The sequence below is a fragment of the Panicum hallii genome, chromosome 6 (assembly GCF_002211085.1).
Source record: "Panicum hallii strain FIL2 chromosome 6, PHallii_v3.1, whole genome shotgun sequence".
Lineage (NCBI taxonomy): Eukaryota > Viridiplantae > Streptophyta > Magnoliopsida > Poales > Poaceae > Panicum > Panicum hallii.
Window position 1 is genome coordinate 12430739 of NC_038047.1, and position 72089 is coordinate 12502827.

A 72089-nucleotide genomic window follows, 5' to 3' on the forward strand; every position below is an offset into this window, starting at 1 on the left:
TACACGTGCTGCCTAGGCGTGTGTATATCACCGGCGCCCTGGGTCTTGCCGTGTCCATTCATCGATGCTTGCGCTATGCCACGATGACCCTGCTGTCTCATGTGGATATGATGGCTGAGGCTATGGAGGTGGTGGAGTCGGTGTTGCTTCTCTTCTGGCCCTGCTCCATGTCATCCTACCAGGTAACCAGAAACACTGTGCCTGCGGGCTTCCTCTTGTGGGATAAGAGGGAAGCTTAGGGACTGACAGTTATATAGATGAAACCCCATGTTTGACAACGGAATCTCATTTGCATAGCCCAGAGAGAAGAAAATCAAAGAGTCATTCAAGCCTTTCTTGAGTGTGTGACCATAAATCAAATAAGCTTCATTGATAAGAACACGGGGATCCTCAATGAAAGGAATAAAATTCCCGTCTAAGACCCCGATGCTCGAAGCGATGTGAGTAATCAAAGGAGTGCACTTGATAGGACCCGTCATCTTGAAATTCGTAAGCCATTGTTTTACCATAACCTTCACGAGGGAGATTTTGATCTTGTTGACCATGGCGTATAGGATCATCAACTCATCATTGCGCATGGTCCGAACATCATCTCTTGGAAAGAGAGTGATGGCCAACTGTTTGTGCATCAAAGGAAGAGTCGGGCTTTGAATATCATTGCACCGAGGTGCAAACTTGCCATGGACAACTTGACCCGAAACCAAACCCCAAAAATCATGGTGATTCAAACCGCAACAAGCTTGTTCAAGAGAAATCAGCAGGTGCGCGCTAAAACCAAGGTGGTGACTCAAAAATCTTCCAAGTAAGATAAAATTCATTTCCAAAAAGTTGGAAAGAAATACCGTTATCCACCTCCCGAAGACTGCAAAAAAACTAGATGGTGAGGAGACGAGAACCATTCTTCTCAACAGGCACAAAACCATCCCATCCAATTGCATGCCAAATGCGAGCAAAGTCTACATCCATACCTGTCTTCTCAAGGAGGTCCAGGTCGAAGGCTTTGGTGTGACCAAAGTCCCGACGCTTGAGGAGGGCGTAGGCTTGCTTTTCGTGATCGTCACGCAAGTCGAGATAAGGTGCGTCATCGTCGTCCATCTCCATGTCCTCGGCTTGTGGTTCGGCTTGCTCTTCGGTGTGTTGTTCTTGCTCCACTTTGTAGTCCATCATGCTTGGGCTTGGTGTCGGTTCCGGAGTATGACGAAAGCTTGAGCTACCACAAGAACAAGATGAGCTCGTGCCCGTCATCTTCTTCAATGCACCGGAGAGCTTCCGACCCATTCCCTTCATGGTCGAGGCTTGGAGAACAAGAACGAACACAAACAACTTGGAGCGAGTTATGTTAATGAAATTGAATGGAAAATGCTTACCCGAAGTTGCCCCTCCAAGTTGTGATTACTCTTGCAGCAAAGAATTAAGAAAGAGAGGTTTCTTGCACTTGAACTTGAGCACAAAACCAATGAAACCCGAGAACAAAGAGTGTGAGAGGGAGTGAGTGAGTGAAATGTTGAATGGATGCTCAATACCCACCCCTCGGCCTCTATTTAAAGAGCTCAGTCACGAAACACCCGAGGAGGTGCCAGGCACAACGGCTAGTAGCCTTTGGAGGAAGTGGGGCCCAAGAGCCGTTAGGCATGGGTCGGTCGATCCCAGGGTTCAGCCGAACCCTGGGTGGCTCCTCTGGCTGACAGCCGAGGCCCACTACTCCCCAACAGTTCTCTTGCTTTGATGCTTTGGTGCCCAGCAAAACTTTGCTTCAAAAAGATGTTCAAAAATATTTTTCAAAGGGTTTTTGTGCTCAGAAATATTTTTCAGGATTTTTGTGAAAAGGAAAATGGCTAGAAAAATTCCAGCATGCAAGAGAGTGTTGGAAAAAAAATCAAATATGCAATGAGAAATTCAAATGATGGGAAAAGGCAAATTTTGAAAAATCCAAATATGAGATAACTACCGATTTACCTTCAGCAAAGGCTTGTCGTTTAAAGTCTGACGGGCAAGTCTTTTCATGGGTGAGAATTTACCATGCACCCTCCATCTTCCACCACACCTTCTTTGTTTTCTTTCTTCTTGCTGGCGTGGTTGGTGGTTCTTTGGGTTGGGAGAGTGATTCTCCCCATATTCCACTCCCATCGTGATCCTGATGAATCACAAAGCTTTGCTTGTCCCTGTGTTGGAATTTGAAGCGCATGTTGTCCACTCCGATGTGGAAACGGATTTCTCCGGTCCCGACATCTATCCTTGCCTTGGCGTCCCATAGGAAGGGTCGCCAAGGGATAAGTTGCACGCCCAAGTCGCTCTCCATGTTGAGGACCACGAAGTCGGCGAGGATAAAGGAGTTCTTCACTCGCACTAGAAGGTTCTCGACTATCCCTTCGGGATATCGAATGGTCGAATCGGTGAGCTGCAAACACATCCGGGTTGGAGACAAAGCAGGATATTTTCGTTGTTCAAATATTACCTTGGGCATGATGTTCACGCTTGCCCCAAAGTTGCAGAGGGCCTGATCATAGTAGCAGTCATAGATTGATCAGCTAATCATGGGAACTCCTAGGTCTCCTTGCCTTACTGCCGTTTGTCCTTCCCATGCATTCATCCTATGGTGCGTGGGTGTTCCTACATAGTTAGTGCATGATGGCCTCCGAGATGGGTTACCCCATCTGGTGGACACCATGCTCACATTCTCCAAGGGAGCCTCTAGTTGCCCCGGGATCTTCCCATCCTCAGAAGCAGGAACAGAGGCAGCAACCTGGGCAAGTTGGGTTTCGATCATTTTATTAAAGCTCAGTTGATTTTTAAGAGCGGAAGATAAGTTTTCAATTTTTATGTTTAAGCTTTCCAAAGTTTTATCATTGGCAGCAAGATTTTTATTTAAATATTCATTGATTTTAGCTTGGCCAAGAACAAGATCTTTCATGGAAGGTTGGTTTAAATTGAAATTTGAATTCTAATTTGAATTGAAATTTTTACCTCCTTGATATGGTGGACGTGATGGATTCCACCCTTGACCTCCTGATGGGGGATACCCGTTGTTGTTGTTGTTCATGTAAGCCACTTCTTCACGGGTCTCGGGGCAGCCATTTCCCGAGTGTCCACCATTGCCGCAGACCTCGCACACGGAGTGTGAGTCAATAGCTTGGACGGAGTTGTATATCTGTTTCTTGTTCTCTGCCCTCTCGTCCAAGCGCTTGAGTAGGAGATCCATCTTTGCAGTAAGCATGTCCGTCTCCTTGACGGTGTGCATGCCATTAGTTCAGGGTTGGAGGTTTTCTTCACTCCACCCTTGATTGGAGACCATCTTCTCGATCAAGGCCGTGGCCTTGGTAATCGTGAGATCGAGAAAGGCTTCTCCAGTAGCAGCATCAATATGTGCTCGAGATATCAGCTTTAGCCCATTGTAGAAGCTTTGGAGGATGAGCCAACTGTCCATCCCATGATGAGGACAGGCGAGGATGTACTCTTGCAGTCTCTCCCAAGCTTCCAGGATGGATTCCATCCCTATCTGCTGGAAACCGGAAATCTTACCATGAAGGGCATTAGTTTTGCCTAGCGGAAAGAATTTCGCGAGGAACGCCGTGGAACATTTGTCCCATGTGCTAATGGCTTCCTTGTTCTTGTAGAACCACTATTTCGCCTTCCCCAAGAGGGAGAAAGGAAACGGACGGAGCCTGATTGCATCTGCCGTGACGCTCCATATGACTATGGTCTCACAGAGATCAAGGAAGTTCTGCAAATGAGCGTTGGTGTCCTCGTTCGGCTTTCCACAGAATGGGCTAGCCTATACCATGTTGATAAGGCTGGATTTGAGTCCGAAGTTCACAACCCTGATGTTTATGTTGGGTCCAGTAGCCACATTGGTGGCGGAGGGGATGGAAAAGTCGCGAAGAGTCTTCTCGGCCATAGGCTTAGGCGCAGATGGTGCTTGAACGACTGGTTCGGTTGCCGAGAGAACAATTTGAGGAGGAATGACGTGAGGTCGGACTCTTCTCACAAGCTTCTCTGGATTTTCAACGAAGTTTGTCGGCAAGGAGAAACCAGTCATACACTACCCTGTTTTCATCCAGCAGGAGAAAACAAAAGCAATGTTAGCCTGTATAAGCTATAGCTATTTCTTAAACACATTGTAAGAGTATGTATTAGTAAATTCTTTTAACCAATGCCATCCCCAGCAACAGCGCCAGAAATGCTTGTTGGTATTTCTTAACATCATCACCGGGATTGTCAGTCCTAGGCAACGGCGTTAGAAATAGCGTGATGGTATGTATTAACGTTTACAGAATAAATCCGCAAGCACACGGATATACCGTTGTAGCATTTCACCCGGATGAGTATTCGAGTATCGTTATTTATATTTTCCCATAGGATGGCATGGTGTAAAAGAGTTTTACTAGGTACATATTCAGAACAATAACCTTAAGCGATAGACTACAACTCAAATAGGGGTAAGTTATGATAAATGAAGTATAAGGGTAATATGACACACACACAAGCCAATCTCATGAATAAAGAATAATAAATAAACCAAAGGTTAGCGGGAGCATAAGCATAAAAGAGAGTCCTAGTGATATCTACTCAAGGAAGCAAGGGTCATACGACACATGGTTAGAATTAGCATTAAGCATCCAACATTACGGGGAGATTACCCAGTACTAGTATGCCAACAACCTGGAATAGCACTTTAGACTCCTACACCACATCTGAACGTGGGGGACTACAAAGGATGGACATGGCTATCACCACCTGCCGCCGACCCCAATAGACCGTGAGATGCAGTCATGTTCGATAGATCCCTTATGCCCAGAGCACCACGCTCGTGCACAAGATCACTACTCTAGCCCCTCCAGAACTCCCCACCATGATGATGAACACGCATAGAACTAGAGCAAGCCCGAAAACATACCAAACCAATGTTGATACTTAAAATTAAACTAAACATGATCATATAACTTAAGGGAGTGTAAGACATCACAAAGCATACTCTCGGGATAGTAGGATAACCATGAATCAACTCTATATTATGATCAGGGTACCGACGAGTTGAATACAAAGCCATGTCCAATGAAATGACCGGATTTCCAAATCGAGAATCCAACTCCCTGTGTCGTTGTGATAGTCCCTGGATCAAGCGCTATCACGTACAGAACTCATTCCAATCATAATATCATCGTCAAACTTCGCATAAGGTCAAACACGGGTTTAATTATTACATAAATCCATAGGATTTGTTGTACGGGATTCATTACAAGCCTCTCAGCTAGAGCGAACAAACAGAAAATGGAAAGCGATAGCTAGGCTTCTGGCCATCCTTCATCTTCTGAAATCTCCTCCATAGGCATCTCGAGCGTAGCACGGGCTTCAATTGTACCAACCGTCATCGTTGGGGTCGAACTCCGGTTCGGATCCTGCATCGTGCCAGGCTATCCCCAAGGTATTGGATAGGTTCACGTCATCATCCGAATGCAAGCTTTAAAGTGGACTATACTAAGGTATAACAAAACTTCAAGGGATTCAGTTGGGGTTTCCTATTCATGCACAACAGCTTGTATAATGTCATCCAAACTCCGAACTCGGGCCTTTCCGGCATTCCAGACTCCCGGTCCAACACACACCTTCCAAAACCACCAAATCGATGCGAGGACTCCCTCTCCTCGCATCTCAACTGCCCCAAGTAGGAAGTCATCTCTAGAGGGAGGTCGAAATCTTGAGTATCACTAACTAATAAGAGCAACAGAAGAGTAGGGTTGTCCATGACCAAGGACGCGACTATAAATATAGTTTTCACCCTACAGGGGTTGTACACTTGGACCCACTCGAATCAAAGCCAGTCGAGGATCAGCCAACTAAACGATGAGACACCGGTCTACTAAAACAGAACTAGGAGCCACAGCACCATCCGGCTTTCCCGGGTCTTGGTCGCATCCTCCTGCAAGAGGTCGCCCCGGGACTGTGAAGCCTCCCTTGCGTCTCGGGGAATGTGAGGTCAGCACCTCCTTCCCCTGCACCGGTACTCTATCCTTCTACCGGCTTGGTACCGCACTTGCTAGCCCCGGACCCAGCCCACCCTCATAATGGGTAAGTGGTGTGCACGCTTAACATAATCCCACTAATCATAGTTACACTCACCCGGTCCTCAATTGCCGAAGTGAGCATCTTCGTCATATGCATCTCCATCGTAATGGTCCGCAACTGCACCCATTACGGGTGCCCCTAACACCTCAACTAGGTATCCAAAAAGTTGCACCCGCCACAGGTACTCCATAGAGTATGCTAAGATACACACCCCAATCCCTCGATCCACGATCAAGTTAAGTTCGCTTGCTCCTGGCTAAAAGCCCTATTCACCAACTCCTGGAAAGTGTATCTCCACTCACACCAAGACTATCCATCCATTCCCACATATACACATGCAAAGAATAGCAAGGCATCTCGTATAATGTTCAAGTGTGATAGGATTGCAAGGAGTTCAGGTAAATAAATAGGCTATGCAGGTTCATCTCATAGTAACACATCATGAAGCAGTAGTATATCTAGCAAGCAATGCCTAATAGGTATTCATATCATAGATGGGCATGAACCTGGCAGTTCTTTGAAGTCCTTCTGGGCTTCCGGGTGGTCCTGGCCGTCAGTCAGCCCCTCGTAGTCAGGTCCTATTCGTAAATATGAGTAAGAGAAAGATCAAAATGCAAAAGTGCACAAAAGTCACCAAATAAGATCCAAATCACCACAAAACCTACTCTAATGGGTAGTTCATGATTTTAGAAGAATTATGGAACTGGTTTCATAACTTTCAGAGGTCTGGTTGATTTATTATAAATTTTCTATGGAAAAACCTATTAAAAATTAATAAAAGAATTTTGGAAAAGAAAAACACGCAACAGTACACGTGGCAGCAGTAGAGCGTGCCATGTGGCATGTTGATGTCAGCATGACATTAGCAGGGGGTCAGTACCAGCTGACGTCAGCAGTGGGCCCTGCTGACGCCAGTGTTGACCGATCAACGCTAACCGGTTAACAGTCAACGGGGTCAGCAGGTCAGCGGGACCCACTGGTCAGCCTCACCCCGAGGCTGACGGGTGAGGCTCTCGGTTAGGCCGGGTAAAAGAAAAGGAAAAAGGAAAGGGGCCCGGCTCCGGTGTCATGGGCCGAATGTAGTTGGGCCGGCTCAAGGCCCAACTTGGTCTGGCTCGGCTCGAACGGGTCAGCTCGGCTTACGGCTCAGCAGGCCATCTTGGGCACATGAGCTGGCTAGGCGTGGCAGGCCGGCTCAGCTCAGCAGGCCAGCCCACGGTTCATCCCCTCCCTCTCCTCTCTCTCACTCACTGGCCTACCGGGCTCGCGGGTCAGCGGTGCGGCCCCGCATTGACAAGCGGGACCCGATCGTTAGCAGGCGTGGGATCCGGTGTGACGGCCGGATCCGGTGCGGGAGCAGCGTGTGCGTGTGACCAGGTGTGTGTGCAAGCGCACCAGGAGTGACAGCCGCATGCGGGGTGCTCGGTGAAATGCCGCAGAGGCTCCCGCGTGCGCCACACCGCGACGTCGCAGGGACGTGCGTGGTCACCATGGCCGTGGCATGGCCATGGCTCGGGCGGCTGTGGTTTGGACTGTCAGGATCAAGGCTCGGTCTTGGCCGTTGGCCCAGGCATGCACACACGCACGCGGTTCCCAACATCCTGGGACCGTGGTGTGGCTGTGCCGTGCGTGGGGTCCCGATGTTCCGGGCCCGCGGCACGGCATAGCGGCGAGGTGCCGATAGCGGCTGCGGCAAGCAAGGGCGATGCAACGGGCTCCTGCATGAGGAAAGGATAGGATGGGGGGAGGATGGCGGTGAGATGGTGGAGCAACGGCCATGGCTCGGGTTCACGTGGGCACCTGGAATCTAGGGCTACAGCATGGCCATGACGCTTGTGGTGCTCTAGCAAGCCGGGCCACAGCGACGTCGCTGCTGCAAGGGTGGACGAGGGCTAGGGTAAGGTCCCTGCAAACAATGCGACGGTTAGGGGTGCCTACGGCCTTCAACGGTGGGTTCATCAGCGGCACATGGCATCATGCTGGCAGCAACAAGGAGGTGCGGGTCGGCGGCGGCACATACCGGGTGTTTTGAAGAAGAAAGGGGGCGCAACAACGGGGAGGTGCTGTCGTGGCGGGTCGGAGCAGCGCAGGTAGAGCAGGGGCATCGTCGGGAATCAATCGGGGGCGCCGGCGTGGGGAAGATGCTCCAGGGCATCTCCATCGTTGGCGGCTTCCTTGGCTCTTCGGCTCCGGGTGGCTCCTCTCCAAGCTCCGCCTCTCCTCCTTTCCTCCCTCGGCCCTCTCTTCTAGGTGGCGGTGGCGGAACAGGGGAGAATACCCCCGGAGCTCTAGGGTTCCGCGGCTGCGGTTGGGGGCTCCTTATACACGTGGCGCTAGGGCTTGGGCGTGTAGGGACGGCGGCGATCCTTGGCTTCCATGCCACGGCCATGTGGCATGCATCTCATGGCTGCGGGAGCGGGGTTAGGGTTTTCGGGGGTGCGCGGGCAGTCAAGGGTGAGGTGGAAAGGGGGCGCGGGGCAGTTGCGCTCCCTTATCGCCAAGTGAGGTAGGCACGATGCCGGAGAGGAGAGCAAGGCACGGGTGAGAGAGGAGGGCGGGGCATGGGGCCGATCGGGCGGTAAAGCGGCGAGGAGGAAGAAAGGGGAACAGGGGAGGCGCGCTTGACGCGTGGGGTCAGGGCAGCAGTGGCAGCGGTGAGGAAGGCAGGGGTTGGCGCGACGTGTGTGGGCGGCGGGGCAGTCGAGCTGCGCTAGGCCGCGATGCGGGCTAGCTGAGCAAGCTGGAACGGGGTACGAAGCAGGCCAGGGCGAGCGGCCAACGTGGGCCATGCGGGCTGGTCTGTGCTTAGTAGGCCGGGAAGTTCGCTGGGCTGGGGTGGTAGTTTTAGGTTTTGAAATTAATTTGAATGGCTCAATTCAAATTAATTTCTAGAAAATTTTCAAACCAACCAAACTAAATTCAAATTAACAAGTTCAAAAGAGATTCGAATAACTCCAAATTATTTCACACTAACATTTTAATGGTCCTTAGTTAAAAAAATATTGAGTTGAATTACTAAGATTTTGAGATAAAGAGAAACCATGCTTATATTTGGAACTAGCTATAGCACATACACGAAATTTTTTTGAAAACTCACAATTTTGCACAATTATAACATTCCGGAAAAACCCGGGATGTTGCATCCAAGGTTGAAGGTTGCTCAACAACCCAAGGACGACTTGGATTCGCTAAGGAAGATACCTAGCCTAGCTCCACTAGCTTAAGGATTACGTCAATGCTCCTCCTCCTTTTATACTCTCCAAGGGCGGTTCCTAGCGGAGGTAAGTAAGGAAACATCTGGAAACAGATGTAGGAAGGCGTAGGAGATCTTCCCGCCAAAGCTGAGCGGGACGGGAACCAGTCCAGGTTCTGCCGACCCCTGGTGGGCCCCCTCAGCACCGTCTTCCTCTGGCTGGCTGACAGGTGGGTCCTTGCCCTGATCCTTGGTGTTTGCCACCTTAATACGTCGATTTGCCCTGCCTTGTGGGCCCTCTTCATAAGTGTGATGCAGGTGGGGATCTTCTATGTAGTTCTTCTGCGTATGCTCCGTGTTTTCTTCTTATTTTGGACTTGCATCCTGAAATGGCCAAATATACAAATACATCTGTGGAACTAGGTTAGTGATACAAATGTGTGAGTAAGTTGCATAGTTTTTCTTTGTTCATGAGTATAGTTGGTGGTGAGATTTTGCATTTAAGGACCGCCAACAGTAGGCGATTGTGATCACCTTCTTCAACAACTTTTTCTTCCTCATCAAATGTTATCTCATTCACAAATAATGGTTTGGAAGTCAATCAATATTTGGCCATTGCAACCTCGTAGATCTCCGGTTCTAGCATCGCTTTTACGAGGGCCTCGTGCAAATCAGGTACTAGCATAAGAGCATCATAGACGCTAAGAAGTTCTGGGATCCTCTTGAGATGTGAGATGACATTGTAGTCGACATCCTTAGGTCTGGTATTCTTCTTGCCTTGGCCTTCTGGAATTTCATCCTGTGGAGGTGTTTCTTTCATGGCATTGTCCGCCTTGGATTGTTTGGGCTTTTGCAACTCTGGGATGACTTTCCCTCCTTGTAAATTCATGTTGACCTCTTCCACCTTCACTTCATCTATTTCATCTTCACCATGGAAGGCTTCCTGCTCTTTGCGTGTGAATAGTTCTTTGGAGTCAGAGCTAGTAGCGTGCTCATCAGAGAGGGTCACATTACATGTTGCTATGTTGGCTGGTGATGTAGTGCAAGTTACTTTGTTTACTTCTTCAGTGCTTGGTTGGGGTGCCTGCCCCTAACGCTGAGGAAGAAACTATGCCAAGGTTGGTTAGGTACACCCAGGGTGGGGAAAAGGTGCGTCTCCTTCAGACTTGGGGATGAATCGAGGTTGTGGATGACGTTAGCTTGGGTTCATCCATCTCCTTGTAGTTGGGGTAGTATATGGGGATGCCATCATGCGAGGGTGCTGAGGAAGAGGTCTACATGGGCGTTGACAGTAACAGGTGCCTCCTTTCGAGAGAGGGGAGTCACGCGAGTACTATGTCCGCAAGTTGATGCTCCACGTGGGCAAGTGGTGTCCATGTATCTTCCAGTTGATCATCTCCTTGTGTTGTCGTGACCGTGACGACATTGACAGAGTGGTACTCTGGGTTAATGACATCTAGATCCAGATTGACTCTCTTCTCATCAATGGCTATCTGGAGCCATTCTTTGAAGGAGATGCAGTCTTCAATAACATATCCATCATACCTGTGGTACGGACAATACAATGGATTATTGGTCATATTTACCTGCTCAGGCCTCCATGGTTAAGGCAAGTTCAGCGCTTTGTGTTCCATTAGCTGCTTGAACATTCCCTTCACCAAGTCACATTGGAAGGCGTATTGCTTCTTTAATAATTCGTGGAAAGGCTGGCATGGTCTGCCCCTAGTACGCTCTTTGTTTGCCCCTAGCGTAGGCACTGGCCTTGTGATGCTTACGGGAACATTATTGTGGTGTTTGTATCCGCAGTAGGCTTAGCCTTGCCCCTATTATTATTTGTCACACCCGATTTATAAGAACATAAATCGAGCAATCATATATGCGCCAGGATCAAGTCACGCATATATACAACAGATTATCAAGATATCACAACACATGTCACGAATAAAAGCGTATAAATTATAAAATGAATATCTTTATTACAACTGAATCAAGAATCAGTTCAAGGAATGCGGAAGCGTAAAATGAATACATGAAGAGCTGGGCACCACAGGGACGTCGACTGGGAGACAAACACCTAGAAGTCGTCGAAGCCGCTGACGTAGTCCTCCACGTTGCCGGGCACTGAGCAGCAGTCGAAGATATCCGAAATAGAACAGAAGAGTAGAGAGGCAAGTGTGAGTACCAACTAGTACTCAACAAGTACACAAACTATGAGGCTCTAGGCTAGCTAACTCAACTGCATTAGCTTTTAGTCTTGGCAAATTTTATTAAAGCTAGTTACTACAAGTGGATGAATTACCATAACCCAATTGCATAAGAAATTAATCAATATTAATTAGGAACTACTGAGAACCATCCAACCAAAACCACCCGGGGAATCTCCCTAATCAAAGGTTGATAACCCCACTAATCAAAAGGAGGATCTGGGCCGCTCATGACTGTGAGCACAGCTGATATATCAGTTTTACACTCTCGAGAGGTTGCACAACTTTACCCACAAGTCGTGAGCTACGCTAGTTGTTCATCACACTTCCTTAGGTGAGACGGCTAGCAAGCACACTACGAGACCGTTACAAAGGATCACATTGGTAAGGTGTAACCGCTAAGGATTCTGGATCAGCAACGATGGGGCCCACCTCCGGGGGTACAAGACACATAGCACAGACCAAGCCGGAGGAGCAGGGACCATTGAAGCTTACCACCCCTCTTGCCCACGCAGGTAAGTTACTCCCGAACCAACACGACCTAATTAGTAAGTCAAGACCGTCCCATTCCAGTCTTGTGGTTGCGCGGTTGTCCCAGGTTGTCGCTCTATGAACCGGTCCTTATGGAGAGTGGCCAACCAAGCACTAAGCACCGTGCTGGCCCCCTAAACCATGTTTCTAACAAAACATCTTTTATCGAGACGTGAGCCACTCAAGCACACAGCACAGAGGGCCACTCTCAAAATTAAGTTGCATATACCCTTAATCATATTTAATTAAAAAGGACCAAGTGTGTTATAGCGCAGCAACCTAGCACAACTAACCAAAATGCAACCCAAAGGACATATATATAGGATATAAAGTGGCTAGGAAATCCTTATAGGCATACAGAATTAAAATGCAGTATGAAATTGTATTTAAAGGTGATAGGATATTCATGTTATACTTGCCTTCCTCGTACTCTCCCGGCTGCTGCTCGAACTGCTCGGAAGATGGCTGCTCCTGGTACTGCTCCGGTGGCTCGACGTCTACTCTCGATCGTAACAGCAATACATGGGCCACACTTGCACACACATACAAACAATAGCAAAATATAAGAAACAGTACACCAATACAATAGAACAGCACATAAAACTATTCTAAAGCTATTCTACACGTTACAACGATCGCGTGGATATAAAGAACGCTTAAAACGGAGCTAAAACGTGAAAACTACGCTTGAAACAAGACCCAGGGACCTATTTCGAGAAAAATAGAACTTCCCAGGGTTCTGGACAAAAACCAGGGACCTAAACGTGAATAAAGGGTAGACACAGGAGCTAGCACGTGAAAATCCAAGGCTTGGACGGCGGGTTCAAAAAACCGGAAAGCTCAGGGGTCTAAACGAGAAGAAAAGGACCTGTCTGCGAATACTTTTGAACTAGAGATGGACGGCGGGTTAATTCCTCAAAAGGGCAGGGCTCTTTAACAAAATCGCCATGGCTGAAGGGGGGGTACGCGGCTTCTAATCTGGGCGGTTGGATCTAAATCGAACGGTTCGGACGCATTCCGGTTCGGACGGTCCGATCTGAACAGCGGGGTCCGGACGGTCCGATCTGGATCGGACCGGTCCGATCTGATTGGGCTCGCGGGAACGGCGGTTATGCACGGCGGCTCGGGCAAAGGGCAACGCCGGCGAGCGGCGTTCTGGGCGCTACAGTTAGCTAATGCCTACGACTTCTGGTGCAAAAGGACCAGGGTAGGAGGCGAGGCTCACCGAGGGCTGTGGAGGCCGGAGACACGACGGAGTGAGGAAGACGACGACGTCCGGCGGCGGAGAGGATCGGGCTCCCGCGGGGATGGGTGATGCCGAGGTGGCCGGGGTCCTTGGCTGGTGTAGATCGGCTCCGGGGACTCCTGTGGAGGTGCTCAAGGGGTTAAGGGGGACCCACGAACGCCGGCGGCGACAAATTGGAACGGCGGAGCGGCTCACCGGCGGCGGCTTCGTGACGAAATCCCGTCGATACGAAGGCGTCGGATCCAATTGCTAGGCTCGGAGAGCTTCGGGATGGCGAGGGGAACCGGGCGCGGAGGTCGTGGCGGTCTGAGGCACGGCGGAGCGCCCGGACCACGGTGAGGCCGAGGGCTTAGCGCGGCGGAGGAAAAAGGAGGCGGCGGCGCGCGGGTCTCCAGGGGTGCTGCTGCGGCTAGGTTTAGGGTTCTAGGGTGCGGAACCTTCTTGTAGGGCAGCGGCCCACATTGGCGTGCGGGCCCAGGCTGGATCACGGCGGCCGGGGACTTCGGAAGTCGTTGCGCGCCGGGGAAGAAGGAGGAAGAAGGGGCCGACAGGTGGGGTCGAGCTGGGGGAATGACCGAGAAAGAAGGAATAACTGAGGAAAGAATGAGAATGACTGAGAAAAGAAGGAATGACTGAGAATATAAGGAATGACTGAGAACAGAAGGAATGACTGAGAGAAAGGAAGTAATGACTGAGAGAAAGGAAGGAATGACTGAGAGAAAGGAAGGAATGACTGAGAATATAAGGAATGACTGAGAACAGAAGGAATGACTAAGAGAAAGGAAGGAATGACTGAGAGAAAGGAAGGAATGACTGACCTACTTTCCTGTTTCCTCCCTTTTCTTTTTCAAACCAACTCGATTCTATTTGAATTCAACCCCTATGCACTCAACCAAATAAAACTTATGCACCAGCATGAATGCACAAACATGTTGAACCTAAAATAAATTTTAATTCTTTGCGTTTTAAAATTACTTTAAATGCAAGGTAAATTAGAGAAAACTCTGGAAAATTTTATTTAAGCCCAAACAAATTCATTAAAATTAGGAAAAATTACATCAGGGTGTTACATTATTCATCTTGGATGTTGAATTGAAGCGCTTGGTTGGGTCAAATGTGCTAGCATTTTTATACAGCTCCATAATTATTGGCGACTTCTCGAACTCAATCTTCATAGCTGCCACCGCTAAGCTCAGAGCACTAAATGTCTTAGGCTCATGCCTGGAAACTTCAAGTGACCAATGTTGCTGCATCCCATTAACACACATCTCAATGGCGTCTTCAAGGTGCATCTCTCTTGCAAGACGCACATAACTATTCCGGAAGCGCACTACATAGTCATCAATAGACTCATCACGCTTCTACTTGACTTGTGATAGTTCCATGATGGAGAAGTCCTTCTTCATGGTGACGAAGTGCTTCTTGAAGACTTCCTTCATACCTGCCTAACTATGGATGGATCCAACTAGGAGATGACTATACCAGTGGAAGGCTGGACTCGTTAATGTTCCAGAGAACTATCGAAGTAGTAACGATGCATTGTTTGCTACGTCACCACATGCGTCCTCAAAATACGCAAGGTACTCTCTTGCGTCTCCGGTCTTGTTGAATTGGCGGAACTTAGGCGGATGCCAGCCAGCTAGGAATGGCACTAGATCACACCATGACTCATATGGCTTCTCGAGCTTAGTTTCCATCACCCGAGGGGTTTGGTCATGAAATCTTCAATCATGTCCTGCAGTGTGGCCGAAGCAGGACCTGTCTTGGCAAATGTGGAGGCTAAGTTTAATGGTCGGCGGGGAGCACCCAACCTGCGAATCTTTAACACTTGGGCGCATATCATTGCTTGGAGCATTTTGAGTTGAGGATGCGACTAGTTCGACTAATCGGTCAAACCTTGTCGTTAGTTGGTCCATCATCTGTCGTTGCTGCTATAATTGTTCTTCTAGGCTGGCCATTTGGGCTCTTCTTGGTGAGTGTTGACCATTGTTCCTGGTCTTTCCTTGTCCGTCCTCTACCGCCATATGTGCTGGTGCTGCATTGAAGATATTTAGGTAGTCCTCCCTATCAAAGAGGATGAATGGGGCAAGATTATGATACTGAGGTGAGTCTGGATGTATCTCTAGTGAGGATGATTCAGAGTCGCTTGCAGTCTCGCCATCTCTTGGATCTCCAATTTCTCCCTCTGCACCAGTCATGATTCCCTTCATTTTCTTGTATGTGATGGTTTTGAGCTGTGTGCGTGTTCCGGTCTGATCCACTATGTGTTGCAAATCATATGAGTTCCGGGGTATCCGTGAGGTGATGTTGATGTACCGCTGAGGGGATATGCCCGTCAAAGGCTTTTGGTCGCCATCAGACAATGAACCTCTCCCCGTAGTGATGCGGAGGCACGGTGCAGTAGCATTTGCATCTTCTTGAGAATATGATTTCGTTCTGATCCTCTAAACCATGAGCGAACATGACCTAGGCGAGGTAGGATCATCTTGGTGAAGCTTGCCTTCGGGTTTGGCATGATTTCTTCATCAGACGGATAGCTAAACTCATGAGGTGGCACCCACTTAGCTTCAGACTCGGGAGCCAGGTGTTTCGCTAACATAATGCACATGACAACATCCTTTTGTGGATCTGCCATGCCCTCCCCATCTTTTTGCAATGAGGCACTAACCATTTGTTCAACTTCGCTTGAAGGTGATGTGGCCTTCACCTGTGGGATCGCCTCCCTACGTATGGTGGCAATATCTTCTTGAGCTTGGAGAGAAGTACAACCATGCTGTTCGGGTCATGCTTGTTCGATCCCTTCCATCAGTGTAGGCGGTTCAACCATTTCTGGCTGATCTTTTTGTGAGGGTGTATTTGGGGTAGCCATGACTTGATCATCATCTCGCCGAAGAATCGTTGGAGGAGCTTGTCGAGCAGGCACTTCCTCTTGTTTGGCGGTAGCGCTTGCACGTGGCCTCCGTGGCTTTAGAGTCAGGCGGCTGAGAAGGTAATTGTACCTCTCATCCCTTTCTAAAGTAGAGGAGGTGCGGAATGTGATCTTATCATTCTCCTTGTGGACTTCACCATCAGCTCGGATGCAAACTTGTGTGTGCTTTAAGACCAAATCTTCAAGTTTCTTGGTACAATGCATAGCGGTTCCTCTGACGTCTTTCCCCCTTGTGTTGATTCTCTGTTGGTAGGTGTTGAGTTCTTGGAGGGATTGGTGGAGTGGGTAGGATTCGTGGTGCCGCTTGTGTTGCACTTGCAGCCATGGTAGGAAGGCTCTCTCCTTGTTTTCTCTGTATATGGATCTCCTGTCTAGGAGGAGAAGTAACTTGGGTAGGTCCCCTTTCCGATGCGGATTCTCAAACTCGCCACACTTGGGTCGGTGAGGGGGTGCAGAGTAATCCTAGTGCCTTGACCACTGATTCCATCATGGAGGCAACGCGGTTGCTCTCCGTTGGAAAGCATGAGGCGGCGAGGATCTGCAACGAGGTGCTAGAGTTTGGCGTTGATGTTGGGGATGATGGCTGGGCAGGAGGTGTTCTCTTCTACCCCTAGTACGCATTAATGCAGACCTTGGAGCTTCATAGTCCTGAAGCCTCCTTCCTAGTCAGCTCACTTGATCTTGCAGTCGACATAGCTCTTGCCGCACATCATCACTTCGGGGCGCTGGCGCCTCCGATTGCAGAGTTGCGAACTTGTTGTTGGTATCTAGCAATGCTCCACCATTTATGGACATGTGATGGCATGACGCCCAATTGCACCTTTGTGATTTTTCACTTTGCACCACACCACTCAAATTGTTTGTAGAATTATATGCAACCATATGCAAGCCATGAAGATGAACCTGCATCTGTAATATGGGAGGAGACATTAAATACAACCTGAAACCATATATCCTATAAATAGCTTCTATAGCAGTTATCATCCTTGAATCCCGATACTGCTTTATCTCATTAATTACCTTTTGCCCTCCTTCTTTGGGTTCAACCGTGTATGATGCATGATCATGACCTTTGTAAATGTACTTGTAGAAATATTTGACTGACTTGGTGCTGCTGCAAACCTCAACATTATTGTGAGTTATACCTCATAAGAAGCATTGGGTTGTAAGGTACCACCCATCTGTTATCAAGCCAAGCCCTTCTCAAATACACTTTCTGTCCAGCATCCCTTCTCCTGTAAATTGGATAAGACTCTTTAACTTGCTACGTTGTATCACTGAATTGTCGAGGATAGTGGAAATGACATTAACCGTCCACCATACATGGGCAATCCTTATTGAGAGTACCAAAGGGACCATGCATCATATGCTTGCATACAACTATATGCACTTCTCCGGATACTATTTAGGTCAGGAATCTCGGCCGAAATACACTTATCAAAATCATCTAGACTTTTTAACTTGCTCCCTGGTTTCATAACCAACAGGAAATGGTCACGTAGAAGGCCCCTCTTGTTACATGTGCATATGTGCCACTTTCCCAAATAGCCCTTCTTGATCAAGAAATCTTGCAAGTCTAAAAGCTTGACAAGATACATCCTAGCGACCACATCAGGGCAATCCTACGGTGTTTGCCCCGACAACATCTCAGCCATTATCTCATCCCAATATGGATTGCATGTCATGATCATAAAATAATCTGGCTTCCCATATCATATAACTAGGATCATTGCATCCATAAATCTTTATTGTACATCATGATCACTTCCACGGAAATCTTTGCTCAGAAAAATCCTAAGACATGCCTCAGAAGCATGAGCCTCCTCGGTGGCAAGCGTGTCAAGCAACCCATGTTGACAAAAATATGGATATGTTACTAGTGCCTGTGCATACTCAACATGGGATATGTGTTTCGAACAAGTTCAAATAAACAAGGATATATATGAAGGGCTTGATATTCTAATTTGGAATACCAATCCAAACACACCGACTAAATGTTGACATACATATCAACCAAGAATTGTTGAAAAAGACGCCTAACAAAAAAAATCTCTACCGCCAAAAAGAAACAATTGGGATATAATTTTTTGGTGCGTCACCAGACCCGTCAACCATCGTCATTCTACTATGCGACACCAGGTGCCGTCCAATGGCAATCCAACGGATGAGATCCCGCGACCTCCGCACATCCAAGCCGCCCAGTTCCTCTCCCCACGATCTGCACGCACGCGCCGCACCCCGTCGCCCCCTCCCCCGGCATTCTCCTCAACCGCGCATCTCCTCTCTTCGCGGTTGCTCTCCGCCCCCGCGTCCCTTCCCTGCGATGAGACGGGAGCGACACCGGCCGCCCTCCCATCGACGACACGCGGAGCGACGATGCCCAGTGCACTAATCCCAGCGTCGGTCAGCCGCCCTCCTCTCCCCGGCTCCCCAGCCCCCAACTGGCGGCTCCACCCACCGCCCTGCGCAGCTGCGTGGCCGAGCTGTCGCTGCACTGCCTGGCCGCCGTAGCCGTCGGGCTCAGGGCGCGTTGGAGACAGCCTTTCTACCTCGGCTGGCCTCCCATCGATGCTGCCGCCGCCGCTCCAGGCCCCATCCAACTTTGGTACGCGGGCCGATGGGGTTCTCTCTCAGAGTGTGTGTGTGTGTGTCTCTCTCTCTCCCGTGGGTCATCTCAGGCTCGGCTTCACGTGCTCTCATGCCGGTGGGTGGCTGTGTTCTTGCAGTGGATCCGCTGTACACGGAGCTCTAGAGCCTGCAGCATCCTCCATCTCCAGCAGAACCTGTCCATCCCCAACACTGCCTGCTCAAGGTACAAACAAGATTCCGTCCTCGCCACCCGCTTATCTCAAATTTTATTCCTAGCGAGAGGTAGGCAGGTAACTACTGTCAATTTTATGATTTGAGATTAATTTTTGGCATGCTGTTTTCTTCAGGCAGGTTGTATGTTTACGCTGAATCTCCTGCTTTATTTCTGTCACAATCGAAACTGTTTGCGGATGTGAGAAGTCAGTGCATTCCACGATATTCAGTTTTGACATATTGCATTTTCTGCTATTTTTATCGAAATAAGAATAGTATAAGATCCATGACTTTGCTGGAGGCTGTGATAAAAATAAAAGTGACATGCGTGAATCAATATATTTGAGGTAAGATTATGTACAAGAGTTTCTCAAGGACACTGAAACAAAATGTTATTTCCTGGTCATTTTTTTGTGGTCTTCAGTAATGAAAACTCAAAATATGCCATTTTTTATCAACTACCAGAAACATTAGAGAATGGTCTTTTGCATATTGTTACGAATTGGTTTTGGCGATGGATAAGATAGTTATGATTGCAGCATTGTATGCTACATATTATCATGGTTGGAGTCAATGTTCTGTTGATATATTTTGCATTCTAGATCTGTGGCATACAATACTTTCTATGGAGTCTAGATCTTATAAGCCATTATTTTGCAGGCCAAACATTATGATTGTGTCATACAGTACGGACTTCTGCATATTAGCTTAGTTCTTGAAATAATTGTCTGTTTTGGGGATAAAGAAGTTATTCAATGATGCCAGATTTGCCTTACATCTTTACACAAGAATTCTGATATTTGTGGTTTGTAAGAACTTTTGCTAGGTGGAGTTTCTTCTGGTTTACCTGGACACAACATATGGGTATGACCGCACAGAAGCGCACTTTCCATGGTATGGTGGCTCTCTTCTTATGCAAATGGACACCAAAGAAAAACCACAACTAATCATATCCCGCCCTTGATATTCAATGATAATGATTCCTCTGCAAGAAATCCGAACAAGAGCACTATGACGCAACAAATGGTGAGTCAGAGAAAATGTATTGATAATATTATATTGTTACTAAATGCAGCTGTGGCATTTGTCTATTTTTACCCTTCTTGAGTTCTTATGCATGTTTCCTGCAATGTTAATGGCTCACTATTTTAGTGTTAAATGCCAGCATATTATTTTGTATAAATATTCTTCATAGAAATAAATAGCAATCCATTTTGATTTATATCTTGATTCTTGTGATCATCCTGAACATGGTACTTAACTGGTTAGCCCATATTGTAACAGTTAATTCAAGGTTCCACACAGAGAGAGTTTCATTTTAATTTCAGAGAAGAATCACTATATTTAAAGCTAACAGTGCTAATTTCTATCATTTTCTATGAAAGCTCAAGCATCTTTTGGGGGAACTAGGATACTAATCACATGTTCATCAACTGACAGGAGGCAAATGAAGTAAGAACCTTAACAGACAAAAGAAGGTTCATGTATAAATGGGTGCAAATGGTTTATGCCCAGGTTATGGTTCGCAAGTCTTTGAATTTTTCTTATGGCACTGGAAAAAGGTTGGGCGCTCAAGTCCATCTCTGTGAGCGAGCCATCAAAATGCTAGCGTCAACATTCAACCATTAGGTGCGTCCTTGGCTTCTCGACATAACCTTTAAAGAATTGGTCAACCATGCACAGATTGTACTATACAATGCACAATTTCTCAATTTTATGTCTCAGTAATCCCAACCCTGATACAAATAAAATTGTGGCTGAAAGAGGAAAAAATTTGTCACCGTGCTAATTATGGCCACAAGCAGTGAGTTTGCCAATCAGGAGCGAACCCATTTCATATTAACTATAAGGTGCAGTTGTTTCAGAGTTCAGACTTTCAAACTAACTTTCAATGGCCTGAAATATAGAGGATGTTGCTGCAATTTCTGCAAAACATGGTGCGTCATCACGCTCCCATATAAAAAATTGCCGACCATCTAAACGTAAATGATGTGTCCTCTTTTAATCTGTGGTTCCACATGTCAGCCTGGTAGCAGGGAACATGAATTACATTATCCTGCTATGAACATTCAGCTTGCCTTCAATCTGAGACTTTTGTAAGTATGTTCTAGGGTTGTCTTACATTTGTTATCATGAAGGTTTGATAGAAAACTGATCCCAAAATAAAGAAAGATGCAGGAAACATGGTTAGGCTTATGAATCCGTGGATGAGGAATGTATTAAGAACTCTGTGGCCTTCCATCTGTCCTGTACATGAGGTAGTTTTATTTCTATATCCATTCAGTTTATGTGAATAGCCATTCGGGTTGAGCTTCTTTTACTGGTTCCTTCTGATAATTTTTGTTCATGTGTCAACTATTCTTGCACTACTCTGGTATAAATTCCACAATCATTGGATATGCTAATCGTTCCTAATAGTGTCTCTCTGTCGCTTTTAGGAACTCTGTTCTTTACCTTGTGCTGCAGTTGCATGCTTGAAACTTGGCTCCTGAATATAGACATTGCAGAGTTCGATAAAAATGCCATGTATTTTCATTTTGTTGATTATGCCATACTATCGTCTTTTTTAGCTTGGTTTTAGGATTCATCAATATAATGTACTCTATGATAGTATGGTGCCATTTGATGATGTGAACCCGTAGCAATGCACGGGTACATAGCTAGTAATAATGAATTCTCATTCACGTATATGTAGTTTGAACCAATAATATGCTCTGATACTAAAATATTTACGTGATTCACCATTTCTCATATACACCCTAATAATAAATATTTGAGAAACTAATGACAGGCTTGGACCTTCTCCGTCGTCATCAATGTCATCCCCATTCTCACTTTCATCATCATCACCTACACAATAATAACCATGCTATAGAGATTTATGAAAAATAAAACATTAATAACAAATATCATTTATGTTCATGATTTATTAGTATTGTAATTAAAAACCGCGAATATTATCATCATCATCCCCACCATTAATGTCATTTTGATGGACATCTATGTAACATTGAAATGAAACATATAAGAACAAGGGACAAGCCGCTAATTGTAACAAAATTATTTTAATAACACTAAGAAATTATATGTTATAATATAGAACAACTGATAAAACAAATCTGATCTTTTACACATGGTATACTTCCTCTTCATCTTCAAGGGAGGTTGATCTTGAAACTCTATCTTCTTATCCTCGCAGCCAGTCTCACCACCAGCGAAAAATAACGGATAACTCGAAGGGTCATAGCAACCATGCTATGCTCTGATATATTGTGGACGGTTTGAATTCCCATACACGATGATGCTCTAAGAGAACCTATAGTGAGGGTCATTTCCATCAACCCATATGGCTGGATCCTGTTCCATTTCAGGTGCATCCTACCTCCTCTGATCGATAGAAATACAGGTATTTAGTTTAATAGTGCACTCCTCAATACTTGTAATGGTACCGAGACACCTGAACATACGAACATATGGATTGCCATCTAAAATACTAAGAATCTTGCGTATCAGACTAACATCAAGATTAGGAGACCTCTTAACCTGGTGAGATATACTTTCATCCGAGTCATAAAAATAGAGCTGCATATGCTTTGGCCCTTTCCCACCATGGACAAACTGATCCAATTTATAGAATTCTAACCACTTTCTTTAAATGTATATACACCAGGATGCGAGATGACGATCAATTGAAACTCCAAAACTCCAAAACTGGTAAAAGAGAAGTGCAAGTTGGAGTATCGAATGTGCTTGTGAAAATACTTTGCATCACTGTCAGTTTGTCTCACAAACAATCGTCATAGCTCAATCGGCACTTTTGGTATGTATATATTGACCTTCCCTTTCTTGTAGCAGAAAGCAGATCCTTAACCTGGAAATTTTTTTGTACGACAAAACTCGCAAAATTTTGCCTTTTAAAGAACTTGATGCTTCTTAGGGAGGTCGGCATACACTGCATCATAATGGTCAGGACCAGACTCCACCGTCCCATGATCTCTAGCATATTCACACTGGACATCGTTTTAAATAAATTAGTTATTAGGTTATACCAACAAATGGGATTTTACAAGTGAAATATTCGTCATCATGAAATACATACCCCGTTGATGAAATACCCTTGCCTGGTCGTCGTCATAACAATTTGGACCCACATCTTCTGGTTCCATTTGGTCAAGGTCATTTTCTGAAACATTAATAAAGGACAATGGATCCGCAAGTGACAAACCAAAAACTGAACTTAATTATAGATATATCACGGTCTATACCTTCAATTCCATGCATTGGATCGTCGGGTTACCAAATACCAGAGTCAAACGCATCCCTATCAGCACCTTAATTGTTCCTAGAGGTTCTACCACTATAATAAAGAAAATTATCGATGATAATTCAATTATCATAGTTATCAGTTATCAACAAAAAGTATTGTTGATGGTTCGGGAAATCACACTGGTATTTTTTTAAACCAAAAGTCATAATAACCCACTCAAACAAACCAACAAAATCTGGACATCTAAAGGTTGTTTTAGAATTATCTTCTTCAGCCATGATTATTTGACGGTAACCAGCATTACCATCAAGAAAACTAATAACTTTATGTTTAGAAACATCATTAATCAACATATAGGCTACAGGCATAGGATATTCATCTTTAGGAGTAACTTTGTTAAGATCTAAAATCAATGCAAACTCTAAGTTTACCTGAACCTTTCTTCTCAACAAGCATGATATTAAAAATCCAAACGGCGTATCGATAAGACCAAATAAATCGCTCATCTTTCCATTTTTTTTTGGTTTTTGGGCAGCACCTCCCCGACCAAACATGGTGTTGTCGGGAGAAGGATGAAAGGTAGCTGCTAGCATTTTTAGGGACGAATGATGATGTCGTCCATTCCTGAAAATACTATTTTTAGGGACGAGTGACACCATCACCCGCCTCAGAAAATGATGCTTACCAGAAATGGGTGAATTTCTATAGGACCACCCTAAAAAAAAGTGAGCGCCCCTAAAAAATAGTTTTTGTAGTAGTGCGTAGAGCATGCAACAACTCTTTTGCAGATGAAAAATTGCACAGCGAGACTAGCAATGAATCTTGCTTAACACTCTATCTGCTTTGCGTCACCACCACCCTCCCTTGCTGAAGCACACGGGCCAACATGTAGCGCTAGCTACTTGGTTCGCCTCACCGGCATGTGCGACATTCACACCCAAATCAAGAAGGGTTAATTGGATTTGTAACATTGCAATGGTCAGGCTTCGGAGATACACCGTTACTATTCATCATATCATCACGTCATTACAATTTCATAGGTGTTTGAGATATGCCATTATGTACTCCTTCGATGCATTTATAAAGTTTTCTTTGAAAAATACCATTGTCTTCCTCCTCCCTTCCCTCCCTCTTCTCCATTCTCTCTCATGTTCATCTGCCGACACGGCGTATGCCGCCACTGTCGGGCCTCATGCCACCACCGACTTCCAGTGCCTCCCGAGCTCCCCAAGTTCCTCCACAAGTCCCTACATTGCCAGTTCGACACCCGCCTACGTGGCCACCACGAGACAGCGGTCCGCACCGCCGACATGGGTGTCACGCACTGCAAGATGGTCTCCGACCTCCGCGAGCATGCCACCTCTGCAGGCTTGCCCTCTACTAGAGTATCCGCTGTAAGAGTGGATGATTAACCCACAAACGAATAATAACAAAAGGATAAACTTGCCAAGAATATTACCACTATAGATAAACTCAGATATTTACTCAAATGATTCGTATCTGACCAGGTACAAGGTAGTAGAGAGGCTGATATATCCGGCTCTTCTCCATGCTTCTCCTCCCACGCTACCTATCCTAATCCTACACAAGTAGGCTGAAGGTGGAGTCCCTTTACATCTCTTCTCCTTCACTTGTGTTGTGCTGAATGAGGGGCTCTCATCCTTCTTATATAGCTGCTAGAGGTCGGTTCTGGCGGGTATTACGTATCGAAATCTTATGAACCGCCTTGGGGAAGGGCGGGGATCTTCCTGCAAAAATTGAGCGAGCGGGGAAGCCCTCTAGGTTAGGCCAAACCTAGGGTTCGGCTGACCCCTGGTTGCAGCCTCTCGCGCCGCCTTTCGTCTGGGACACTGCCAGGTTGGTCCCCAAGTGGGTACATAGTATTTGGCGGTAAGTTTAGGTGGTTTTCTCCTATTTGTGGGCCCTTGAATCCGTGTGTCTGTTTTCTGATTGGTCGGAGGTGTGTTTCTTACCCTCTTGGATTGATTTGCTTTGGGATGTGGGCCATCCAATTCTTGTGCTTCTATAGAATGCTCTGAAATGTACTTTTTTCCTTTGTTTGGGCACGGTTTTCCTCCATATGTTGACACGGTCTCCTGTAAATGTGATTCACCGAAACTTGTACGAATGGTTAGAGATAAGCTCCTATATCTAGTTTGGTGTTTGTTTTGTCACTATTCTATATAGGAGTTGACGGTCAGCTATGGTATTTATGGACCGTCAACACCATCACCATCATCGCTGATGTAGCACTAGCCCAATCTTCTGATAGATATGATAGACGATCTTACGATAAGTATGATAGATTCGATTGGTGGAGAACTTGACGTTCGGGATTCGGGGTTCTAATCAGTCACGACTCGAATCTCTGCAATCGTTACACCGCTACTCTATTGGTAATCAACCAAATACAAATTGATTAACCTCGCCAAGAAGGCTTTTACCTGCAAGCTAATCGAAGAACATAAGCAAGAAAGTATAAACAAGCAATCTGAAACTGCAGATGTATATGAAACGGATCTTGCAGATGTATATGAAACGGATCTGAGTAAAAGGTTGGAGCCCTCAATTCGAAACGACTAATTGACACAGTCGAGGAGAACAAGAACAGGGGCCTGGATCACCGTAAAAGGAATTGTCGCCACAATTATAATAAATCAATCTCAGTTTCTCAATTGAAAACTAGAACTAAACAAAATCCAAACCCTAATGTGACGGCGGCTACTGAATATATGAGGGTTATGTCATGGATGACCCCCTGGATGCGCCCTTATGGGTTCCAACACGATACACGGGCCAACGGTCCAAAAGACAGTGGCGCAGCATCCTAACAGATTCTGGACGTCCACTTATTTTGACGATTCTCGCTGACTCATGTAGAATTTTGATGTATGCCATTGGAAGCTCTATAAAATTTCCTTTCCATTTCTATAAAGAACGTCCAAAACGGACTGCGTATGCGACCTAAGCGTCGTTTTTGTGTGTGCTGCTCCTGGACTCCGAGGTGCACTCGAACTTGAATTGCTTTGGGCCCCCACCTTGGCGACTCGAACTGAATTAGCCTCGAGCCTCCTTCTTGACTTGGACACCCTTGCTGGACTTCTCCTTCTCCATGCGCCAATCATGATCATATGTAGAACTGGGACTTGGACTGTGCTATTCTTGGGCGAGTTACGGCACGGTCTTTAGCACGACCTGAGCATGGCACGACACGACACGAAAAATTTTGGGCCATGCCGACACGACATGAACACGAGGGCCGTGCCGTGCCTATGATCTTAGCACGAGAGGCCGTATAGCACAGCCTATATTTTGGGCCGTGCTTGGGCAGCACGGCACGAAATGGGCCGTTGACCTGTGTGTAGCCAGTTATTCTAATATCAATCAATTTATGCTACTTTCTAATTAACAGTTAATTTTGTATGCATAGAAATCTCTTCACATAGCGACCAGTACTTGAACATATGAATATCCACGAAATGATAACTGAAAATATACTAAAGGCCGTGCTTGGGCTGGCACGTGCCCGAGCACGGCACGTGCCGTGGGCCGTGCTTGGACCTAGTAAAACAATTGTCGTGCTGTTACGGCATAGCACGACGTGCCTTACATGCTTATAATTCTAGATCTGACATGGCACGAGGTATGAGAGGCCAGGCTCGGCCAGCACGGCACGGCCCAAGTCACCTCAAAGTGACGCTGTCAGGCCACCGCAGCATCACCTCTGCGCCTCACGGCAAAAATTTGACACTGGCTGGGTCCATGTATTTTTACCACTCCCGTGAGAGGAAAAGACCAGATCGAGTAGGCCAGATTGCAGTCCTATTAGGTTTAACCGAACACGCAATAACTGGTATGTGGGGATTGTTTCAGGACTAGGTGGTCAGCCAGACATTCCAAACTTCCGATCATAGGAGGGCCGTTTCTGACACAATGGAGAAAACCCTTACCGTGCCGCTTGCAAGTTTTAACCCTCCCGATCATAGAAAGAAAAGGGCTTTGATTACTGTTTAAGGGTTCAGTTATTCACAAATTGTGTCTGGACTACTGTAGTTTTTCGAAATACTTGCCGATGTGTTTCTTATTATTTATTAATTAAATTTTTTCCTCATCAATTACAGATCAAATTGACTGGCACGCTCCAAACCTCAGTTAGCAGGACTACACCAACAACCTCAGATGATCTCAACGACGACCAGGAAAAGCTGATCCAAGCAAATATGGAGAACTACATTAAACTATGTCTGGAATCGAATGGGGGTGGTTTAGAAAGAAGGGCAAATTCCCTCAATGCTATTGGAAATTTAACTTACCCCTTCAATGCTATCGAAATTTAGCTCGTTCCTTCAATGCTATCAAAAATTTAAGCTCATCCCTTCTATACCAATTACCGTGACTATGATGTTATGTGCTGTTACATATCTGTTAAATGTTTGTCGAAAAGACAATGGTATCCCTACCAGGAAGAAGTAAAATATTTATTTTGCCAACCCTTTTATGCAATTGCATTCAACATCAAAACTCTGGATATATATACACAGAACAACCAATCAACGAAATGCCAGCAGGAACTAATAGATCGGAAAAAAAGAGAGAGCACAACCTAGCATATTCAAGCACAAACCAAATACACTGGTCACATAGCCAAGCTCGAGGCAAGTACAATATCAAAAGAACGAGCACAAGGTAACAGATCAATCGGACTAGCACACAAGCTAACAGATGCTCATAACTTGTACTAATTAGCTGCTGGACGTCGTCGATTTGCACGACATGGAGAGCGACGATGGATCATGGACGGAGCTGCCAGTGACAGCAGCGGCTTGCGCTTCTTCGCTGACAGACGCGGCGGCACCTCCGGCTCCGGCGTCCGGCCCTCTGCTCTCGCCTCGCGCGCCCCCGATGCAGTGCTCCGGCCTGCGCTTGCGCGCCCCCGACGCGGTGTGAGGGCCGGCACGGACCGGGGCGAGGGGCCACGTGTGGAGGGGCTGCGCGCATCACCCCTGACGCGGCGTGCAGGTGCAGATCGCCGTGCGGCGGCGCGGCGTGGGTGCGGGGAGCGGCGTCGGCAACCGGTGAGGATAAGGTTTGAGATGAAATGTGGCTGGTGCTGTGGATAGAATTGGAGAAAGGTAAAATGAATAAAAATATATGGCAGATCTAGTTTAATGGTGTTATATGATTTTTTCTTTCAATATAACGGTGATAGCATTGGAGGGATGGAAAATTAAAAGTGATGGTATTCAAGAGATAGGCTAAATTTCAATAGCATTAAAAGGATATGCTAAATTTCTAATGGTATTGAGGGAATTTTCTGAAAAAAAACGGTTGCCAACATCCTCTGTCACAGTATTCGCACTGGATGGATCGGCTGAAGGGACCAGCGTGCGGAATTTCAAGAGACGGTCGATACGGGCTTGCATCACGCGCTAGTCAACCAATCAGAAATTCTGGTCAACACTCTCTCAAATCTGATCAAGCAAGTAGTCGGTAGGCCTTCGGAGCAGCAGAAAGGCCCCGCATACTACTCAGTAGATCCCATCGGCTTCAAGCTAAAGCGCAAATGTGTAAAGGTGGAGGATATAACGCTGCCGAAGTTGCCACCGCGGATGCCGTCAGCACAGTAGCAGGCTAGTGGCCAATGAGTGGCTACCCACGTTGGCCCCCTCCACCACCCTCAAACAGGTATCAATAGACATCTTTTGCACCTGGGGGGCACCAGCAGACAACGCCGATGCTATCAGGACAAGGGCATCGGCAGCAGGCATCATGTAGCCAGCGACTTAGAGGCTGTTAACAGGCAGTATTTGCACAGGACATACTAGAGTCATACTTTCAGGCCGCAGGGTATCAAACTAACACAGGAAGTGGCTGACCTCACCAAGGGTATCATATGGCATCGGATTATGGGGAGTACCAGGAACTGCAACAGGGGACTGCCCAGACGCCGATCCAGATCCCCGCGCCACGGGTTCATCAGCCCAACCTGCAGAATGAAGACTGAACCAACAAAATAACCTATGTGATCTAAAATCTCTTTGGTTTAACGCCCAAGGACCATGTACATGTACCGGCATCCGTATCCTGAAGCGTTTGATCATGTACCTTTGCCAAACTGACACAGGATGCTAGACTTCTCCAAATTTTCTGGCGCAGTGCGGAGAAGCTACAGCGGAGAACGCGTTGAGAGTTCAATTATTCCCCCATTCTCTATCTAGATCAGCTTTCACTTGGTTCGCGTCCTTGCGTGCTAATTCACTACAACACATGTGGGCTTCTCTGACTTTCCATTTATGCCACTGAAAGTGGTATTTTCATTATGTTTCATAATTTGTGACACCTGCGTGATGAAAATCCGTTCATCGCCTATACCCTGTATTAAAAATATTTTGTGACGAAAACATATTTTTTGTCATAAGTCTTGTGATGATTATTCTATCATCACTAATTTATGACATTTATTTTTCATCATAATCAATACTAAGAATCATCACAAAACCGAATGCTTGAATGACTATACATGTATCACGTAGGATAGAAAACATCATAAAATTTTTGCCTCATTTGATGTATATGATGTGGCATCTCTATTGTGACGATTTGATTCATCATAAAATATTCGGTGGCCCAACAAGACCCATATAGTAAAAAGAATCTAATGTGGGCTAAGCTGAATTTTATGCCCATTTCATTATCAAAATCAGCAGGGCCTTCATGCTCAATTTTCAAATGGGCCTAAGTCAAATTTTTGAGTGGGCCTTAACTATTTATACATCCCAGCCATTTCAGCCCATTACAACAGATTCATCGTCATTTCATCCCACAATATTTTAGCAACAAATTCATCATCACTTCGAAATAACGGTCATTCAAAACAACAAGTCACTTCATAGGATATTTATTACAGCCGAACATCCCTTGTCCAAAAACTTTGTTGACGGCAAAACTTGGGCGATAGCTTCAGCAGGAGTCCTTGGTGCTTAACCTTCTTCTGGAGGTTCAGCCATGATGGCTACCATTTGAGCCTGAAATGATCCAACACAAATAGCTTGCATTAGTATCTAGATCATTAGTTTGCTCGAACAGTAAAAACAGTAAGAACAGTAAAAGCAGGCTATGAGCCATCATCACATACTAGCATATTACTTTGCAAAAAATTCCCTTCTCTAAATATCAATCAGTTTACCAAACAAGAAATAGCCAAACCAGAGCAAATAATTATTATTTGATCATCAGGTTGCCGCAAAGCTAAAATTGGCCATCACAACCAGTTAAGCTAAAATTGGCCATCACAACCAGTTAGGCTGAGTCCAATGGTGCGGAGAGATATCTCCGCGCCACGTCAGCTCTCACCCCCACTCTCACTCCACTCTCACCCCGCCCCTCCAATGCACAGGCTATACTCACTTCTCTCTCCTCCACGTCAGCTTTTCTTTTCCGGATTTAATTATTTCAACCTCCTTTGTTCGGATACGCAAAAGAATTCAAGAAATAAATTTTATTCAACTTAAAAAAAATTACCGATTACATAATAAATAAAAAAATTACATAAATCTAAGGATGACTATGTGCCCACACATGCTCAACCAAATCCTGCTGGAGCTGTGCATACATCGGTGAGTCCCTCATTTTGGTGTCCATCTGAATTCTGGCAGCTAGGCTTGGTGGTGCATCGTTGTGGATCACCGGACCGACATTGGACGCAACTGTCTCATAGATCTCGTCCAAATCGGTATCACGCTCGTCATCGATGATCATGTTGTGTAGGATGACACATGCACGCATGATCAACCCAAGAGTACGCTGTGAGTAAAAGCGTCCGGGAACTGCTATAATGTTGAACCTAGACTTGAGCAGTCCAAACGAACACTCAACATCTTTGCGCCAAGCTGCTTGAGCATTTGTGAATACCTGATGCTTCTCACACTGCGGAAGAGTAATACCCTTCATAAACACCGGTCAAGAGGGGTAGATGCCGCCGGCAAGGTAGTAACCCCTATTGTACTCATGCCCATTAACGGTAAAGTTCACTACGGGTGTTTCTCCTCTAAGCACATCAGTGAATAACGGCGACTGATTGAGTACATTGATGTCGTTGTTGGACCCGGCCACTCCAAAAAAGGCATGCCAGATCCAACGATCATATGATGCAATGGCTTCTAAGATAATGGTGGGATGTTTTATGTCCCCCCTTGTGAATTGCCCCGCATATGCCACCGGATAGTTTCTCCACTGCCAATGCATGCAATCGATGCTCCCTAGCATGCCCGGAAAGCCACGCTCCTCGGCTTTCGCTAGTAGACGCTGAGTATCCATGATATTTGGTCGACGGCAAAACTCATCCCTGTAACAGTGAATGATGCCTTCACAGAATTTCTCTAGACAATCTAATGCAGTTGGTCTAGCTAGCTTTAGGTACTCATCTATCGAATCCGCAGCGCCTCCATAAGCTAACAAGCGTAAGGCCGCGGTACACTTTTGTAGCGGAGAGAGACCACGGCGGTTGCAAGCATCTTCTCTTTGGGTGAAATATGGAGAGTATTAAGCTAATCTACGCATAATACATAGAAAAAGCTGACGCCTCATTCGATACCTTCGCCAAAAGTAATTCGGAGGATAAACGCAGTTGTCGGCGAAGTAGTCTTGGAACAGCCAATCATGGGCACCCTCAGTATCACGCCTGATGTAGCGTCGATGATGTCGCCTTCTGCTTGACTCCTCTTCAAGATTGAGCATCGCCTCCTCATACTCCGCTTGGAACGCATCGATCATTTCAGCCTCCATTCCTTCACTCGAATTCGTGGTAGATGAAGACATAGCATCGAGAAGAGTGAAATTGAAGTGTGGATGGGAGAAATGAGCTCAAATGGGATGGGGAAGGAGTGAAATCTGGGTGGGGTATTTATAGGGGGGTTAGGGTTGAAATTTGGGATTTCTTGCAATTTTTTTCGAATTTTTTGGAGTTCAAACGGTTAAATAACGGCTAGTTCAACGGATAGTCCGCGTGAACCAATAGAAACTCGCCACGTCACTCCCGCCCCACCCCTCTCGCCCGCGCACGCCGATGCCAGCGCGCCGCCTCGCTCCCACCCGCCTCCCGCCCCCGCCCGCCTGCCAACGCGGGCGAGAGCGGAGCGATAGCGCCCGCTCCCGCTTGGCGGGATCCATCCCGCCCTCTCTCTCCCACTCGACCGCCTCCCGCCCGCCTCCCGCCTGCGCCGCGCCGATAGGGGGGCGGTACCACCCCCCATTGGCACCAGTCTTATAAGGGTAAAAAGTAGGCAAAAATATGTAATCCAACTGCATGAATAAGTTGTACAGTTTATTGGTCACAATCAGTAGAACACTATTACAGTACTCATGCATTATATTTAAAAATGGTCTCATATTTTCTCATTGATCAATTCATTAGTGCAACCTATAACTTCTCAAGACAAGACATGATTGTATGACTATAGTAGGAAATGATACAAGAAAATAGCTACAGGTTTAGACCAATCCATTTAATTTTAATAAAGCTTATCAAACACAACATATACTTACAATAGCTTCATTAGTGCAACCTATAACTTCTCAAGACAAGACATGATTGTATGACTATAGTAGGAAATGATACAGGAAAATAGCTACAGGTTTAGACCAATCCATTTAATTTTCATAAAGCTTATCAAACACAACATATACTTACAATAGCTTCCTTTACAGTCCTCACAGGTAGCCAGGAAGAGAGAATGCACAAGCACATTGCACCTACACACAAGGTTCATTGCTGAGATAATCAATTATTCCATGAAACAACAAAATAGCTTTAGGTTTAGACTAGACCATTTATACATTTTTTAAAGCTTATCAACCATAGCAAAGACAAAAACAAAACAAGTACTTCCAATAGCTTCCTGTACGGGCTCACTAAGGCCAGTCTTGCTGCAATGTGTTTCTTTGGAAAGATCAATGGCAGAGGGTGGTACATCTTTATATTTGTCTTCTTACTAAAATAACATGCAAACAATCTAATTGTTAGCTTGGAATCTGAAAAGTGGCTCAACACACACACACACGCGCGAAATGTTTCTATATCCTACAAGGGCATGCGCAATGAAGCACAGGGAGCCTATTCTCTGAGGGTATGTTACTTTCCCACGATTCCGTATGGTGCTCAAACATCTTTCCTATAAGGCACGCTTTAGTAAGAATAGGAAACATTGCCAAAGTGGAAACAGAAAAAATAGATAGTAGGAACATATGTGGACAGCTAGTCATGATTTGTACAGTAGCATTACCTAATCGTACCTAGTCATGATATCATAAGAGCGATTGCCCATTTAAATGCAGTAAACTATTGAAGCAATAACATATTCTCTGCTAGCCAATAAAAAAACAATATGGCCAATATGTAAGCTCTCTTGTTTATAACATATTCAAACTCAGAATACACGCAGGGATTTTGTGCTGCAAAGGCAGCCTTTGGGTTTATCTTGTTCTCTTATTTATAGAACTGCAAACAGGCCGTAGTGGACAGTGCTAATGGCCATGATAGCCCCTGAAAGATTAGGACCTGCTAACAACCTTGACTCGTTCAGCTAACTACCTACTGACTGCTAACTGAAACAAACTGAATCAAAACAGGAATAAGCAAAGGACGGGATATTAGCAGATACTGAACACAAAGACAGGGATTACTGTCATCACAATAGCATGCTTCTCTCTAGGATGCAGACCAATAATCAAGAACTGGTAGTATAACATGCATATAGGGACAGGTATATTCTTTCCTTGGGATGTATTTTTCAAGCTATCCTTCACAGGTATATAGGATCTCAGCTCTAAAGCCTTCAGGTTTCAGATTTAGTTGCCGACTCAGGTTTCAGATCTCACTGCTCATTATGGTAAAAAAAAAAAGGCAGTGTCGCATTACAGCAAGAGGACTACTGTCGGAGGAAATTCCAGCCGGGTGGCGGAACGCACCCGCCTAATCCTAGTTTAGGATGAGTTTGGGGAAATCTAGGTACGCTTGACCAAAGGGTGGATGAACACGGAAAAGACACGAGGATTTAGAGTGGTTCAGGCCGCCGGAGCGTAAAACCCTACGTCCACTTGTGTACTGTATTGCTTGTGGGAACTTACAGAATCCTGGAGGGCTCCCAAGAGCTTGTGAGTGCCTAGTGTGTCCAAAACTTGTGTTCTAGCGAGTGCGCTCTCCCTTTTATAGGCTCAAGGGGAGCACGTACACTGAACGGGGCCCCGATAGGTGGGCCTGGCGATACATAATGTACAGAATGGAGCCTATAATGCGACAGATGTAGAGATCTTGCACTCCAGCTCCTTCTTGTAGCCCTCGATCGAGAAGTTGATGTGCGTATCTACCGACAGGGTATGGTCATGTGCTGCCTTACCGGCACAGTGCCTGCTGTCAGTGACATGCACAGTGGAAGACGTGCTGTCACTATTGGGTCGATACCCACTGACAGGCGAAGGGGCTATGTTGACCTGCCGCGCCGTCGCCTCCGCGCTCACTGTGACAGTGCACGCCTCTGCTCTCGCGCAGCAGACCATAATTTCCTCTTGCCCATGCGCGCGACGCTGTGATGTGACTGTACGCCGCCTGCCCGCGCGCAGAGCACAGTGATGTGACGCGGCGTCTTGGTAACAGGCGGGCTTACCGTAGTGTCAGTACCTGCCCAACGTGTCATTGGGCAGTCCATGCCCTGTCTTGGGCATGCGCAGCCCACCTACCCGCATTTAATGCGGTTGTTGGACTGGCGTCCCGCGGAAGGCCATCTGCCACCGGACGCATGGCAGAGTTGGCCTAGCGGCTGCTTCCTCAGCGGCACGTGGCGGCACCGGACCTCCTCCCGGGGGGAGGGAAGGTCCGGGCCCCCGAGGCCGGCCCAAGTGCACAGGTCCATAAGGGTCGGGCCCCCACACGTGGCAGCACCGGTGCCCTCCCGGGGGGTCCAAGCCCGTGGAGGCCATTCCTAAGCACCCATCCTTGTGGGTACGTAGAGGCACCAGTCCTGTAAGAGCACGAGGGGAGGCCCGGAGACCATGTCCCCAGCTGTCAGGCTCGGACCAAGGGCGCGGTCACGGATAACCTCACGCCCATCTGGATGGACACTCTGTCAGATGACTTTCTGGCGGACAAGGCCCGCGGACATGCAGATCTCCTCGTAGCGGACCACCTCGGCCTTCTGGCCGTTGAGCCACTCCTTGGCGACGATCGAGGAGATGCAGCCAAACATGTGGTGGAGTGCGTCCACCACGATGCGCTTGGCGCACACGCCGGAGCCGGACACCCTAGCAGGAGGTACCCCTATCCGTATGTATCGACAGAGGCCCTTGGGCCCACCTCGGGTGAGGAACGAACCCGCAAGTGGGGCCATATCCCAGCGTTGCGCCAGGTGGATGGCTTGCACCCGTCATGAAGGGGCAAGAAGGACAATTCCCCTCCAGCGGGATCCCCGAGGGGTCATCCTCCGTCCGCATTCTGCGCGCCAAATGGTTCAGCTTCTTATCTTATTCGAGCCCGTCCTATGGCACTGGCAGTTCGGATTCCACTTTTTTCCCCGCCTCCAGCGATCCCACCTTTGACTGGCGGGCCCGGGCCCACCAATCATAGAGGGTGAGAGGCGAGGGCCTGGTGCGAGTGACTCCTTGGCTTCTCCTTGGTTGCCGTGGATTTCAAAGGGGGAGCAGCTTTATTTAAAGGCATGCGCTGCAGAGATCGGCCATCTTTTCGAACTTGCCTTCTCCAGATGCTGCAGCGCCCCTTCGTCTCCACTCGCACATTTGCGATCTGCTTTTTGCGCCCGGCGTTTCTTCCCTGTCCGCATCCTTTTGATCCACCCCCTGCAGTCGCAGTAACCACCGCCATGTCTTCGTTTCGTCACCCCTGCTGCTTTCAGTGCCAGAACCAGCTTGACGCGGTGCGCTGCCTCCTGGGGTGGACTACGCCGGAGCTCACTGGGAAGATCCGGGCAGGTTCGAGCTCCCTCAATGACCTGGTCGCGGGGGAGTTCGTCCTCTTCAATTCGTACATCACCTGCGGGCTGGTGTCGCCAATCTCCTCCTTCTTCCTTTTGCTCCTGGAGGAGTTCGGTCTTCAGCTCCAGCACCTCACCCCCCACTCCGTCCTCCTCGTGGCCATCTTCACCCACTTCATGGAGATGTTCGTGGGGGTTCATCCCTGCGTCGTCATCTTCAGGCATTTCTATGCCCTGGTTGGGACAGGGAGGAGCAAGCGCGAGATCGGCGCCTACTACTTCCAGCTCCGGCGCGAGATGTCCAGCTCCTACATCAGCGCCTTCTCCAGCGCCAAGTGGGAGGACTGGCGTGACGACTGGGTCATCGCCATGACCGACGCCAACGACCGCCTGGAGCTGCTGACGGAAGGGCCCCTCAGCGACCGCAGCTGCTGGAAGGCCAAGCTGTCCCTACCTGTGGAGCTTGGCCCGGTGCTGGTCTGGGTCAAAACTTTGGCGAGGGGCAGCCTGACCTCCATGATGGTGCTGGGCGACTTCCTGAGACACCGCATTGCACCCCTGCAACAGCGATCCAGGATGGCCTGCATGTTCACCGGGGTGAATGACTGCTGCAAGATCGTGCGCGAGCCCGGCACAGATCTGACCAGCGTGGAGCTGGAGGCCTCAATCCTAGTGATGTCCGGTGAAGTGTACACCTGTTATCGCCATAATTTGACTAGGCCAAAGGATGGGTCGAGAGCAACATGGGCTGAAGGAGATCATCGTAATGGTTTGTGAATCGGCTCCTGTGTGGGTGTATTAAGGGCCGGAATGGCCGTGTATCTAGTAAGGATAGTTTAAAAGTAGTAAGTTAAGAGATTGTATCGTAATCAGCTAGGGTTAGTTAAGAAGATCAAGTCTCTGGACTATAAATATGTATCGTGAGATTCAATAAAAATAACAATCCAACATTCACAACAAACTCTCGGTGCATCGCCATCCCTTCTCCCAAGGGTTTCTCCAGGTAACGGACATGCTGCTCCGATCATGCTCCGCATGGTCGGGGCAGCATCGCATTTATCTGCTTATCTTTGTATTTCTCGTGCTGAAGCATTATTGATGACGAGTAACACTAGTTATCTTAAATGATTATGATACTCCATTAGTTCTTAATAATATATTCATGCTTTGCTTGCTGTTCGTAATCGTTTAGCTGCCCTTGTACATGATCTCAGGTGCAAGGGCAGCGCCTTGGTCTATTCTTACTTAGTAGATCTAATCTATTATGGTAATTCTTTGTACCACAAGGAATTGGTTTAATATCCGTATGATTAGGCTCTTCAAACGGGTTGAATGTTCCGGCTGCATGTCTGGTGCTTTACGGTAATCTAAGGAGGGATTGTTCCAGGAATCGGCTTATTAGTTAGTTTTTAGGCCTCTTTTTATAGTAGCATCCTGCTATCTTTCATGTTCATTAGGCTTAACCACGCGTAGGATGTTCTACGCGTAGGATGTTCTGGTTACACGGTGAAAACGTTTACTGTCGTAGATTGGTTTAGCTTGGTAATTACAGAGCATGCTTTTATCTTTTCTATCGGATTCGTACAAGACATTTGGATATTAACAGATCCGATCTGTTAAACGGGGCAATCGGCTTCTTTTAGCCGAATCTGAGAGTTATCCGAAGGTCCAACCTGGTACAAAGACAGGTCCGACCCAGTGCAGAGGCTCCATCGGCTCTTCTAGTCGATCTTGGGAGTCATATTAAGAGTCGGTCATGACTCGGACTAATATTTGATGTGGCTGTGCATGCAGCAAACAAACTGATAATGACTTCTATACCTTCCTGATCAGGTATAGGTCAGGTGGCACGCCTAGCACTTCACCAAACCAGGGCGTGTGCCAGACTTCTGGGCCGTTGACCGAGGGACCGGGACCCACCAGCAGTCCTGGGAGCCTCCCGGCTCCTCGTGTTGCCTGTCTCTGCTCGCCGGTGGGTTTTGACCGACAACACATTCTGGCACGCCCAGTGGGACTTCATCGACTACATCGACGACTTCATCGACTACATCGACTACTTCGTTGACTACTTCGACTACATCAACTACAACCGACTGCATCATTTTCTTCGGCTATATCGACTTCCGTTGTCAAGATGCCGGACAAGAACCCGATTACTTATGAAGAGTTGTCTGATGAGCACAAGCAGAAGTATGATGAAATAAAGGCTGCTTTTGAAGCCGATCTCATCGGCTCATTTGAAAGGACCCGTCACCACGGCATCCGATGGAAGGGATTTTCATCTGAAGGTGCACTCGACGAAGTGGATGTGTCTACTCCTACGAAAGAACGCACGCGAGCTCTCCGCCAAGAAGTCAACTACATGGTGGCTCATTCGTTACATCGACATTCTGAGAGTTTGGTGAACACCCTTGAGCGCGTCGCGGTACGTGTGGTGCGGGAGATTATGAAACACCAGTACTCTCCAACAGGACCTGCTTTAGGGAGTCACAAAGGGGAGTTGCCTTCTCAAGCCAGGCCACCAGTTCCTTACACATTTACAGCTCCAGAGCAACATGGTTCTCCAGCATACGTCATGTACAAGATGGGAGGTGACCCTGCTGATCACCAATTCTTCAGTGAACCCCCGAAAGAGGTACCACATGGGTATGTTTGTGCGTACATACCAGATGGCGGTAGCCCGGTGCAACCTACGTAGAGAACAACTGGAGGAACATCTGTAGTCAATGCCGATAAACATGCATGGTTGGCTACTTACGCGATAGGGCCGAGTCATGAAGGTACGCACTCGGCCCTAGGAGTTCATATAGTGGATCAGATTAGTGCCATTTTGAGAGATCAATTTGGCATTCTCCCAAGAAGACGAGCGATCGGCTACACCAAGCCGTATCCAAGCGAGTACGACTTGATTCCTCTGCCACCCAAGTATCGGCTGCCTGAGTTCACCAAGTTCAGTGGAGCGGAAGGATCCAGCTCCATAGAGCACGTGAGCCGATATCTGGCGTAGCTAGGGATGATTTCAGTGTCGGATCCATTGTGAGTGAGGTTTTTCTCGCAGTCTCTCACAGGGCCGGCTTTTGGATGGTACACATCATTGGGTCCTGATTCTATTCACACCTAGAAGCAACTAGAGGAACAGTTCCGTATACAATATCATTCAGAAGCTGCAGAAGCTGGGATTGTTGATTTGGCACAGGTCCGCCAGAAGCGAGGAGAAACGGTGGCGGAATACATCCAGCATTTCAGAGAAGTTAAGAACCGGTGCTACTCGACTCGAATTTCAGAAAAAGAGGCAGTGGAATTGGTGTCTTTGGGATTGGTAAAACCGACCAGAGATCTGGTTTTCCAGCTGGAGTTCAACTCTTTGCCATATCTGGTACAAAAGATGACAGTATACGAGCAACGCCACCCAAAATTATACCAAGACAAGTTCCAACGTCAAGCAGTAATGGTTGACACTGAAGACTCCGAAGATTCTGGGGATGACCAAGAGATAGCAGTTGTGGAGTGGGCATGGGGGGCAAAACCTATGTCCTGCAAGTGGGTGAAACAACAGGGACCTTCGAAAGGATTTGATTTTGATGTGAGCAAAGTCGAACAGATATTTGACTTACTCTTGAAGGAGAAGCAGTTGAAGTTCCCTGAAGGTTGCAAGATCCCAACAGCTCAGGAGCTCCAGGGGAGATCATATTGCAAGTGACATAACTCTTTCACTCACGGTACCGGTGACTGCAAGGAACTCCGGCGACAGATATAATCGGCTATTGAGCAAGGCTGATTAATCTTGGGGCAGTACGCCATGAAGGTTGATACTCAACCGTTCCCGAATGTAAATATGGTGGAAAGGTACGACCGATCAACGCGTCGTCAGCTGGATTTTACGCTCGGTATTAACATGGCACGACATACATCACATCAGCATGCAAGGAAGCAGGAGGCTGATTCCCGCGATCGGCCCCAAAAAGAAGAAAGGGACTATATCACCGAAGAACAGGTCAAGCACGTCAGGAATCAACGACCGGTTTTCTCTCATCTTTTGAGAAAATACCAGTATCAGCATCAACAGTGTCTCCAACGCGAGACTGAAGAAGAAGAATATGAGCGACACACTGGGAAACACCTCAGGAAGCGAGAGGATACACGAGATCATTGGCATTGCCTGTTCTTCAAATACTGTTGGGATTCTAGTATGAAACGACTACCCACCCTTGAGGATTGCCCAGAATGCAAGTCCCAGAAGCAAGATGCAAGAAGTGCCTCAGTTTTTCAGTGTTTGGGACCAGAGCAGCCCCACCATGGACAAGCCGAGTCAACACGCACAGGGGGAAATTCAGAAGATGAGGAAGACAAGTATCACCGACCACGCTGGTGCTCTGATGGGCTTAACCGGTCCCAGAAGCGGAGGGTGCAGCGGCTGCGCAGCCTGGAAGAAGCTGAGGCCCAATATTTGGAAATACTGAGGAAGGTGCGACCAGATTTGGCCAAGAAAGTTCACCGTCCCCAAAAAGCAGAGATGAGTTCCTCTAAGAAGGTATGGCGTCCCAAGAAGTCGAAAGCCGATGTGAAGACATCGGCTGATGCACACATGGTGTTTGTTCTCCCTGCAGAGTTTCATGCACCAGGCCATGAGGAGGTGCCAGTGGCTCAGCTTGACTTGGGGCCACGGCCAGTCATATTTGAGAAGCCCCGAGAGAGGAATTACAGGCACTTGAAGGCTTTATATCTCAAGGGTTACATAAACGGCCAGCTTGTCAGCAGGATGCTAGTCGACATAGGAGCAGCGGTTAACATAATGCCGTACTCAGTGCTGTGCCGGTTGGGGCATTCTGTTGGGGATCTGATTAAAACCAACATCATGTTAAGCGACTTCAACGGACAAACTTCGGAGGTGCAAGGAGTCCTTAGCGTGGATTTGACGATAGGAGGCAAGACCGTCCCTACTTCATTTTTTGTTGTCAATAGCAAGGGCTCGTACACCGTCCTGCTTGGGAGAGATTGGATCCATGCCAATTGTTGTATTCCTTCTATGATGCATCAGTGTCTGATTCAATGGGATGGAGATGAAGTAGAAGTAGTTCATGCGGATGATTCTGTTGAAGTTTTACATGCTGCCATGAGTGTCTGGGACGCAGAAGACCAAGAGCCTATCTCAGGGATTAGCTTGGAAGGTTGCGACCGCGTGGAAGCTACAAAAAATGGGGTGAGGCTGGTCTTATCCACTAGCCTTATGGAGTAGAGGGGGTGCCAAAGTTAGTCTATACCAAGGTAACAGGAGAGGCCGATCCTTGCGATCGGCCCCAAAAAATAAGAAGTGAATTGTTTTTGTCAACCATCTTACATCATTATAATGATCACAAAGAGGCCCGCTCGAGCAGCCGGCCATATGTTGATTGTAAAGTGGCACAAATTAATGAAAAGAACAAGTCAGCCGGTCCCTGCGATCGGCTGAATCCTTTTACATTGTACTCATCGTTTATTTGCAGCATCGACTTGGTGGATGAAGGGAAACTAGGATACGGGTTCACATCTGCTGACGAGCTGGAAGAAATCGACATTGGTCCTAGGGATAAGCCGCGGCCAACATTTATCAGCAGGAAGTTGAGTCCAGAGTTGCGAGAGCCGATGATAGTGTTGCTGAAAGAATATGTGGATTGTTTTGCCTGGGATTACACAGAGATGCCCGGGTTGGATAGAAGTATTATTGAGCATCGGCTCCCTCTTAAGCCATGATTTTGGCCGTTCCAGCAACGAGCGCAGCAAATGAAGGCCGAAGTCCTAGAAGAAGTCAAGAAAGAAGTCGAAAAGATGTTAGAAGCAGGCTTCATTAGGACATGCAGGTATGCTGAATGGATTTCCAGTGTTGTGCCTGTACAGAAGAAAGATGGCCGGTGGCGAGTCTGCGTGGATTTCAGAGATCTCAACAGAGCCACACCAAAGGATGAGTACCCGATGCCGGTTGCGGAGACGTTGATCAATGTAGCTGCTGGTCACAGGATGTTGAGTTTCATGGATGGCAACGCTGGTTATAACCAAATTTTTATGGCTCCAGAGGATATCCATAAGACCACATTCAGAGTACCAGGTGCAGTGGGATTATTCGAGTATGTGGTCATGACTTTTGGGTTGAAAAATGCTGGTGTTACATACCAACGGGTCATGAATTATATGTTTCATGACTTGATCGGTAAGCTGGTGGAAATTTATATTGATGATGTGGTGGTGAAATCTGCATCGGCTGAGGGGCATTTAGGAGATCTACAGCGGGTTTTGCAACGAACCAGGAAGTTCAGGCTTAGAATGAATCCAAAGAAGTGCGCCTTTGGTGTATCGGCCGGTCAGTTCCTGGGTTTTCTAGTTCATGAACGAGGAATTGAGATCGGCCTAAAAAGTCAAGAAGCTATAAGAACAATGGCGCCACCTACTACAAAGAAGGAACTCCAACAACTCATTGGCAAGATCAATTTTGTCAGGAGATTTATCTCCAATCTGTCAGGAAGAATCGAGCCATTCATGGAGTTGGTAAAAATTAAAGCCAATGACGAGTTCCGCTGGGGGGCAGAGCAACAACAGGCGTTTGAAGATATCAAAGAATGTTTATCCAAACTGCCTATGTTAGTCCCACCTCAGCAGGATGTTAGATGTAGAGACCAGATACCCCGAGATTGAGAAATTATGTCTTTGTCTATTCTTCACCTATACGAAACTTCGCCACATCCTGCTTTTTGCCGAGACAATTGTCATCTGCAAATCAGATGTTATCAAGCATATGTTGTCGGCCCCGGTGTTGAAAGGCCAACTTGGTAAGTGGATGTTTGCTTTACCAGAGTTTGATATCCGGTACCAGCCTGTGAAGGCAGTCAAAGGGCAGGCGCTAGCCAACCTCATTGCAGAAAGGACTAGCTCAGACATAGCAGCGCTTTCCATCCACGCATGGGCAATGTATTTTGATGGATCGGTTTGTGGAGATGGTTCTGGCATAGGTATCCTGCTCGTTTCGCCTTGGGGGGCAACATATTCCTTTTCAATCAGGTTGCCAACACCTTGCACCAATAATCTAGCCAAGTATGAAGCGGTGCACAAAGGTATGGAATTACTTCTTGAGGTTGGAGCAGAAGCAGTAGAAGTAGAAGTTTTTGGGGATTCAAAACTGGTCATCTCTCAGCTCACGGAAGCGTACCGATGTGAGAGTGAGCTGTTGTTTCCCTTGTGGAGACAATGTCAAGAGCTAATGGCTCGGTTCAGATATATAAATTTCTATTGGATACCAAGAGTACAAAATTCGGAGGCTAATGATCTTGCCCAGGTGGCTTCAGGTTATAAGGATACGGCGGATAGAGCTGATTTCCCAATAAACCTGCTGGACCAGGGGAATTGGAGAGCCGATATCTTCAATTACTTGAAGGATCCGGCTCAGGGGGCACCAAAGAAGACACATTACAGAGCCATGAAGCACGTATTGATAGGGGACGACTTGTTTTACAGGACTCTGGAAGGGCTACTGCTTAAGTGCTTAGGGCCGATTGAATCCAATCGGCTCTTACATGAAGTCCATGAAGGTACGTTTGGTACTCATCAATCAGCCCACAAGATGAAATGGTTGATTAGACGCTCGGGATATTATTGGCCTGATATGCTGGAAGATTGCTTCAACTATTATAAGGGATGCCTGGCCTGTCAAAGGTTTGGGAAAATACAAATAGTACCAGCATCAGCAATGAATCCTATCATCAAACCTTGGCCGTTCAGAGGCTGGGGCATAGACATGATTGGTAAGATTAATCCTCCATCGAGTAAAGGCCATCAGTTTATTTTAGCCATCACAGATTATTTCACCAAGTGGGTAGAGGCTGTTCCTATGAAGTCAGTAACATCGAGAGACGTCATCAATTTCGTCAAAGAACATGTTATTCATAGGTTTGGGATTCCTCAGACCATCACAACAGATGGAGGGTCAGTGTTTATATATGAGAAATTCAAAAAGTTCGCTGCTGACATGGGGATTAAATTGATCAGGTCATCTCCGTACTACGCTCAAGCAAACGGACAAGCCGAAGCGTCCAATCAGAGCTTGATCAAGCTGATCAAAAGGAAGATTGATGAATACCCACGGTGTTGGCATGAAGTATTATCAGAAGCATTATGGGCTTATCGTGTTTCATGCCACGGGGCAACAAGAACTTCACCATATCATTTGGTGTATGGGCAGGAGGCCGTATTGCCATGGGAAATTACGGCCAATTCAAGACGGATAGAGTTTCAGAATGATTTGACTGCTGAAGAATATGCCGCTCTAATGAGCGACAATGTGGAAGACATTATGGAACTCAGGCTTTGGTCACTAGAAAAGATCAAGGAAAATAAGGCCAAGGTAGCCCGTGTATACAATAAGAAGGTTAAACCGAAGGAATTCCAGGTTGGGGATTTAGAATGGGAAGCGGTGCTACCATTGGGGACTAAGGATGCGACATATGGTAAATGGTCTCCAAATTGGCATGGGCCTTATAGAGTTGATCAAGTTCTACCAGGGAATGCGTACATGCTTGAAGAATTGGATGGAGTTAAATTTCTGGTAGCCGTCAATGGCCAACATCTAAAGAAATATTTCCCAAGCATGTGGGAAGACGAGTGATGAAGCCGATGTAATGCATCAGGCTATGGACCAACACAATCAGGGTATTTGTGAGGAAAGCCGATGTGATACATCAGGCTGCAAGTTGACATAATCAAGTACTTTGCCGTACATCAAGTCGATCTGATCGGGTACCTTGTGGCATATCAGGCTGCAGGTCAGTATCTATCGGGTACTTTAAAAGCCAGTGCAATGCATCAGGCTATAAGGTGGAACGAGATGAACAAGCCAGATCTGTAAAAAAAAAGAGAACAGTGCAGGTCCGCGCCCGGAACTGAAGATTGAATAGCCGATGTTAAACCATCGACTTTAGAAGCAATAACGGACCCTGCAAGTCCCGGACTTCGATAACAAGCAAAGAAGTCAATTGCAGGTGTCTTATCAAGGTCGGCATAATGGATTCTGCAGCGCGACGCAAATCAGGCAAACCACAAGGGTCTCTTGATCTTAAAAGAAAAGGTTCGACTTCTTTGCGGGTTTTTCTTGGTAATCATATTTTTCGACTTGATTTGGGGATTGGGGGAAAGCAGTAACAATAGGGGCACGTCTGTTTCCTTAAAGAGCCAATTTCAAGGAAGAGTTAGACAAATTGCCTTGGCACATAGTCAGACGGCAAAAGAAAAGTAGGGATGGATCTTGACAGAGTACTCTTGTTATTGGCGAGATCATTTGAAGGGTACTCAAGTTCTTGAAGATCTCTGAGATTTCTGATCCGGAATAAAAGAAAAGCCTGGGATTGGATCGAACAATTCAAGGAGAAAGGCCGATGCGATGCCATCGGACTTTAGAAGATTGGATTTTCAGACATTGGCTCGCTGAAATAAAAGGGTTCATCTACAAGAAATTATTACAAAAGAAGCCGATCTACCGGCTCTGCGCACAATGGAGGAAGACCCTATGAACTACCACCAGTAAGTCCCTAAGGACTTGCGGCGCTTGTATGGGGGGGACGCGCTCGTGTCATCATTGCTGTTGCCATCACCGCCGCCGGTGCTGCTGCTGTTGCCGCCATCATCACTGCTATGACTGACGTTGTCGCTGGCGTCTCTGTCGTCTTTTGAAGTCGACGATCCGCCGCGCAGGAACCCTCCTGCTGCCGAGTTGTCATCGGTGGAAGTGTCCTTGGCATCTTCTTCTGAGGAAGAGAAGAAGTCGTCATCCTAGGAATCTTTGCCGCCTTCGTTCAGGTCCCCATGAAGGAGAATCTGGAGGTCCTCATCGTCGGTTAGGGACTCATCATCCTCTGACCAAATGCTGAAGTCCCACCCCTCCACGTCCCAATGCAGAGGAGCGAGAGCTTTGTAAGAAGCTACTAAGTCAAACTCCGGCGTTGCCTCTTTGGAGGTTTCGGAGTCAAGAGAGGTGATGGAGATTATGGAATTAGAGGAAGAGGAATCGGAGGAGGTAGAGGAAAAGGAAGCCATTGCCGGGGGATGCAGAATATGTTGGTGCAGTTAATGCATGGAGGAAGGGGATGAATAGAAGCAGATCCGCCGATGCCAGTTTATAAGGGTAGAGATGGAAGGCGAAGCGACGCTATGACGATTTCTGAGGGAGAAGTCGAAGGGCCGCGTCCGATGGCAATGGGGGGTAGCGCGCACGTACAAGTTCTAGAAGCCGAGGGGTCATGTCCGATGGCATTGGGAGTGGCATGTGCGTGTACAAGTCTTAGAAGTTGAAGAAGCAATGGTTTTGGAATTATCATTGCCAAAACCAGGGGGCATGTGTTATTGCCATAATTTGACTGGGCCAAAGGATGGGCCGAGAGCAACATGGGCTGAAGGAGATCATCATAATGGTTTGTGAATCGGCTCCTGTGTGAGCGTATTAAGGGCCGGAATGGCCGTGTATCTAGTAAGGATAGTTTAAAAGTAGTAAGTTAAGAGATTGTATCGTAATCAGCTAGGGTTAGTTAAGAAGATCAAGTCTCCGGACTATAAATATGTATCGTGAGATTCAATAAAAATAACAATCCAACATTCACAACAAACTCTCAGTGCATCGCCATCCCTTCTCCCAAGGGTTTCTCCAGGTAACGGACATGCTGCTCCGATCATGCTCCGCATGGTCGGGGCAGCATCGCATTTATCTGCTTATCCTTGTATTTCTCGTGCTGAAGCGTTGTTGATGACGAGTAACACTAGTTATCTTAAACGATTATGATACTGCATTAGTTCTTAATAATATATTCATGCTCTGCTTGCTGTTCGTAATCATTTAGCTGCCCTTGTACGTGATCTCAGGTGCAAGGGCAGCGCCTTGCTCTGTTCTTACTTAGTAGATCTAATCTGTTATGGTAATTCTTTGTACCACAAGGAATTGGTTTAATATCCGTATGATTAGGCCCTTCAAACGGGTTGAATGTTCCGGCTGCATGTCTGGTGCTCTATGGTAATCTAAGGAGGGATTGTTCCGGGAATCGGCTTATTAGTTGGTTTTTAGGCTTCTTTTTATGTTAGTGTCCTGCTATCTTTCATGTTCGTTAGGCTTAACCACGCGTAGGATGTTCCGGTTACACGATGAAAACCTTTACTGTCGTAGATTGGATTAGCTTGGTAATTACAGAGCATGCTTTTATCTTTTCTATCGGATTCCTACAAGACATTCGAATATTAACAGATCCGATCTGTTAAACGGGGCAATCGGCTTCTTTTAGCCGATTCTGAGAGTTAACCGAAGGTCCAACCTGGTATAAAGACAGGTCTGACCCAGTGCAGAGGCTCCATCGGCTCTTCTAGTCGATCTTGGGAGTCATATTAAGAGCCGGTCGCGGCTTGGACTAATGTTTGATGTGGCTGTGCATGCAGGAAACTAACTGATAACGACTTCTACACCTTCCTGATCAGGTATAGGTCAGGTGGCACGCCTAGCACTTCACCAAGCCAGGGCGTGTGCCGGACTTCTGGGCCGTTGACCGAGGGACCGGGACCCACTAGCAGTCCCGGGAGCCTCCCGGCTCCTCGTGTTGCCTGTCGCTGCTTGCCGGTGAGTTTTGACCGACAACAACACCCTGGAGTCGCTGGTCCTCCCGAGAGGGATCAAGGCCCTATGCGAGGACTAGGCAATGCGGTCGGCGGTCCTGGCGTCGATGCCGACTCTCGACGAGGGTGGCCTGGCGGTCCGGTAGGTGGGAGGCAACCCCAATCGTGGGATCCGGATCACCGGCACCTTGCCTGACAGCCAGCAGCGTGCCGACCCAGGCCCCGGCGGGTCCTGCCACGGAGGTCCGGCCCCCGCCGGGAGTGGGAAGGAGAAGGAGCCTGTCCTAGTCCGGAAGGGCGGTGAGGATCGCTCCATCCCGACCCACAAGGATGACAAGGTGCGGGGAGCGGCCACCACCCGGAGCAGCCAGGAGCACGAGGAGGCCAGGTCACGGAGGCTCCGCCACGGCGATGGATCCTTCGTGGGGGAGCCGACCCCCAAGTGCCAGAAGACGGCGGAGTCCGGGCAGCAGAGCAGCTCCCAGGCTCCACCACCATCGTCGCAACGCCTGCAGCCGCAGGGGAGGCCGGAGGAGGCGCGGCGATCTTCACCGCTGCAACGAACTCCACCGCCGCGACCAACACGGCAGCACCAGGCATCGCCGCCACCACCATCGCAGCCAGAGCCACAGGTCCCGCCTCCGCCGCTAGAAATGCCTTCGGCGAGAAGGCCCCACCAGCTGACCGGGGCATCTTTCTCAGGAAGGAAGGATACTCCAATCACTCGGGGAGATTGGGTGGTGGACGGCTTCACATGAGTGGCGACCCCTCATCATTTCTTTATTCCATTTAATTTCTAGATCCTCACCTCGTTGGTGTGTGTTAGGACTCCTTGCCCTGCCATGACCTCCGCACCCAGTGGTGAATCACCGGCCGGGGGGTCCGGACCCTAGCCAGCTCCATCTACCGCCGCCGGAAGTCCGGCGACAACACCAGCAGCACCACCATCCCCGCCTACATCGGTAGGGGCCCGACCCGGAGGTCCGGAGCCCGAAGCCACACCCCGGGAGGTCAAGATTGCATCCCAGGTCGCCGAGAAGGCCCTCGGTTTTTGCACAGAAACCCCTAGAACCTTCTGTTTTCTTACAGAAAAGTCCCTTGACCTTGTTTTAGCCCTAGTTTTCGCGTCTTAGCTCCGTTTTAAGTGGTTTTCACGCTCACGCAATTGTTGTATTGCGTAGAATAGTTTTAGCTTAGTTTTGTGTGCTGTTTTATTATATTGTTGTATTGTTCCTTATCTTTTGCCCTTGGTTGCATGTATGTGCCTGTGTGGACCATGCTTGGACGCTACGATCGTGAGTAGACGTTGAGCCATCGGAGGAGTACCAGGAGCCACTTTCTACAGAGTCCTTTGAGCAGCAGCAGGAGAACTTTGAGGAAGGCAAGTATAACATGAACATCCTATCACTTTTAAATACAATTTCATACTATATTTTAATACTGTATGCCTATAAGGATTTACTAGCCACTTTTAATCCTTTATATAAATACCTTGGGTTGCATTTTGGTTAGTTGTGCTTGGTGCTGCGCTCTCACACCTTATGGTCCTTTTTAATTAAATTTGATTAATGATATATGCAACTTGATTCTGAGAGTGGCCCTCTGTGCTATGTGCTTGAGCGGCTCACGTCTCGTTAAAATGTGTTTTTATAGAAACATGGTTTAGGGGGCCAGCACGGTGCTTAGTGCTTGGTTGGCCACTCTCCATAAGGACCGGTTCATAGAGCGACAACCTGGGACAATCGCGCAACCACAAGACTGGAATGGGACGGTCTTGACTTACTAATTAGGTCATTTTGGTTTGGGAGTAACTTACCTGTGGGGCAAGAGGGGTGGTAAGCTTCAATGGTCCCTGCTCCTCCGGCTTGGTCTATGCTGTGTGCTTGTACCCCCGTGAGGTGGGCCCCATCGTCGCTGATCCAGAAACCTTAGCGGTTACACCTTACTAACGTGATCCTTTGTAACGGTCTCGTAGTGCGTTTGCTAGTCATCTCAACTATGGAAGTGTGATGAACAACTAGCGAAGCTCACGACTTGTGGGTAAAGTTGTGCAAAATCTCGAGAGTGTAAAACTGGTATACTAGCCGTGCTGACGGTCATGAGCGGCCCAGATCCTCCGTCTGATTAGTGGGTGTATCTTTGGTGGTTTGGTTTGGTTTGGTTTTCAGTATACTCATGATAAATTTTGATTATTTATTTATGTAACTTGGGTTCATGGTAACTCATCACACTTGTAGAAAATAGGTTTAATAAAATTTGCCAAGATTAAAAGCTAATGCAGTTGAGTCAGCTAACCGTAGAGCCTCATAATTCGTGTTATACTTGTTGAGTACAAGTTGTGTACTCACACTTGCCTTCTCCACTCTTCTGTTCTCTTTGGGATATCTTCGACTACTGTTCAGTACCAGATGAACAGGAGGACTACATCAGCGGACTTGACGATTTCTAGGCCTTTGTCTCCCAGCCGATGTCCCTATGGTGCCCTATTATTCATGTATTTATTTTACGCTTCCATATTCCTTGAACCGATTCTTGATTCGGTTTTAATAAAGATATTCATTCACGATTTATACGCTTTTATTTTATGATATGTGTTGTGATATTTTGATAATTCTATTGTATATATGCGTGACTTGATCCTGGCGCATATATGATTGCTCAATTTATATCCTTGTAAATCGGGTGTGACACTAACTTCGATCCTGGTTGGCCCCGTACCAGAGACGGTGGCCGCTGCTCGGGAAGGAGTGCAAGAGTTGTTGGAGATCGTGGTGTCCCGCATCAAGCACCGAGCCAGGCCGGACCTGCCAACGGAAGAGACCCCTCCGGTCCACCAATAGAACAGGAGTAGTTTTTTTTTAAGTAACGTAATGTTTTGTATATAATAAACGGACTTATCTATTTTGTAAGAAAACTTAGCCATTTTCCAATTGCCTATTCTGTCATGTGCTTCCGGGCCTGCCGATGTCCTTTGGCCCCCTGGGAGGTAGTCGTGATGTATTGGGACTAGCTACCATTAAACCGAGGTGTAACCCTGCACATGACTTAGAATCGTCGCTTAGCAATCGTACCCACGGGGTCCCGAACCTTGCCGGCGAGGGTACTTTGAGACGCATAGTGAATCAGAGCACTAGGACCTGGGTTCAAGGATTGAAGGGGCCCAGGCTTCCGGGTCCGTGGTTCGAGGTACTACGGTGCTTATCCTAGGGAGGTAGAGCGTGTAGGCTTAGGGTACGGAACCAGGCTAAGCGGCTACATAGCTCTCGACCTCGCGGAGGACGAGTACGTTTCCCTGAAACCAGTCCCCAGAAAGCCGGACCCTTCCCTCCTATGAAGCAGAGGTCCTGGGTCAGAGACACAACGTAGCAACTCAAAGCAGGCCTCGGGCATGGCATGAGAATTAAGGACCATGTGGGGGTTAGGATAAGCAGGAAACAAAGGGAAAACATGTGACAGTTCGTGTACTTATAATGTTAAACCTATATTTTGTTAGTGTGAAATATGTGTTTGTTTGTATAAAGCTTATGTGTGTTTATGTGAAGCTTTTGAAAATTTAAAGTGCAAGTAAAAAGGGTATTTTTGTAATTACAGAAAAACCTAGGGTTATTTTTGCAAAATGTATTTGGATTAGGGTAATTTCAAAATAAGTAAAAGGTGGTTTTGTAAACAAGTTTTTCTTATTTTATCCCTTGTAAAAATATATATTTATTCAAAAGTTTCATTTAAAATGTGCGTGTTGAAGTGTGTAAAAATTTTGGGTAAAATGGTAAAAACAAGGGTGTTTGTTTAATTTTATAAAAGTACAAGTCCTTTTATGCAAATGTTTGATTTACAAAAGTAACTTGCAAATTTACTCAGGACTAAAGTGTAAAAGTGCAAGTCATCATGACATGTCTATCCAACCATTATGACGAGTCTATCCCGTCATTATGACGAGTTTATCCCGTCATTATGACGTGTCATAAATACTTGCATTTAGGTCCTGAATTTTATAAAGTTACGCTCTTTAGGACAAAAGCAATTCAAATCCGACTTTTGTTCAAAGATTCATGTGTAAAAATATAAGTTTCGAGTTTTTGAACTTGAGCCCTAAAGCAATGTTGTAGAGTTTGAAAAACTCTCCAACTTTCGTTTTGGGCATTTCTTCATTCGGGTTTTAAATCAATAGGAAATCTTGCTTTACAAATAAGTCCCTGCAGTTTTCAGAAATTGCGTATATGCCCTTGGAGAATCCCACTTGTCCTTCCTCTCTGCTCTCCCTTATCCTAGCGCTCCTTCTGTTTCTTTTCATCCGGCTACCTATCTCTCTCTTTCCCTGCTTTTTTCCCCTCCTTCTCTCTTCCATCCACAGGCGCAGGGAACAGCAGGCGCTGGGCGGGCCGCAGCAGGCGCTCGGCGCAGCGCGGCTGGCGGCCCGGCGTATGGGGCGCTGGCGGGCGCAAGCATGGGCGGCGCGCGACGCAGGCAAGCCCGGGCGGAGGCGCAGCGCGCGCGCGGGCGTCGCTGGAGGCGGGCGGCAGCGGCGCTGGCTCGACGCGCGGGAGCCGGAGGCAAGCCGGCGGCTTGGGCAGGCGGAGGCCGGCGCAGGCAGGTGAGCCAGCGCAGGGCGCGGTGGCCCAGGCGGAAGAGGAACAGCGCGGCTGCAGCAGGCAGCGGGCGTGGAGGCCAGTAGCGCGGGAGGAGCGGCGGGTGCTGCGCGGCGCGAGCAGGCGAGCAGCGCGGCTCAGCTCCGGGCGAGCGGCCCCCAGGCAGGCCAGGTGTTGGCGCGGCCCAGGCAGTGGCAAGCCCAGGTGCGGAGTAGATGCGCACGCGCAGCGCACGGGCGTGGCGCGCGCGGAAGCGGAGCGGCGTGCGTAAGCAGAGGCGAAATGGCGGCGTGAGCGGCACACGGGCGGTGCGTGCAGGGGCCCTGCGCTAGGAGAGGTGGCCGAGCAGGACGACGACATGCAGGCGTGCGTGTGCGGATGCGGGACCGGCGGCGCGTAGTGGAACGGTTTGCGCGAGCTTGAACACGGAGCTCGCGGTGCTGGAACGCGCAGGCACACGTATGCGGAGGTGTCGACAAGGCTGTCGGCGATGGTGCAGGAGCGGAGCTCAGGGCTTGCGATGCCGCGGCGCGACAACTCGGCGTGGACCCGCACGGGGAAAACAATGGAGCCGCGCGTGAAGGACGTCGGAGATCGTTGAGGAGGAAGCCGCGGATGAAGTCAAGCGGCATTGCGAACTGCTCGTGGAGAACGGAGGGGGGCCTGGCGTGGACGGCAGCGGAAGGTGTGATCGTGATGCAGGCAGGCCTCGGTCCTTGCGGAGGCAGAGGAGCGGTTATGGCGTGACGAGCCGGAAAGAAAGGCGGCGAAGCGGAGGTGGCGACCGGATGCAACGAGCTCGGAGGAACCACGCACGGCGAGCTCCCTCCACCCATGCAGAGGTCGAAGCAGAAGCAGCGCGACGCGGGACTGACGGCCAACTCAGTTCGTTTCCGCAGGCGCGTGCGCGTGCAAGGCAATAGACCACGCGCGAGCAGGTTAAGAGCCAGTGGTGTGAGAGCAGTACAGGAACAGTGCGCAGGAGATGTGACCAGACACGGTGATCCTGCAGGAGGCTACGCGGGTGTGCCGACGGTGTTTCTGCAGCACACACGCGTGAGAAGAGGAAGTTTAACCCGTGAGCAGGAAAACCTTAGGGTTCGCGGAGAAGTCGATATAGCGAACCCATTCGGCTCCATCGTCTTGTCCCATGATCCACGACATCCAGCAACTTCTACTCTTCGTCACCGTCGAGCTCTTCTCCTCGCTAATCTTGTTCACCACGGGAATTCATTTTTCACCCGTTCTTCTCCACAACCAAGGCTACCCCAAGGTTTGCCCTAATTCACTGAATTTTTTTAATGCCGACGACTCCTTTGCCGGAATATCGTCATTAACTTCCTGTTATTTGTTTTCCCGGACTAGGGACTTGATTGCTATGTTTTAGAAAGTTCTAAGGTGTTCTTTGTAAGATTTCCAAAGCTTTTTGTATTTCAAATCGATGAACTTCTATATTTCATAGATTTTCGTAGGAAGTTCATAAAAATGTAAAATCAGTTTTGTTTGAAATCCTAAGTCAAACCCTACAAATTTTATGTTGTGCTCTTGAATTGAAAATCTTTGATGTATAGTTTAGGTCAAATGTTAGGGAATGAATGTTTTATTGTGCTTTATATTGTATGCATGTGATATAGCTGAGAAGTAATTATAGGATGTATGTTTTAAGTGGAGAAGTGTGACAGTTAGTTAATCCTATCACCCTGGTGCTCATATCCTTGCCGTCAAGACGTTATCCTTGTCTTGATTGCCGTTTCCTTAAGTTTCTCTTCATGTAAAGGTCTTTGTTAATTCATGTGCATCTGTTGCTTAACTTATATATCTCTGTAGCTGCGTTTCAACATCCGCTTTTGGTTCAGCCGCTAAGCATCCATTTCCTTGAGTCTATAATGTTTCTGTGTAACAGCTGTCAGTCAATGCTTCTACCATCAGCTGGTTAGCTGATACGATTGTTACCTTTCTAGCATCGGCTACTGCCGATACAATTCCTTTGTTCTGTCCTACATCGACTGCACAGGGTCGATGTATCAGAGAAACACAACACGATCTTAGGGTTCTTGCCTTTGGCCGACCCAAGCCGATTTTGGTTGCTTTTCCATATCGGTCAAATACGGCCGATCGATCCTTAGTTTCCCCATCCTTATCCACACACTTCTATCAGTCGATTTATCGACTGAGAGATCGGCTATATATCTATCGGTCATATACCCTTAACCACACTCCATTCGGCTATACGTCACTCAATTGTTGTGCTGACGTAATCGAGTCGATATAACCACACTTAGTTACCTAGAATAACACTTAAGCACATCTCAGTTAAGACAACTGCTTTAGGAATCATCCTTCTGCCAAAGTAATCAATGCTTTCATCGATCATCTAGGAACCCGATGCACCTTTCCATCGGCTGAACCTCTGTTGTTTCCAATCGGCTCTGTTGTAATCTTCAATGAGTAGCCGATTCTAATTAGTTGTCCACCTACAGCTCTGTTTAAGTTTAACTTCAAATCTTTTTGGTTGTTATGTGAATAGTGTGTTATATGAGTGCTGGATTGCAACTGTATTGTGAAGTAAGATAGTTTCATATGCACACTTTGAATGTAATGTCGCATTGCATGTAGATACGATTACTTCGGCAACGGTACCTACGAGATCTCCCCGGAGTCTATAGAGGATGTTCCTGAAGATCAAGTGAACATCACCAAGGAACTGACTGAAGCCCCGAACCAAAGTTTGGAAAATATTGACATTTCTGACTTCAGCCCCACCAATAAAGGCAAGCCCCGGACATAACCCCTACTTTATCTACACTGCAACTTATAATGTTTATATCTATCTATGCATTACGTCTAGGAGTTGAAATGAAACCCTAGTTGCATAAGATCTTAGGAATCCAATGTATTGTACCCGAGTCCTTGTCGCTTAGATGCTCTGCTAAGTAGGACCGGTAAAAGTCGAGTGATTTCCTGTCACTCGCGCGATATAGGAGTTGCTTGTTTACAATTCTGCAACCACTATAAGGATGACGGACAGGGTCATGTGTTGTATCATGACCTGGAGGTTTACCCTGTCTATTTTATTGAAAAGTGACTAAGGTCGCAGCATGTGGTAGTGGTGGCTAAGCGTTTGAAAGTACTAGCCACATACCGCGAAATATGGTAAGCGGTAAGCCTAGTACCCGATTGGCCCGGCAAATGGACTTGTCTCCACCACTCGAATTTTTATTTTATGTTTACACGCACTGATGTGTGGGAGTACGTTCTGCATGGCAGACAGGAATACGGGTTTTGTAGTCGCGCTAAAGACGTATGTCCTGCACAATTGGTGTGCGTACGGTCCTGCAGTCGCTTGTGGTGGCCCCGATCCATAACCCGGAATATGAGGGAAACGGTTGCTTCGGAACGCCCTGTCGGTATTCCAAGCGTGTGTGTTAGGTTTACCTTGCAAGGTTTAAATTCGATTCGAATGGTCCGCCTCTCACGAGGATTGAGACTGCTTATCCCTTTTACCACAGAGAGTAAAAAGTGAAATTGTGGATAAAGTAATCTTGATGAATGATACTATCTACTTTGCTTGTTTAGTATAGGTGCTTACTTAGATGACTAATCAAATTAGAATCTGAAAGCTAAAACCTGCAAATAGGTTATACTCTTAGATGCTTTTCAGCTAAAAAAATAACTCAGAACCCTTGCAATGCCTTCATGAGTCTAGATACGGGCTAAAGTATACCCAATCCCGGGTAAGCCTTGCTGAGTATTAGTATACTCAGCCTTGCTAGCTTTTTGTTTTTCAGGTAATATCCTTGAAGACCCTACTCTTCCCTTGCCTTGGCCCTGTGCTCTCCCAGAAGGTTGGTCCGTGGAATGGGATCCGTCCGCGGCCAACATTGATGATACCGAGTGATGTCGTGCCCGGGCTTAGCATGACATCCGTCTTGTCGACGTGCTGTAGATCATCGCGTATGTTTTCCGCTGCTAAAAATCATAGCTTAAACAGTTTGTATTGTTTTCTCTAAGTTTGAAACTTTGTACTACTTTTATAAACTCTTGTGATGTAATTCCCTTTTATGTAAATTGTGATGGTAATTGTATCTCTGGACTCACCTTCGTGTGAGGTAACCTTATTTGATCCTGTGTATCGGTGGTTTATCGGGACGTTACCCGACAGGCCAGGGGATTATACCGTTTGAAGCATGTTGGAGCCCTCTGGAGTGGACTCGCGTACTTGAGCCGGTATAATTCAAGTTGGTTCTACCACAAAACAGAATTGCATAAACCTTAAAGACATACTGAGAATAAATTTTTCCTTAATAAATTGGTACATACATAGTGTGCGATTGACGCCAGGGGCCGGGTTTACGAGGACGGACCTCCACCGCCTTGGTCCGCACAAGGATGCTACATTTACAAAGGAAAGAATTTTCTCTCAGCTAGGCCCCTAAGGGTAAACCTTACGGAGGTGCTCAATATTCCACGGGTTGGGTAGTTGCATGCCTTCCTCCGTAGCCAAGCGAACAGACCCGGGTCAGCACACCTTTAACACCTTGAAGGGGCCCTCCCAGCTGGGGGAGAGCTTATGTAGCCCTTCTCTGTTCAAGATTCGCCTTAGGACTAGGTCCCCGACCCGAAGCTCCCTACTATGCATGAATCACTGATGGTAACGCCGGACCGCTTGGTTGTACCATGCATTTCGGACTGCTGCTCGCCATCTTCGCTCATCGATGAGGTCTACATCTTGGCGACGCTGCCACTCCTGCAAGTCCTCATTGAAAGCTTGGACTCGCAGCGAGCCCATGGTGATCTCTGGGGGAGGCATGCTTCGGCCCCATAGACTAGGAAGAAAGGGGTCTCCTCGGTCACTCGGCTGGGTGTAGTCCGGTTCCCCCACAGCACACTTGGAAGCTAGTCAACCCATTGTGCGCCATGTTTCTCAAGATCGTTGTAGGTTCGAATCTTGAGCCCTCTGAGGATCTCAGCATTAGCCCGCTTGACTTGGCCATTGCTCTTGGGATGTGTGGCAGAACCAACCTGAATTATACTGGCTCAAGTACGCTAGTCCTCCCTAGAGGGCTAACTCGTACTTCAAACAGTATAATACTATTGGTCTGTCGGGTAACGTCCCGATAAACCACCGAACTCAGGATCCAACAAGGTACCTCACACGAAGGTGAGTCCAGAGATATAATGCCAAAATAACTTACACCACAGGCAGTTTATATTACAAAAATGTACAAAATAACATTTGTCCTCACTGAGGAGAATTTATTACAACACAAGTTCAAGTTTCTAGTTAAAGCAGCGGAATTTGAAAAGTAGAGTCGATACACACGGCGTCATTACAGATATTATGCTAGCCCTGGCATAATATCACTCGGCGGAGTCTGTGTTGGCCGGGGACGGATCCCATTCCACGGACCAACCATCAGGCAAAGGGTAAGGCCATGGTGTAATGAATGCGGGCTCCTCAGAAGGGTTACCTGAATTAAATCAACAAAGCAAGGCTGAGTATACTAATACTCAGCAAGACTTACCCGGAATTGGGTATATCTTAGCCCATAACTAGACTTATGCTGGCTTTTAGCTTTGGGTAGGGTTTTCAGCTGAAAAGCAACAAAGAGTAGATCCTTATTTTCAATTTTTAGCTTTCAGGTTCTAGTTGAATTAACCATTCTAAGTAAGCACCTATAGCTATTCAAACATGGTAGAATCTTTACTCAAACATCATCTTTAATAATCACATAATTACTCTTGTTACTCTATGTGATAAAGGGGATAAGCAGTCTCATACATCGTGAGAGGCGGACGATTCTGAATCGAGATTCAACCTTGCAAGGTAAACCTAACTCACACGCTTGGAACACCACAGGGTCGTTCCGAAGCAACCGTTTGCCTTTCATTCCGACTCGTGGATCAGTGCCACCACAAGCGACTGCAGATCATACGCACATCCATCGTGCAGGACGTACGTCTGTAGCGCGACTACAAAACCCGTACTCCTGGTTGCCCAGCAACACGTATGCCTACACGTCGAACAAAATAACCAAAAGAAGCAAATACATGTGGTGGGGGGTATGTCCACTCCTCGGGCAGATTGGTTACTAGGCTTACCGCTTACCATATTTCACGGCATGTGGCTAGTACTTTCAAACGCTTAACCACCGCTACCACACACTGCGACCTTATCAAGTTCCACAACACAGACGGGGTATCATTTCAACCATGATACCTCTCAAAACTCCCGTCCGGTATCCTTATAGTGATAGCAGGAATGTAAACATTACAACTCCTATATCGCGCGAGTGACAGGAAATCACTCGACTTCTACCGGTTCTATCAGCATAGCAGCTAGTCGAACTCAAGTTCTAGTGTTCAACACATAGGTTCCTGGAATTATGCAACTAAAGTTTCCAAACAACTCCTAAGAACTTAATGCATACAGATAGATATAAATAATATAGGTTGCAGTGTAATAAAGTAGGGGTTATGTCCGGGGCTTGCCTTCGCTGGTGGGGTTGGGGTTAGTCAAATTATTTTCTTCCGAACCTTGGTTCGGGGCTTCAGAGAAATCGGTAACAAGAATCCCGGGGTCTTCAGAATAACCTTCTTCTTGTTCCGGGATCAACTGATAATCCCCGTCAGCGAGAATGGTCGAGTCTACATGAGATGCAAATTATAAGTTATAAAATGCCTTTATCTTTAGTTTACTTTCCGATAAAGTTGTAATTCAATAGAAATAACCTTTTATTTTGATATATTTCCTAATTACTTTGTTCTGGGCAGTCATTTATTGAGTACTAATAAATTTACTTAGATTCATTAAACAATAAATTTAGCTAGGTTAAGTGTTCACTTAGTAGCATGGAGCAGCAGGTGGTGTGGTTTCCATTAATATTTATATTAAAAGCTTTACATGTTAACCTCTTAATTTTAAGTTGCTATTACCTAATAAATCTAATATATAATATCTAATTTAATTATCATCTAATTCTTGGTTGAAAATTTTAATAAGATGTTATAATATTACAAAACAGAACTTTAATCTATTTTCATGATTTTAGAACATTTAAAACTATATTTATTAATTATACTATGTAGACTACACATTATTTCTAACAAAATCTATACAAGAAGAAATTATTACTAGAGTACAAGATTAATTATTTTTCTTCAATTCTACATGTTAAAAGAAAATTATTGGCACTGGTTTTACTAATTTATCATTTTTCTATGAATTACTATGTAATTCTTAAGCCTACAAGCAATTAATTTTGATATTTAAATTAGGTCATCAAACATTCAAAAACTGAAGTCGACCCTTAAAGCAAAGTTACAGATCCTTGTCTAAAGTTTCTAACAAAATTTAGTTTACTATTTTATGAATTTTCTTTGAAGAGATATGGCATTTCTAAGTTGACAGCCAAAATTACATAAGTAAGTCCTTGGGCACTATTCCTCTGAGTCTATGGCTTTACACTTAACCCCCTGGATTTCTTTTCCTTCTAACCCGAGGTCCCTGGCCGTGAATCCGAGCAGAGCAGGGCGGTGACGGCCGTGTTCCGGCGACGGTGATCACCGGCGATGAGGTCTAAGGGGTGGGAAAGGGACAGTAGCTCACAAGGGTCCTTATGCGCCACGTGTCGAGGGTTGGAACGACCGGGAAGAGGGATCCCGACGAGGACCCGAGGCGGCGGCGGAGGGTTCAACGGCGACGAGTGTGCTCCGGCGATGAACGTCGGCCAACAACCTGCGCATGAGGACCAGTGAGTCATGAGGAACGTGTACGTGCCATCAATTTGATGAAAACGTGTAAGATTGAAGGAGTTCGACGGAGACCGAGGCGGCGGCGGCGAGGAAGATCGCCGGCGAGCGTCGGGAAGGCACTGTGGTGCACCGGAGGGTCAATGGTTGGGTCCTACAGCTTCAGGGCGATGATGTGGTGCTGTCTAGGGTGATGTGGTGGCTCGGGATCGCGTGAGAGGTGCTGCCCACGGTGAGGCCGAGGGCGGCGGCGGATGTTGCTCGTCGGCGACGAGTTTCCAATGGAAATTGGAGGGCCGTAGGTGGTCGAGGAGCTTCAGTAGACTGTGGGAAAGCTTGTGCAGGTGGTGATTGAGGCGGAGGAGGTCCGGTGTGGGCTGTCCACGGGCGGGTGGTGCACGGCCGGAGAGGAACGGGATGGCGGCGAGGAAATGTAGCTCGGGTGCGGGAAAATGGGCGCTGGGAGTAGCTGATCAGCACGTAGATGTTGTTGTGGTGCTGCTGCGCGTGGAAGAGAGAAGGTTAAGGCACTGCAGCGAGCTGGCCACGACGGCGAGGAGGTGGCGGCCGGCGGTAGCCTCGGGTTACCGTGGCGCGCGCGCGGGAGGCCACCAGGGAAGAGAAAAGAAGTCAAGGCCGGGAGGGGAGGACGCGTGGGAGGTTGTGGCAGCTGGAGGTGGCGCTCGGGTGGCCGTGCCGGCGGTGAACGGCGGCGACAGGAGCAGCGCAGAAGGGGGAAGCGGCGGTAGTCAGAGGAGGAAGAAGCAGAGAGATGTCAGGAGGACCTGTTCGTAATTTCTAAGAATTCAGGGACCCCACTGTAATCTAAAATTTTTCCTACTGCTACAAGGGTCAAATGGAAAAGTACTCAACATGAAAGTTGTAGAGTTTTTCAAACTCTACATCTTTGCTTTAAGGCTTGGGTTTGAAATCTTAAAGGGTACAGTTTTATTTTGAGAATTTGAACACAATTCAATTTTTAACCTTTATGTGTTAATTAAAACAAAATGCCCTAATGTTTGGGGTCCTTTTTGTGATTCTTTCTGCAGTAATCATGACTAGCTTTTCTTACACTTTAGTCCTTAGGTAAAACTAAGTTTTACTTTTATCTTTTTACCATTTCACATGTAAGTCCTTATATGTTTGTATTAATTACATAAAGGTCCTTAATTTCATATAGAGTCCATTCCCCTTAGTGTTTATTTAACTTTTGATCTTTTATTAGTTATAGCCATCTGAAAGTTGACATTAAGAACATTTTCACACTTTTGCTCATGATAATTTATAAAACTTATAATTTACAATATACCCTTATTGCTTTGTACAAGTTGTATACACTATATCCTACTTACATTTATTACACCTAAACTTAGTACCTAGTTGACTAACTACCTGGATATCACAGCCTTCCCCCCTTAAAAAGAATCTCGTCCCGAGATTCCGAAGCTGAATAGAATTGACTAATTAGATTTGGGGATTGGCTTGAAGGAAGTCTGAAAAATTTCGTTGAAGATAAGACTCAGTCTCCCAAGTCGCTTCTTCTTCGGTGTGATGATTCCACAAGATCTTGTACATCTTAACTGCCCTTCTTCTGGTGAACCTTTCCTTAGTATCCAGAATTCGAAGAGGTTGTTCAATGTACGACAAATCAGGTTCTATCTCAAGGGTACTTGTCTCAACGATTTCTGTGGGTACTTTGACACACTTCTTAAGTTGAGAGATGTGAAAGACATCGTGAATAGCTGCCCATTGAGATGGAAGACGAAGTTTGTAAGCCACTGGGCCACAATCATCAAGAATTTCAAAGGGTCCGACATACCGAGGTGCTAACTTTCCTTTTATGCCGAAACGTTGGACGCCTTTGGTAGGTGACACTCGGAGATAGACAAAATCTCCTATCTGGAATTGCAGAGGTTTTCTTCTCTTATCTGCATAACTCTTTTGTCTGGACTGAGCGGTTTTAAGATTAGATTGAATAACCTTAACCTTATCTTCGGCTTCAACAACTAGGTCTGGTCCGAAGACTTTGCGTTCACCGGTCTCTGACCAACTCAAAGGAGTTCGGCATCTACGACCATATAACGCTTCGAAAGGAGCCATTTGAAGACTAGCTTGATAACTGTTGTTGTAGGCAAATTCAGCTAGAGCAAGGCACTTGTCCCAACTTGTACCATAGTGAATAATACAAGCTCGGAGCATGTCTTCAAGAATTTGGTTAACTCGCTCAGTCTGCCCATCAGTCTGGGGGTGATATGCAGAACTTCTAATCAATTTGGTCCCTAGAGCTGATTGCAGTTGTTCCCAAAATCGTGCGATAAATTGGGGCCCACGATCAGATATGATAGTTTTTGGAACCCCATGTAATCGAACGATTTGTTCCAGATAGACTTCGGCATACTTCTTAGCAGAGTAAGTGGTATGCACCGGAAGAAAATGAGCTGTTTTTGTGAGTCTATCGATAATTACCCATATGGAGTCATGTTTTTGAGATGTGTTGGGAAGACCAACAATGAAATCCATACTAATGTCTTCCCATTTCCATGACGGAATGGGTAATGGCTGAAGTGTACCAGAAGCCTTGAGATGACTGGCTTTGACTCTCTGGCATGTATCGCACTCAGACACGTATTTGGCAATTTCTCTCTTCATTCTGGTCCACCAAAAATGTTGCCGAAGATCGTGATACATCTTGGTGCTACTAGGATGAATAGAGAATTTGGACAAATGTGCTTCATCGAGGATTTGCTTACGAAGTTGATGATCCTTTGGCACAACAAGTCGATCGTTGAACCATAGGACTCCTTGACGATCAGTGTGAAAACACTGATACTTAGCTTCTCCCAGGGATAGCTTGGATTTAATAATTTTGACACCCTCATCATGTAGCTGCGACGTGACGATCTTATCCCGCAAAGTAGACTCGACGGAGATCAAGTTTAAACTACCTTGGGGAATAATCTCCAGATTGAGTCTCCGCATTTGATGGCAAAGAGTGTCATTAAAAGTAGAGATAGTCAAACAGTGACAACGTGACTTGCGGCTAAGTGCATCCGCAACCACATTAGCTTTGCCCGGATGGTAATGTACCTCAAGGTCATAATCCTTGATTAACTCCAACCAACGCCTTTGCCTCATATTTAAATCAGCCTGAGTGAAAATATACTTGAGGCTCTTATGGTCAGTGTAAATGTTACACTTAGCACCCATAAGATGATGTCTCCAGATCTTGAGAGCATGAATAACTGCTGCCAATTCAAGATCATGTGTTGGATAATTTTGCTCATGAGTCCGAAGTGCTCGGGATGCATAAGCAATAACCCGGTTGTTTTGCATAAGAACACAACCAAGGCCAATTCCAGAAGCATCGCAGTAGACATCAAAAGGCTGGTTACTATCTGGCTGAGCTAGTACTGGAGCAGTCGTCAGAAGTTTTCTCAAAGTGTGAAATGCTTCCTCACACTTATCATCCCAACGGAACTTAACTTCTTTCTTAAGTAGCTCAGTCATGGGTTTGGCTATCTTGGAGAAGTCTGGAATGAATCGGCGATAATATCCTGCCAATCCAAGGAAACTTCGTATTTGATGGACTGAAGTGGGAGGATTCCAGTCCATAACTTCTTGAACTTTAGTTGGATCAACCGATATGCCTTGACTAGAGATAGTATGTCCCAAAAATTTCACACTATCCAGCCAAAATTCACATTTTGAAAATTTGGCATAAAGGCGATGATCACGTAGTCGTTGAAGAACGACACGCAAATGATTAGCATGGTCTTCTTTGGTTCTGGAGTATATCAGAATGTCATCGATGAAGACCACGACGAATTTATCAAGCTCCGGCATAAATACAGAATTCATGAGATACATGAAATACGCCGGTGCATTAGTAAGTCCAAACGACATAACCAGATATTCATAAAGTCCATATCTGGTTGAGAAGGCCGTTTTTGGAATATCACTAGGCCTGATCTTGATCTGATGATAACCAGAGCGTAAGTCAATCTTGGAAAAGACCTTTGCTCCAGCAAGTTGATCGAACAAGATATCAATGCGGGGAAGAGGATACTTATTTTTGATGGTAACCGCATTGAGTGGACGGTAGTCGACACATAGCCTCAGACTATCGTCTTTCTTCTTGACAAAGAGAGCAGAACAACCCCAAGGTGAAGCACTGGGGCGGATATAACCTTTATCAAGAAGATCTTGCAACTGAATTTTCAGTTCTGCCAATTCGTTTGGAGGCATACGATACGCCCTTTTTGAAATTGGAGCAGTGCCAGGTTGAAGTTCAATAATGAACTCGATGTCTCTATCTGGTGGCATTCCAGGCAAATCGTCTGGAAAGACATCGGAGTATTCACATACTACCGGAATATCCTTGACTTTGATATCTGTGATAGCATAAGTGCAGGGGTGCAGATACTCTGGCTGAGGCAGATAAAGGGTAGTAACCCCATAGTATGGTGATTCAACTTCAACAACTCGGGAAGAAATATCTAACCGGACTCGATGTTTAGTCATCCAGTCTGTCCCAAGTATAATATCGATACCTTCCAAACTTATTAAAACCAAATCAGTTTTGATTTCTATACTACCTAATTGAATTGGCACATATCTACTCACTTGGGTGGAGATAACATTTCCTCCAGGGGTAGAGATCATATATGACCCCTGGATAGGACAAGATTCAAGTCCTAGTCGGGTTCCACAGTTGTTACTAATAAAACTATGTGTTGCTCCAGAGTCAAATAAAGTAACAACTGGTTTGTGATGTATAGAAAATGTACCCGACATAACAGGAGCTCCATCTGGAAGTTCCGCAAGAGTGGTGAAGTTAATCCGTCCTTGACGAACTTGCATCACCGGCTTCTTTCCCTTATGCTGATTTCCCTGGGTGGAGCTCTGCCCTTGATTAGGTTTCTTAGGCCGCGGGCAATCTCGGATGAAATGGTCCGCACTTCCGCAATTGTAGCAGCGATAGTTGCTGCCTTTCTGTGGCACTTGCTGAATATTTGGCCGTGGGCCAGATTGTTGTGCTTGTTGCGGGGGCATAGGAGGTCTGAACTTTCCTTGCTGCTGAGGTGGCCTAAAAACCAATCTTCCCGTAGGGGCATTGCGTTGTGGTGCTCTGGGTGGCATATTAGGAACAACCCGATACCTCGGTGGTTGAGCACTCGAGGGTCCAGCAGGGTTCTTTCGCTTCTTCTCGTCAGAATGCGCCACAATGCAGTCTTCTTGAGTTAAGGCCATATTGACCAACTCACTGAAAGTATTTGCCTTCACAAGGTTCAGGCGTTCCTTGAGTTTGGTGTTCAGGCCCCGACGAAAACGGTCTTGCTTCTTGGTATCATTATCTGCATGATACCCCGCATACTGGCACAGATGATTGAAATTCTGTGCGTATTGCAGAACTGTGTTGGCACCTTGTGTAAGAGCCAGAAACTCATTAAGCTTTCGCTCCAACAATCCTGCGGGAATATAGTGCGCTCTGAAAGCGACCCGGAATTCATCCCATGTGATGACATGCCCTGCAGGTTGCATGGCATAAAAATTGTCCCACCAGATTCTAGCAGCCCCACGAAGTTGTTGAGCAGCAAAGGAAGCCTTGCTAGAATCCGCACAAGGTATGGTCAGAAGAGCGAACTTCGATTCAATAATGTGGAGCCAGGCATCGGCATCCAATGGTTCCTCGGCCTTACTGAAGAAAGGCGGTTGAGTACTGAGGAAATCCTGGTAGCTAGCCACAGGAGGATTACGATCATCCCGGCCTCCTCGGAATTGTTGCTGCTGATTCAGTTGGGCTTGAACCAACATATTAAGTAATTCCGTTTGCCGAGCCATGACTTCGGCAAGGTTGGGAGGCGGTGGTGGTGGTTGCTGAGAACCACTGGCTTGATCAGCCCTGAAACCCTCTGGGGTTCCTCGTGTAGCTCCAACCATCTGAAATAAAGGAGATGTCCATTATTAACCACATATCCTTACTCCCAATTTCAGAAGACATAATCAATGCATATATTCCGCAAATCTTCTCATCTCAAAATTTAAAGATAATGAACAAGATGATGAAACCGGAAATTATATTACATTGCTAACTCAAATAGTTCTCATATCGCATGTCGAAAGTTTACTACATAGGCCATCTATGTTACATCAAATGGCTTGAAGTTTGACTACTTAAACTATTACATTCCCTTAGATTACATCTCGAAAGTTGACGATTTTACTAAAAATCGTCGAAATTTCCTACAGAAGACTGACTGCCAGAAAGAGAATGATGGGGACTAAGAACAGGATCCCCATGCTCAGAATCAATCTCTGAGATACCCTCAATCTCTTCTGGGTCTTCTTCTTCTTCTTCAGGTACTATGGGTATAGCGGGAAGTATCGGTTGCTGCTGCATTTCCTCAATGTGAGCTTGGGCATCATCAGCCACAAGTATCAGATCATGAATTTGTGCCTGTAGGAACTCAATAACAGTGTCACGCTGAGTGATAATATGATCACTCTCATTGATCTGATCTTCACGATGGAGGATTGTCTCATCTCTTGCTGCAATAATTTCATCCTTCTGAGTCACCAAAGCTTGCAATTCTTCTATCTGGGTCACTTGGTGATCAGCATTCCGATAGTGGCTTTGAGCCACACCAGTTATCTGACTTACCCCATGACGCAGTAGCTTTTGGTAACGGTATTGCACATCCATAAACCTGGTAACAATACGGACGGTTTCTTCAGCTATATCTCCTAGCAAATGACCAAGATGATTTGTCCGAAAATCCCAGTCTGAATTACTCGGGTCTATGGTAGGGAATAACCCAATAGGATATGAAGCAACTTCAATCGGATGTTGATTGCAGAAGAGTTTGATTCCTTCTAAAGCAGCAGTTTCAAGGGTATCCACAAGACGATATCCAACCACTTCCACTTCTATGGGAGGCCATAAGGAGCGGAAAGGGTGCTGAGGAATCATCATCTTAACCCTGCAGCGGGAAACTCCTTCTTCAAGATACTCTACCCCATCATACAGAGGAGGCTCTGTATAATGAAACATACTCAAGGATTCCCACAAAAGACGAGGAAATCCCTCCCAATGTAAACCATTGGTGTGAAAGTGCCCCTCCTGATCCCAAAAGGTATTAGCAGGAGCAGCCATCTGCGACAACAATGCAAATGGTAAGATATTTTTACCCTGTTGAGAAACTTTACAAGGTAAAATTAGATTAAGATAGCTGATTCTGATAACAGCAAAGGCTGGAAATCAGATGGATGCCTAAGATACCCAACTAAGATTCTTACTTACCCAACTAAGATAAACCAACATGTTGCCCATTTTCTTTAGGAAGCATTAAACAAGCATTCAATTTAGTTGATTAATGGATTATGCATGCACGTACTAATCGATCTCACAACCAAAAGTAACTGCCAAGTAATCTTGGTCTTACGTGGTTAGTTTCGGTGGCACAATATAAATACGTCTCTCCCTATTAACTAGTCGATAAGCCCTATCCGTCCTAGTTTCGGAATCGTGGTTAGTGTACCTGCAGAAAACCACAATGCATATATATATATCCAATGAACCTTTCATGCCAGCATGTCATGAAAGCGTCCCATTCATTACTGTTCACTATAGAAACAGCATCTGTACAATTACCGCCGTACAGACAACGTTATCATACGTTATTGGATAACGTATTCACGGGGGTACCGCAAAATGCGGGGGTATGAACAGCGATCGCCATACCCTGCGCCGAACCATATACTCCCAATGTAGTCAACCGAGGTTGGTACGTTGGCAGCATCTCAAGTAGGCCACTGCTTGAGAAACAGCGTTCGGTTCGCATCACCGACGGGAAGGCCAAGCTCCCTCAGTTGGCTGAGGATCCTTACCTTCTTACCTCACGATCGAAGATGTCGTTACAGAAAGTAAGGTTGGGTTGTGCATAAATTTAAGTTTCAACAGAAAAGTAATGCTGGAAGTTAGTCATATATATATATATCACAGCCACCTTTAATTCCCATAATAGTATTACCCTAGGGCTTACGTACTATACATAATCCTTAATGAACTAACGTAGTTCGCAAATACTTGAGTAATGAAATTTTATACTAAAATTACTTTTTAAGGCTAATTATATCTCCAGGGTACACTTGTTAGCTCTGATACCAGCTGTGGCAGAACCAACCTGAATTATACTGGCTCAAGTACGCTAGTCCTCCCTAGAGGGCTAACTCGTACTTCAAACAGTATAATACTATTGGTCTGTCGGGTAACGTCCCGATAAACCACCGAACTCAGGATCCAACAAGGTACCTCACACGAAGGTGAGTCCAGAGATATAATGCCAAAATAACTTACACCACAGGCAGTTTATATTACAAAAATGTACAAAATAACATTTGTCCTCACTGAGGAGAATTTATTACAACACAAGTTCAAGTTTCTAGTTAAAGCAGCGGAATTTGAAAAGTAGAGTCGATACACACGGCGTCATTACAGATATTATGCTAGCCCTGGCATAATATCACTCGGCGGAGTCTGTGTTGGCCGGGGACGGATCCCATTCCACGGACCAACCATCAGGCAAAGGGTAAGGCCATGGTGTAATGAATGCGGGCTCCTCAGAAGGGTTACCTGAATTAAATCAACAAAGCAAGGCTGAGTATACTAATACTCAGCAAGACTTACCCGGAATTGGGTATATCTTAGCCCATAACTAGACTTATGCCTGGCTTTTAGCTTTGGGTAGGGTTTTCAGCTGAAAAGCAACAAAGAGTAGATCCTTATTTTCAATTTTTAGCTTTCAGGTTCTAGTTGAATTAACCATTCTAAGTAAGCACTATAGCTATTCAAACATGGTAGAATCTTTACTCAAACATCATCTTTAATAATCACATAATACTCTTGTTACTCTATGTGATAAAGGGGATAAGCAGTCTCATACATCGTGAGAGGCGGACGATTCTGAATCGAGATTCAACCTTGCAAGGTAAACCTAACTCACACGCTTGGAACACCACAGGGTCGTTCCGAAGCAACCGTTTGCCTTTCATTCCGACTCGTGGATCAGTGCCACCACAAGCGACTGCAGATCATACGCACATCCATCGTGCAGGACGTACGTCTGTAGCGCGACTACAAAACCCGTACTCCTGGTTGCCCAGCAACACGTATGCCTACACGTCGAACAAAATAACCAAAAGAAGCAAATACATGTGGTGGGGGGTATGTCCACTCCTCGGGCAGATTGGTTACTAGGCTTACCGCTTACCATATTTCACGGCATGTGGCTAGTACTTTCAAACGCTTAACCACCGCTACCACACACTGCGACCTTATCAAGTTCCACAACACAGACGGGGTATCATTTCAACCATGATACCTCTCAAAACTCCCGTCCGGTATCCTTATAGTGATAGCAGGAATGTAAACATTACAACTCCTATATCGCGCGAGTGACAGGAAATCACTCGACTTCTACCGTTCTATCAGCATAGCAGCTAGTCGAACTCAAGTTCTAGTGTTCAACACATAGGTTCCTGGAATTATGCAACTAAAGTTTCCAAACAACTCCTAAGAACTTAATGCATACAGATAGATATAAATAATATAGGTTGCAGTGTAATAAAGTAGGGGTTATGTCCGGGGCTTGCCTTCGCTGGTGGGGTTGGGGTTAGTCAAATTATTTTCTTCCGAACCTTGGTTCGGGGCTTCAGAGAAATCGGTAACAAGAATCCCGGGGTCTTCAGAATAACCTTCTTCTTGTTCCGGGATCAACTGATAATCCCCGTCAGCGAGAATGGTCGAGTCTACATGAGATGCAAATTATAAGTTATAAAATGCCTTTATCTTTAGTTTACTTTCCGATAAAGTTGTTAATTCAATAGAAATAACCTTTTATTTTGATATATTTCCTAATTACTTTGTTCTGGGCAGTCATTTATTGAGTACTAATAAATTTACTTAGATCATTAAACAATAAATTTAGCTAGGTTAAGTGTTCACTTAGTAGCATGGAGCAGCAGGTGGTGTGGTTTCCATTAATATTTATATTAAAAGCTTTACATGTTAACTCTTAATTTTAAGTTGCTATTACCTAATAAATCTAATATATAATATCTAATTTAATTATCATCTAATTCTTGGTTGAAAATTTTAATAAGATGTTATAATATTACAAAACAGAACTTTAATCTATTTTCATGATTTTAGAACATTTAAAACTATATTTATTAATTATACTATGTAGACTACACATTATTTCTAAAAAATCTATACAAGAAGAAATTATTACTAAGTACAAGATTAATTATTTTTCTTCAATTCTACATGTTAAAAGAAAATTATTGGCACTGGTTTTACTAATTTATCATTTTTCTATGAATTACTATGTAATTCTTAAGCCTACAAGCAATTAATTTTGATATTTAAATTAGGTCATCAAATTCAAAAACTGAAGTCGACCCTTAAAGCAAAGTTACAGATCCTTGTCTAAAGTTTCTAACAAAATTTAGTTTACTATTTTATGAATTTTCCTTGAAGAGATATGGCATTTCTAAGTTGACAGCCAAAATTACATAAGTAAGTCCTTGGGCACTATTCCTCTGAGTCTATGGCTTTACACTTAACCCCCTGGATTTCTTTTCCTTCTAACCCGAGGTCCCTGGCCGTGAATCCGAGCAGAGCAGGGCGGTGACGGCCGTGTTCCGGCGACGGTGATCACCGGCGATGAGGTCTAAGGGGTGGGAAAGGGACAGTAGCTCACAAGGGTCCTTATGCGCCACGTGTCGAGGGTTGGAACGACCGGGAAGAGGGATCCCGACGAGGACCCGAGGCGGCGGCGGAGGGTTCAACGGCGACGAGTGTGCTCCGGCGATGAACGTCGGCCAACAACCTGCGCATGAGGACCAGTGAGTCATGAGGAACGTGTACGTGCCATCAATTTGATGAAAACGTGTAAGATTGAAGGAGTTCGACGGAGACCGAGGCGGCGGCGGCGAGGAAGATCGCCGGCGAGCGTCGGGAAGGCACTGTGGTGCACCGGAGGGTCAATGGTTGGGTCCTACAGCTTCAGGGCGATGATGTGGTGCTGTCTAGGGTGATGTGGTGGCTCGGGATCGCGTGAGAGGTGCTGCCCACGGTGAGGCCGAGGGCGGCGGCGGATGTTGCTCGTCGGCGACGAGTTTCCAATGGAAATTGGAGGGCCGTAGGTGGTCGAGGAGCTTCAGTAGACTGTGGGAAAGCTTGTGCAGGTGGTGATTGAGGCGGAGGAGGTCCGGTGTGGGCTGTCCACGGGCGGGTGGTGCACGGCCGGAGAGGAACGGGATGGCGGCGAGGAAATGTAGCTCGGGTGCGGGAAAATGGGCGCTGGGAGTAGCTGATCAGCACGTAGATGTTGTTGTGGTGCTGCTGCGCGTGGAAGAGAGAAGGTTAAGGCACTGCAGCGAGCTGGCCACGACGGCGAGGAGGTGGCGGCCGGCGGTAGCCTCGGGTTACCGTGGCGCGCGCGCGGGAGGCCACCAGGGAAGAGAAAAGAAGTCAAGGCCGGGAGGGGAGACGCGTGGGAGGTTGTGGCAGCTGGAGGTGGCGCTCGGGTGGCCGTGCCGGCGGTGAACGGCGGCGACAGGAGCAGCGCAGAAGGGGGAAGCGGCGGTAGTCAGAGGAGGAAGAAGCAGAGAGATGTCAGGAGGACCTGTTCGTAATTTCTAAGAATTTCAGGGACCCCACTGTAATCTAAATTTTCCTACTGCTACAAGGGTCAAATGGAAAAGTTCAACATGAAAGTTGTAGAGTTTTTCAAACTCTACATCTTGCTTTAAGGCTTGGGTTTGAAATCTTAAAGGGTACAGTTTTATTTTGAGAATTTGAACACAATTCAATTTTTAACTTTGTGTAATTAAAACAAAATGCCCTAATGTTTGGGTCCTT

At 46.6% G+C, this 72089-nt stretch overlaps 1 long non-coding RNA gene and 1 other non-coding gene across 10 annotated transcripts; both read left to right on the forward strand.

Moving 5' to 3' along the window:
• The first annotated feature begins 3422 nt into the window (after window positions 1-3422).
• LOC112898624 lies at window positions 3423-3529 on the forward strand. Its single transcript, XR_003229886.1, has one exon. It is a non-coding gene; the product is annotated as a small nucleolar RNA R71 (small nucleolar RNA).
• A 14846-nt stretch (window positions 3530-18375) lies between these two features.
• Window positions 18376-27505, forward strand: LOC112897989. Of its 9 annotated transcripts, none has more exons than XR_003229806.1 (7): window positions 18376-18771; window positions 18893-18978; window positions 19103-19994; window positions 20409-21226; window positions 22168-22374; window positions 22639-22788; window positions 27357-27505. It is a non-coding gene; the product is annotated as an uncharacterized LOC112897989 (long non-coding RNA). The 9 variants fall into 9 exon arrangements; XR_003229805.1 differs by having other exon boundaries at window positions 18377-18771; window positions 22168-22339; XR_003229807.1 differs by lacking the exons at window positions 22639-22788; window positions 27357-27505 and having other exon boundaries at window positions 18380-18771; window positions 22168-22480.
• The last annotated feature ends 44584 nt before the right edge of the window (window positions 27506-72089 follow it).